Below are 72089 nucleotides of genomic sequence, written 5' to 3' on the forward strand. Positions count from 1 at the left end.
TAGGGAGGAAATATCTAGGGGATAAAAAAATATGCTCGAAAATCAAATTGCTCGAAATCACCTGAAACTTGTACCAAATCGTGGATCTCATTGTTTTGATTCCAACGATGCTTGAATCGCCTAAATCTAACAACTTATGTGAAAGTTATCACATTTTGAAGTTTTTGGCAAATAACTGAAAAGTCAACTTACATGGTTAACTCGGCTACTGACTGAGCATTGTTATCAACCCAAGAAAATCTCATAGGTTGTATCTCGGAGATGCTCGAGAAAATTACAAACTCAACAAAATGTTGGAAATGGATGAATGGAAGGAATGATGCTTGTCCAAGCCAGATAACCACTTCTACTATGCTTAACTCCAAACATGGGTGAACACCCCCAGACTATAAGGCTTTAGACCACCAATTACTCACAGTTTGAGGATTGGGTGAACATGGAGAATACTGAGCACACCACCAGATGCACAAGACCACGTGATGGCCGGCTGCAACTAGTAAAAAGGTCTGCAAATCTATTTCCTAATGCACAGAGAGGATGACAGCTCTTCGGCACTAAGTAAACAGAAACCTGCATAACACATTCAATGATACATACTATACTTCAACACAGAGGTGGGATGACAACCCCTCTAATGCTAAATATCAAGAGCACATGAAAAAATGCATAACAGGCACAGCCTAGAATAGAGTAGAAATGGAAAGTGAGCAATTAACAACAAAAGAAGCTTGTATTAGATGAAAATGAAGACTAGATGTTGCAAGTATCAAAGTAGTTACAGTCTCTAGAAGTTGAACCTTACATCAAAACAACAACCATCAACCTTGATTACATCTGTGTTCTGGGCATATATAGAGTTTGATTACAAATATATGCTACTGTTGTATGCGTGGAGGGGTCATAATTGACATACAACCATCTTAACTCTCTGATGGAGTCTCTGGTGTAGTCTGTTGCTTCAGTGCACAAAATTGATCTTCTCGGATGCTTTGTTGTACTTCTCGAGTAGGTGGAGTGTAATATGGATGAAATTCCATAACTGATAAATGCACTGATCTACTCGTGGCTGGTCCTTCTCGTTCTCGATCATACTGCTCTTGAATGCAGTTGTTGAAGAGTAATTGTGGAGAGTAATGAACACTGGCCACCTTTGTCCTTCGGCTGCATGGTACAGGTCAAGGACAAAAAGACTACATGGCGGGTGGACAAACTGAATGGAGGAATGAGGCTGGCCATCAAATCGTACAGATGGACGGCGAGGATCGTTTTGCAGGAGGAATCAGGAGATACGGGATCAGGATGGACACAAGCCGTTGGATATCGGGCGAGAAGATCCAACGGCTATCGGGAGTCGAAGGTACACAAGAGATAACGGGCGGGAAAAAGGTTTGGGCAGTAAATGGTATCCCCCGCACCACCATTGGGGCCCAGGTGGTAATCGTACCATGGCGTGCGATACCTATCATCGGGCAACGCGTGGCAGATGGGATAGGGCAGAAGTTGCTTTACCCGTGAGCTAACATGCGGTCAGTTTGCGAGAGCGGGAGGAGCGAAGGACATCCGATCATGTCAGAGATGATAGGACGGTGGAATATTGGCACGGTCGGATGCAGCCGGGGACCGTTGGATCAGGGTGCGACAAACCAATCACTGAGATTGCAGCAGTGGGTTTATGAAGGCGGGTTATATGTGGTTTTAGCTTTAGCACTTGGGGCTTAAGGATGAAGGTTTATTCGGGGAAAGGAGGAAAATAGAGATCGCGGGAGTATGAGAATATAGGCGGAGTGAAGGAAAAATGGAGGCAGCAGGGTGAAAGGGAGTAAGCGAGGTGAAGGAGAAAAAGGACGATAACTGGTGCAGACCTCTTCTGAGCAAGAAACCAAGGCCCGAGCTCACTTCCACTCTTTAAAAATCAGCAACATGTAGCAGAGCTAACACTGGCTCCTTCTGGGGATGAGATCCTCCCTGTGAGGTCTCAAGAACTACAGACCAATGCCTTCATACAAAACAAGCTTAAAAACATTGCCAAGTATTCCATTAGGCATGGAGTCTAATTAAGTCTACGCTAAAACCTGTAAAAGAACATGCTTACAATCATAAATCTTCAAAAACTAGCCATATGGTGGACCATCAAAACTGGTTTTTCTCCTCTCGGTCGGCCTATCATTCGATTCATCATAGATTTGCAAAATTGGATTGATTTGATCCTCTACCTCAAAGAGTTTAGGGCATATGACCTTATTAGGTAGAGATGGTTTGTAGTTCACCCCCTCTTTGTATGCTCTCATCCTTGGATGTTCTTCATGGGGGCCTTTGTACACTTGTTGAACAACAATGATCATTGTGTACTTGCCTATGTCATTTGTGGCCTACACAATTAATATGAATGGTGAACCAATGTACTCTTGTGCGAGGGACACAAAGACTTCATCTGCTTCCGTAGCTTTCTTAGAATAGTCCACATCCAAGGAGGTGTCCCAAAACTGTGCATCCTCTTCCTTTGTGATCTGCCAAACTGCCCTTTCAAGCTGTGTGGAGGCCAACTAGGCAGGCATCAGAATATCAAGACTGAGATTATTAGTATCAGCCTTGGGCATCGAGCTATGGCCTGCCTTAGTGCCTAATGGGAAATTATGAGGGCTTGTCTTTGGAACATACGAAGAAGCACAAGATGGTGGGGAGCTTTCTTCTCCCTTTTTGATCACTGGACTGGGGATAACAGCAGGCTGGTCGATTTGTAGATCTGCATAGTCATTAGAGGCTGGGCTAGCTTCGGGCTTAGATTCTTTGAGGATGGTAGGAGTTTTTGCTGGTTGCTCCTGCTGATAAGCTTGTTGTTTTGCAGGTACAACAAACTCGCGAGCAGTGCCTCTGGATAATGATTCTTCATAGGCAGATTTGGTTAAGAAAGGGGCACTATCCTTATCTTCCAAACCATGGACCTCCTCCTCTTCTTCAAAATGCTCTTCCTCCATGACTATACTCTGAAAAAGGGTTCTCACCCTTTTGTCTTCATTAGCATCTTTGCTTCTCTGCAAAATCTGCAACTGCTCCTTTGCTCCTCTATATAGATTTGGCTTCGGAAGAGTAAAGGAACAAGGAGCTCCTTCTTCCTCAGAATACTGCTCAGCCTCTAATTTGGAAACTTCAGAGGCTAATAACTCTATCATCCTGGCTAATTTATCGATCTTAAGATCTGAGGATGATGAGAGATCTCCTCCCTGTCTTCTCCTATCAACATCACCTCCGAGCCTCTTTGCAACGATGATGTTTGATTCTACTTCAAAGGCTACATCTTGCATATCAGCCAAAGAAGCACATCTTCTTTCTCTTAACAACAGGCAGAGCTGAGAATCAAAGGCATTAGCATAAGTGAGCATAGCAGAAGTAGGGGTAGGTTTGACTTCAGCTAGTATTCTGTTGTACATAATGTTGGATATGATGTTGAAATCAGACAGAAGCTCACCATTCTCCCTCTGCAAGTTCCCAAATTCAGTATAATAATAGAGCAGATCTTTCTTATCCCCCCAGTGCTTTAGGAACACATCATCTAAGGCCTCAATGTCTGCTATAGACCTAGGGGCTAATTCTTTGAACCATTTTCTAGCTTCTCCATCTAGGCTTTGGACAAAAACCCTCATCCACACATCATCTTCATTTATATCCAGGTTATCAGCATAGCTATAAAAAGACTCAAGGTGTTCTTCAGCTGATACTCCCTCTGTACTAGTAAACTTAGGCATATATTTCTGATAATCTCTTGCAGGCATGGCATTTAAAGGAACAGGAAAGACCAAGGGTCCATACCTAGCAGCAATGATTCTTTCTATCTTTATGGGTGCTTGATGGCTTGCCATGACTGGGAAAGGTGGAAGGTTATTGGTCGTTTGGATGATAGAAGGCCGAGAAACGAACAACAGAGCAAGAGGGCAATGATGGACTATATGGGGGACTTATTGAACAAGGAGCTCTATGAATCTCTAAAGGTATTTCTTCACTAGCGGAGATACATGGGATTTTTAGGCTTACCTAATCCTAATGCTCCTTTCTGTGAAGTTTTCTTCTGCTTAACAATATTGTCAGGGTCACGCACTGGTTCAGCTAGTGATGTCTAAGGATTTCTTGAAGCATGTCTCACAAACTGAGCCAGGACTATGATGTTTAGTCACCAAAGGTTGGTCTTCCTCCAGTGGAGTCGCCAGATAGATGATTACAACCAGAAATGTGCCCAGACTTTGTCTATCATCAAAATCTGGAACTGTGTCGTCTCCCAGGGAAGCTGAGCTTCAATCTCCTCACCTCGGCAACGATGCCAATTGATGTAATCACCCCACGAAACTCTCCTAGGTTGTATCTCGGAGATGCTCAGGAACATTACAAACTCAACAAAATGTTGGAAATGGATGAATGGAAGGAATGATGCTTGTCCAAGCCAGATAACCACTTCTACTATACTTAACTCCAAACATGGGTGAACACCCCTAGACTACAAGACTTTAGACCACCAATTACTCACAGTTTGAGGATTAAGTGAACATGGAGAATACTGACCACACCGTTAGATGCACAAGGCCATGTGATGGCTAGCTACAACCAGTGAAAAGGTCTACAAATCTATTTCCTAATGCACAAACAGGATGATAGCTCTCTATCACTAAGTAAACAGAAACCTGCATAACACATTCAATGATACATACTAGACTTCAATGCAGAGGTGGGATGACAACCCCTCTAATGCTAAATATCAAGAGCACATGAAAAAATGCATAACAGGCACAACCTATAACAGAGTAGAAATGGAAAGTGAGCAATTAATAGAAAAATAAGCTTGTATTAGCTAAAAATGAAGACCAGACACTGCAAGTATCAAAGTAGTTACAGTCTCTAGAAATTGAACCTTACATCAAAACAACAACCATCAACCCTGATTACATCTATGTTTTGGGCATATATAGAGTTTGATTACAGAGATATGCTGTTGTTGTATGCATGGAGGGATCATAATTGACCACCAACCATCTTAACTCCCTGATGGAGTCTTTGGTGCAGTTTGCTACTTCAGTGCACAAAATTGATCTTCTCGGATGCTATGTTGTACTTCTCGAGCAGGTGGAGTGTAATATGGATGAAATTCCATAACTGATAAATGTGTTGATCTGCTCAAGCCTGGTCCTTCTCGTTCTCGGTCATACTGCTCTTGAATGAAGTTCTTGAGGAGTAATTGTGTTGAGTAATGAACAATGGCCACCTTCATCCTTCGGTTGCATGGTACAGGTCAAGGACACAAAGACTACATGGTGGGTGGACAAACTGAATGGAGGAACGAGGTTGGCCGTTGGATCGTATAGATGGATGGCGAGGATTGTTTTGCACGAGGAATCAGGAGATACGGGATCGGGATGGACACAGGTCATTGGATCTGGGGCGAGCAGATCCAACGGCTATCGGGAGTCGAAGGTACATGAGAGATAACGGGCAGGAAAATAGTTTGGGCGGTAAATGGTATCCCCCACACCACCATCGCGGGTCAGACGGTAATCGTACCATGGCATGTGATACCTATCATCGGGCGATGCATGGCAGATGGGACAGGGTAGAAACCGCTTTCCCCGCGAGCTAACGTGCAGTCAGTTTGTGAGAGCGAGAGGAGTGAAGGATGTCCGATCATGTCAGAGATGATCGGACGGTGGAAGATCGGCGCACATGTTTTTTGGTCGGACGCAGCCAAGGACCGTTGGATCAGGGTGTGGCAAACCAACGGCTGAGATTACAGCGGAAGGTTTATGAAGGCAGGTTATATGTGGTTTTAGCTTTAGCGGTTGGGGCTTAAGGATGACGGTTTGTTCAGGGAAAGAAGGAAAATAGAGATCGTGGGAGCATGAGAATATATGCGGAGTGAAGGAAAAACGGAGGCTGCGGGGTGAAAGGGAGTAAGCGAGGTGAAGGAGAAAAAGGACGATAACCGGTGCAGACCTCTTCTGAGCGAGAAACCAAGGCCCGAGCTCACTTCCACTCTTTGAAAATCAGCAACATGTAGCAAAGCTAACATTCATGTCGTACAATGACGTGGCATTGACATCAGTAGGCTGACTAGGCAGGTATGGTGGTTAGACGAGCCAATCTCGTGTTGGCACATGGAAGGTCATATAGGGCGATTTGGTGAGGTTTCATTTATTGGTAAGTTTTGTGGTTGACCAATTAAGAGGTGCCACATGGCCCAATGGGAGGGCACCTCGTGGCCCTTGGGATTCATGCCAAAAGTTGGTTGGGTCGACCGACAGATCCCGTTGGATTGAAACCCACGACCTCCCCATTACAAACCAACCACCGAATAATTATGCCATCAATGTTTCCTTCTTTATTGTAGTTGGTGGTTATATTTAAATTTGAATGGTTTGGCAATTGGGGAGTGAGGGTGAGTCATGTTGATGCATCTTTCCTTCCCACCAGACAAGAGTGGTGCCACTTAATCGAAGGGATGCTAGCTCGATCTTAGCTTCATCCACTTTTATTTGTTGTATGCAGCAATACGCTTCAACCTGCCTTATCCAATTATCTAGATTTTCTACATTAGATTCTCCACTAAATACAAGTAAATCAAATTTGACATCTAGCTTGAAAAATGGCTTTTTAGATGCGTTCCTTTGATTCCTATTATAATGATGAGAAGAGAAAGAAGAAGAAATTTCACCAGAAGATAGAGAGGGAGGAGGTTATTCTCCTCCACCTTCATGATTTACGGAAGCATGATCGTCTGGTTCCTTCTTCTCGAGCTTGATTGTCTTCTCATATTCTACAGACAACTTGTCAACTTTCTCTACCATGGAGAATAATATATTGCGATAATTTTTCTCTTCCTCTAATCAAACTTCTTCAGGATCAAAGTATTTAAGTTTTCCTTCACCTCTTTGGATCTTGTTCTTGGTTAGAATTCACTCATGCAACTCGCATCAAGAAGACCTTCTCTGAAACAAAACTTGATCCAAATATCTTAACTTCAAGGATGCATTCAGAATTGCATATAAAAGAGCATATTAACCAAGTAACTCAACACATGAAAAAGAAGTGGAAATCATAAAGCAACCATGAGATCAAAGGCACACAAACAATTTGATTATGAAGTTCACCCAATGTGGGCTACGTCTTCGAGCCCTGGTCAAAGTGGGGAGGCCTTGTTTTATTAAGTGGCATCAAATAAATCAGTTATAAGAAAATTTACAAAAATGACCCTTATACCTCCAATTCGGATGAGGGCCTAAAAATGGAGACCACGACCAAAGAAACAGACTACATGGTTGGATTCTTGGCGCAAAAACATATAAAATCAACTATAAACTTATCAAATTATGATACTGAAAGCTTTGGCCCTCTAAGGGAATATTTCCAGCATTTAAATTGATCCCTCTCTCATGGCTCCACTGCCTCTAGGTTGCTCAGGGTTCCACTTCGCTCCTCCGATGGTCTCATTTTGAATGGAAAATGAAAATTTAAATATTGTTTGGTGGGCGGAGCCACCAACATGGGCCATTGGCCTGTTGGTAGAAATGGTGCATTGTAAGGAGGTGGTTCCTTTTTCAAGTCTCGACATAGCATATGGTTCAACCATTGTTTAATTTTGATTGGAATTTCAATGGGGTTGGGCAGGTCCATCAGGTGTGGCTGCTCACCCCATTTAAATGTACAACATATATAATGCGACTTAATGGGGTTAATGTTATTTATGTATTAAGGTTCAGAATTTGAATTAATGTGTTGGCTCCATAGAGGTAGGGCAAGTCCACCAAGGTTGGCCTTCCCACCCAATATACAATATAATATCACCGTTGAGGGGTGGAGGGGGTCGTGGCTCACCACCCCATATTTTTTTTGTTTTGGTTTTTTATAGAACATGTGGTTAAAAATATTCCATCGGATAATAAGGATATTAGACAAATTAATGAGACGACAAATTCGCTTATTCGACCATAGGATTCTGTGTGTTGGGATTCTGCCAAATTGTTGCCTCGTTAGTGATTTCCATTTGACCAAGTATGACCAGAACTTTGCACAACTATAACTTGAGCATAAGTATTCGTATTTGAGTGTGGTTTGTATCGTTGGACTTAGGGAGATGAGCACTATGATCTACTCATAGTTTCACTTCCATATGACAAATTTGATTTTTGAGTTATTTTCAAGGCCACTTCTATTTCTGGATCCACCTCGATCAAAATTACATCCACAAATGAGACATAAGAAGTTCAATAACAAGGGGAAACCAAATAATACTGCTACATCTCAACAAGATCTAGGCTTTGATTTAAGCGATGAAACCAAAATCACAACCATGGGAATAAAAGGTAAATATTTTAATGCAAGTACTAGTTCTTCTAGCAAGCATATTGAGTCTCAAAATCATAAATAAAGAAGTGATACTTTTCATATCAGGGTCATTACAAAACATACCAAAGTTGATACTTTATTTGATAGTGGATCCCAAGTCAACCTTATTTCTGAAGCTATTGTTAAGAAATGACACCTTATACTAAACCATACCCTTTGGGTTGGGTATGTGAAGATTCCAAATTGCAAGTAACAAGAAAGTGTAAACGCAAATTCTCCATCACTGCAAAATTTATAGATGAGGTAGAGCTTGATTTTGTACCACTTGACATATGTGGAATTGTTTTAGGGAGTCCATACTTGTATGACCAAAAATCCATATCCTACTATCATGAGAAAAGATATCATCTTTCTAAAGATGGAGTTGAGTATATTGTTAGAAAACATCATGGGAATATGAACTTATCTCTTGTAAGTGCTCGTCAGATGAAAACACTTGTAAATGCTAGTAAGAATTGTGTGTTGCTGATGATTAAAGCTAAAGTTACTGTTGAATCGGAAGCTTTCAAAGGATTTGATTCTAAACTCAAGCATGATTTGGTTGAAGTTGTTAATACTTATGAAAATATGTTTCAGGAACCTAAAGGGTTGCCTCCTAAAAGACGAATCCAACATGAGATTTATTTGCAACATGATGCACCTCTTCCAAACATTGGCATGTATAGAATGTCAGTTTTGGAGAATGTTGAGATCAATAAGAAAATTCAAGAGTTGTTTGACAAAGGGTTCATTAGGCCTAGCACATCTCATATTGGGTCTCCAATTGTCTTGGTTCCAAAGAAAGATGATACATGGCACATGTGTTTGGATTTTAGAGCTTTGCACAAAATCAAGGTAAAGAGTCGCTATCCTTTTCCTCGCATTGATGATTTTCCAGATTAGTTAAAAGATGTTTATTTTCACTAAGTGAGATTTGAGAAGAATTTATCATCAGATAAGGATTGCAAAAGATAATATTTGGAAAATTGCTTTCAAGACAAAACAAGGTTTGTTTGAATGGTCAGTTATGTCGTTTGGGCTTTGTAATGCACTTGCAACATTCATGAGAGTTATGAATGATGTGTTGAGGCTTTTCCTTAATGATTTTGTCTTAGTCTACTTAGTTGATATTCTAATTTTCAGTAAGACTCGTGAAGCTCATGTCAAGCATGTGAAGCAAGTTTTGAAATGTCTTGAAAAGAGAGAAATTGTATTTGAAGATGTCTAAGTGTGAATTTGGGAAAAAAAAATTGGTTTATTTGTGCCATATTGTAGGAGTGGGTGAATTGAAGATTGATCCCTCAAAAGTTGAAGTCATTGTGAATTGGCCTAAAACCAACAATGTAACAGAAGTTAGGAGATTTTTGGGAAAAACCCAATAATGGAGAAAATTTATAGCTAACTTCTTAATCATTGCAACACCATAACATGGTTTGACAAGTGTGAAATAGGTTTTTTAGTGGGGAGGAAAGCAACATAAATATTTCTACACATTGAAAGAGAAAATAGTACAACACCAGTTCTAACACTTCCAGACCTTAAGCAACCATTTGAGATTCAAACTGATGCAAGTGATTATGCCATGGGGGTATTTTTGATGCAATATTGCAAGCCTATTTGTTATCATTATGAAACATTTACCAATGTATTAATTAACTATCCAAATCATGATAAAGAGTTGTATGCTTTGGTACAAAGCATGAAGAAATGGAAGCATTATTTGATGGATAAAGAAATGATTATTCATAGTGACCATAAACCTTTGCAATATTTACAATAAAAAACCAAGTTATATTAAGCCATACATTTCATGTGGACGCAATTCATACAAAAATTTCATTTGGTAGTTAGGTACAAGTTGTTGATATATTGTCAAGGCCTATTTTTAATGCATCTTTCATTCTTAATCATAACTCAAATATGCATGAAATTTATATTGAACAATATGTCCAAGATGACGATTTTAAATATGTTTATGCAACTTTGATTCAATGAAATCATGTTGAAGAGTTGGATTACCGTGTTCATAACAAATTCATTGTATCATCTTAGCAAGTTATGTGTTGCACAGGGTGAAAGAATCAATGTCATAAGGGGAGCCCACACTTCTCTTATTGCTGGTCACTTTGGTGTAGGAAAAATAGTTGCACAAATTCAAAGGTATTATTATTGGCCTCACATAAATAAAAGTGTTTCAAGATATGTAAAGGGATGTTCCATGTGTGCTACTAGAAAGCCCAGCAATAGGAAATTAGGTTTGTGCATTCCACTTCATATTGCTTCTCGTCCTTGGGAAAGTATTTCTATGGATTTTGTAGGGGGGCTACCAATGTCTAAGAAATGTCGTGATTATCTATGTGTTGTTGTGGATCATTTCAACCAAATGTCTGTCTTGATTCCATGCAAGAAACATGTTACAACTGACCAGACCAAAGATATGTTTCTCCAAAATGTATGGGTTCAATCAGATATGGTCCTTTCAAAATCTTGGAGAAGATTGGTAATAATGTTTTCTGATTAGATTTTCCACCTTATATGAAAATTTATTTTGTTGTGAATGTGGAAAAAATGAGATTGTATGAGACTCCAATGATTGATGCTCATGAATAGAATGTTCAAATTCCATCTATTGAAGATTTTTCTACTGAATATTTAGTTGAGTCGTAGGAAATTCAATTCTTGACAGGAGAATCAGGACTCCACACATATGCAATGTGGAGTATTTTTGAGTGGGGCTAAAAGGTACCAATCCAAATAAAACAAGGTGGATTTAGATCGGAAAAGTGATGGAGTTGTACCCTCACTTACTTGTTGAGTAAAAACATACTTTTGGTGGTCCAAAAGCTTTCAGTAGGGAGGTGTTGTATTGTTCGACAACCCCCCCATTTATTGATTTAATAGTTAATATTCTATTGATAAATGGGGACCCTTTATAAAAATTCCTCCCAAAACTTAGCACTTGGGCACTTTCTTTTTGAATCCTTATGAATAAATTTCTAAATAATATAAGGTATCAAGCCAAATTCCTTTACGACTAGCAAGTCTCGCTTTATCACATATCGCCAGATCATGTGTGTCAAAAGGTAAATTAACGATCAAGATTTGTGAATTGCGATAAGAAAGGATCATCGTAATAAACTTATGGTATCATTAAAACTTTCCATTTAAAAATAAGGCTTATAGTATTTCTTGTAGAACAAAGTACCTATCACAATCACATATCGGCATTCACAAAGAGTACAACAAACAAACATTTGGAATATGCAAATTATGATATTGTGACATAACAAGCCGAACACTCATCGCATCGTAGCGCTTACAAAAAGGGCAATCTTGTGAACTGAGAAAATTTGCGAAATGCGATATGACCCGAACCCGAAGAGAGTATGCGATAAATGTTATAAACTTTGGTTAAGTCCAGCGCATAGTAAAACATACCTTTATGCAATAAATATTCATTCAAGAAAAATCCACTTTAAACGATAAAAGGTACTTCGCTCACATCGCATCTCACAAAATTCTAAAAAACTCTGAAATAACACATAATTGAAAATATGATATTGCGATAATCTTTATTGCAGTCACATAATCAGAATTTCGCACTTTAAACTCATCAAATTAAAGTTTTTTCATTACAAGTTTGTGATGTGATGACTTAAATGGTTATTAAAGGCCATGATAAAATATCTTAGTGCATATTTAATGAGTTTTAATGGCATTTATGTTGAAAACGACTTGATGTGATTTGATATCTTTCATCTGCATTTTTGAATAAAAGCTTATTCCTTGTCACCTTTTGGAATTAACTGTATCATTGAATTTTCACTGTCATTGTCACTCTATGTTTATCTGATAGTATCCATTGCTCCATTTTAGGGAACCTCCTAAGAAAACAATGTTTGAAAATATGGCGAAGAAGGGAAAAGCTACTACATCTGAGTAATCAGATATGATACCACTTTTCTTTAATACCACCTGTGTTATATACCTAGGGGGGATAATATGGGGTACAAAGGGAGGTACCCAAGGTAATAATGTAATAATGGGATGGGCCATAGTAATAAATAAGGTGGTTAACCCATATCATGTAAGGGACCACAAGTAGTTAGTAATAATGTAATGGGCCCATGGTATTAGTTCAATGGTATGAGGGAACCATGGTAATGACCCATGGTATTGTATGTATGAGGCCTATATAGAGGCTAGAGACTCCACATGGAGGATGTCAAGGATTATTGTATGAATAGGCATATGGCTTGTGGAGTGTTCTCCTTCCTTAAGGAGTGAATGTATGGTGTTGCCCTACCTTAAGGGTTTTGATATCAATAAAGTGAATCATTTCTATATTCAGATCTTGTTATTCTTGTGTTTATTTCTATTTCTCATATATTTTCTGCATCAGATCTATAACAACCTGCAAAAAAGACGAAGGAACCACATCATGGGAAGCTATGTATAACCTACTGGAAGGAGAGAAACCGAGGCCAATGGTAATAAAGGCAACAGTTGATGCCCAAGAATCATCTAATGCTTCTTAATTTGAAGCAACATGTTCATTTTTACACAGAATAGCAGCAAGACCTAAGTTTTTCCATACATAGATATGGTAAAATAGGTGATTGATGATGTAGATGTCTCAAACAGAACTTTCAGGAATCAAACACATGAGGTCATGGGGTCTTTCACACCAGACAATCTGCACCAAATGTACCAGCTACCAGAGCCTCAAATGCTCTATAAAAAAGATTTTCTTGAGCATTTCGCCAAAGAGAATGAGGAACCGTTGGACATTACACAGACCTGGAGGTCAGGCAGAGGCAAATTCAAATGGGACAAATTCGGTATGTACTCGATTGCATCCCTCTCTGCCCCACATAATTTCACAACTACGATGATGTGTAGATTATTTGGTAAAGCTAATAGTACCAAATTTTCTATAGAATGGCTTCCATTAATTGATGTGGTAGTTAACGCAACAATTATGAATTGGAGTCAAATTTTATCAGACAATTTAGCAATGGCTATTAGGGAATATAGACAAAAGAAAAGCGTTTCCTCAAGAAATTTTCCTCCTTTTTATATGAGTGCTTATTTTATGGATGCCATTTGTTTTTATTCTCAATTTCCAAACATGGGTTGGAAGTGGACTATACAGAACCCTCTCCCCATCCATGTATACCATAAAATCTTGTGGGAATCCCAATTCCATCCCCATTTTTACAAAATCTACCAAGGTATTATGCTGCCTATTCATAAAACCATTTTTGATAGAACAACCCCTAAGTTTTTTGAAGAAGCCAAGGTATACAAATTTCAAGTTGCGAGATGGTTTGTGAAGAAACGTTCATTTATATCAGAGTTTTTGGAGCATTGTTGCTCCATATGTCCTCTCGTATTATGTTCCAAACAAGCTATTGTCTAGAGAGATAGCCTACCAAACAACAGGGAAGGGTGGTTTAACCAAAGGCCCCAGGGAATATAAGAAATTCGTTTGGCCAGCCTTCCCATTACAATGTGGCACTTTCGCACTACATGACTATGGGCACGCAATAAAAGAAGTAGAGATTATTATGTTTCTGAAATTGGCCACAGTTCCAGGGAGACAATATGACCCGAATCAAGTTGTTAAATACTTTACCACTATGGTTAAATTCAAACAGTTTACTCATTAGGAGGATGCCTTTGATGACCTCTTTCAAGGAGCTGAAACATTTTCATAGGTCCTACATTCAACATCATTATAGTTAAGCCTAAATGATATTAATGATTTTCATGTGTATAGGAATAAAAGATTGTTGAAGGTCCGATTAGACATATTACAAATTGAACCAATAAGATAACCAACTCCTAGCAAAAGCCTGTAGGGAATTTCAAAGGAAATTTTCGATGAAGAAATGCAAGAGAAGTCGACTCATGAGTCGAAACAGTCAAAACAACAATCTCATAATGGAAAAGGGAGACCTAATAAAGATTCTGAGACATCTTTATTAATTTCTTTGAGACATCTTTGTAGATCACATACTTTAGTTTATTCTCGGGTATATTTATAGTTAGATAATGTTAGATTAAGATATATGCATGGGTTTATTATTTAGATTAGATTATACTTAGTTGAAACATTCTTCGTTATATACTATACCATCCCAACAACATTATCAAATCAATCCTCTTTGGGAAACTGGTCCCATTATCTCCAATCGGAGCCACTATATAAAATGGAAAAGGAGGTGCTTTTAGCATCCGGATCAGGTGGTTATCCCCCATGTTGTCGCAACGATTTTTGAGGCTTCAACATTCTAGCGCTAGAAGGAGAGCCACGGTTGTGAAAGGAAAGAAAATCTAAATTAGAAAGACATTCTAATAGTAAAACTCCCTCACCGACACCTCTGAATTATCGGTTACATTCCAAATCCAAAAATCCTAAACGTGAAGTTGTGAAGAAAGATTTATAATCCACTAGTGTTTCTCCAAGGAAATCTGATCAACCTTCTTCTGCAGAAACTACCGAATTTTTGTCTTTATTTCATAAGTTGCAAGGAATTTCTCTATCTCAAGTAGAATATGAATTATCCCAAGCCATTGTTTCTTCTCAGTTTCCTTCATCTCGAAGATTACTAGATCAAAAAGTGAAAATTTTTGAATTCCTCCATTTGAATTTCCTCTGCCTCCTCCTCGAAGGAAAACTAAGAAATCAAAATCAAAAGCTCACAGTGAGATTCTTTCATCATCACCAAAAACACCCTCATTCATTCCATCATCTTCATCTCAAAACCAATCATCCACCTCATCATCCCAGATCGTGATTTACACAGGTATAGGAGCACAGTCTTCCTCTACCCAATCACCTTCAACCACTGGTACATATTCTTCCCCACAGATACCCATAATGGCTCAAAGACCATGGAAAAATCCAGGAGTTGTTCAAATGACAGGACCATTGCATCCATTACCTACTCATCCATTGAAATGGTCACCAAAATTCAATCTCGATGATGGTCTTGCTATCGAAGAACACAAATAAATTTATGTTGTCCATAAGTCTAAATGGAGTTGTTGAAGAAGATTCAGTTGTATGATTATTTACTTATACTTTACAAGGATCAGTAGGATCCTGGTACTTTTCATTACCATTTGGTTCTATTAATAGTTGTAATGCATTTCAATAACAGTTCCTAACCAAGTTTGGAGATGACCGCTCAACGGATACACTTCTTAACTATCTCTCCAACTTGAAGGAAGAATCTAAAGAGATGATTAAGGACTTCAATTTCCATTTTAACAAATTATTAAACAAAATTTCAGTGGCATCCCGGCCAAGCACTGAAGTTCAAAATGAATGGTACATTTCTGGTCTTCCCTCAAATGCAGCTATTTTTGTAGACAGAGCCACCAAACCAACTTTGGCAGAAAACATGAAAGAAGCCATAGCTGTGGAAAAACACATTTTAGCTTTAGAAAAGAAGAATGCTTTAGAAGAAAGAAAATCCAAGAAGGTCACTTTCAAAGACAAATCTAAGAATAAAGCACCTAAAGATCATTTTGATCTTGAAGGTCTACAAAAGGTACTCAAAACCATGTCCAATGAAATGGTAGACATTGAAAAGCAGGTAGCTGAGACTTCTTCAAGGAAAGCTTTTATACCTTGCAAAAGAAACCCCTCCTTTGATCCTAAACCTATAAATACAATATCAAATGATGAATCATATGTGGAGGAAGAATAAGTGTCAATAGCTGAAGAACAAACTGATGACGAAGAGACAGTTGAAGTACAAGGAATGTGGGATTTCATTCTTCCTATGTCAGATAACGAAGAATCAGAAGAAGCATTATGTCTCTCTACTAGAAGTAAGAGCACTGTTGATTTTCCACCAAAAAATCAAAAACAAAAATCATCAACTCCTGCTCCCAAAGATAAAGCAATAGGTAATAAATCTTCTCCCAAATCCACTTAGACAATTCCTCATCAATCCAATTATTCACCTTTAGTTAAAACCTTGCTAATATCTGATGAGATGGAATACAACATTGTCGAAAACATGAAGAATACTAGAGCTAATATCACATTCCATGAGCTTAGAAAGTTGAAACATCAACAAAAGTTATTGCTCAAAGAATTAAAAGCAGTCCCCACTTCTCCTCTTCCCGTTGCAATAATTTTTTAGGCTGCTCAAGAAATGGGTAGGCCTCCCAGTACTTCATCAAATAAAATGAGTTGAACTGATGTTTCTTTAATAGGCGGTAGATCTAAATCCCATACACCTCCTTTAATTTTTACTTTTTAATTCTTCAATAAGAATTTTCCTAATTGTTTAGTAAACTCTGGAGCCTCATCCAGGAATTTACCAAAAACTGTTTGTGCAAAATTGAATGTCGAACCCTACAAATATGTTGTTCGCATTGTTTAGTTAGATCAATCTCAAGTTGAAGTCATAGGAGAAATGAATCAGGTTACCATTAGACTCTCATCAAACCCAAAACTATGTCAAGTGATTGATGTTCTTGTGGCCGACATCCTTGAATCCTACAGTTTGATCATTAGTAGAGATTGGTCTGAAAAGATTCATGGCTATTTCGCGACATACTGGTCCCATATGTGGCTTCCTTATAATGGTAAGCCAAATGAAATAAGGGTCAATCGTGAGAAACATTTAAAGTATATCGTCACAGAATTGGAAGGATAAAATGAACCCATCGCATACAGTAGTAATACTATTGGAAATTATTCAGTCGAATCATTTTTAGGAAATTTTAATGCCAATGCTTCACCCTTTTTGGAAAATTTTGTTACATCACAAATCGAAAATTTTTCTCAAACGGATTCTTCTAAATGTATCAATCATGTAGATAAACCAGTGGTCAATATTTTATTTTGGAAATTATTTTTTGATGGATCTAAATCTAATGATGGAGCTAGAGTAGGTTGCATATTGGTTAGCCCCAAAGGAGAAAAAACTATCTTGGCATGTAGAATTGAATTTGAATGCACAAATAACACAGTTGAATTCGAAGCATTAGTTCAAGGGTTGTATAAATCCATTGGCCTTGATATTAAATACCTTCAATTATTTGGAGATTCAGAAATTGTAATCAAACAAGTGAGGAATACTATTCATTGTCTTTCTGGACATTTGAAACATTATCAATCACTAGTCTAGGACCTCACCTCATATTTCACAGCATTCAACATTTTCCCAATTCCAAGACTTCAAAATGAAAGTGTCGATGTTTTGGCTAATGTTGCATCCAAGCTCATACCACCAGGAGATTATAGTCCTGATTGATTTTCTATAAAATTAATTTTTAGGCCTTCTATTCCTGATAACATCACCAATTGGTGAGTTTTTAATAATGATCCAAATATCATAAATTTTCTAACATATGAAGGCTCTTATAGTAGCCAGATAATAGATGAAGTTCAGGATGATAGCCAGCTTAAGCAAGAAATAAGTTTAAATCCCATACCTAAATATGTGGTAAAGCTGGAAGATCTGTATGATCTTAAGGACGGATTCAAGAAACCTACTAACTCAAAGCTTCAAAGTTCAACCTTGAGGTTTGAGTTAGTTAATCTTGGAACTGACCTTAAGCCTCAAAATATTAAACTGGGTCTTGGTCTTACAGCTGATGAGAGATTAGCCTTTATTCATTTATTGGAGAGATATAAAAATGTTTTTTCTTGGAATTATGAAGATCTTAAGACATATGATACTTCCATCATTCAACATGCTATTCCTATGATATCCGATGAAAATCCTATACAACAGAAGTTGAGAAAGATTCACCCAAACTTAGAAAACCAAATCAAGTATGAATTAAATAAACTTCTCAAACCCAAAATAATTTTTCCTATTAGACATTTAACGTGGGTTTCTAGCCTAGTGCCGGTCAAGAAAAAGAATGGTGATATTCGAATTTGTATAGACTTTTGCAATCTCAACAAATCTTGTTAGAAGGACAACTTTCCATTGCCTCCTATGGAACAAATATTGCAATCAGTTACGGATTCAGAGTTAATGTCTTTTCTAGATGGATATTCAAGTTATAATCAGATTCTTGTACATCCAGATGATCAACTAAAGACCACGTTTAGAACCAAATGGGGAACATACGCTTATCAAAGGATGCCATTTGGATTAATCAATTCTGGTGCAACATTTCAGAGAGCCATGGATATGGCTTTCAAAGGTTTGGTGAATACAAAAGTGGTAATTTATTTAGATGACATAATTGTGTATTCAAAAAAGCGTAGTAATGATTTAAAGAACTTAAAACAAATCTTTGAATGTTGTGAGAGATATGGAATTTCCCTAAATCCAAAGAAATATTTCTTTGCTTTAAGTGAAGATAAGCTTATTGAATTTATTGTATCTAAAGATGGCATTCACATAGATCATGATAGGATAAGAGAAATTTCTAAAATCTCTTTACCTCACAACAAAAAATCCATGCAATATTTCCTAGTTCACATAAATTTTGTCAAAAGATTTGTCCCTCACTTTTCACAAATTGTTTTACCACTCCAATCTCTAATCAAGTGATCTGAATATGAAACTACTTGAAATTTGTTTGCAAGGTATTCAATTCAGAAATAAACATATTTAAAAGCTTCCCATGTCTTGCAGAAATGAAACACATGAACTTTTCAGCTGATTACAACCCATTTAAGCATAGCAGAATTATTTACTTTTACTGTTTAACACATAAAAACGAATTTTTTCTGCAAAATAAACCAACCACATATGCACAAGAAGTTGATAAAGCAGTTCACCCCCTCCAAGGCTACGTCTGCTGGGTCCAAAGCCTCCAAATGGGCTTGTCCTTGTTTTTATTAAATGCTCAAATTGAAAATACAGCTGAATAGAAGCATCTACAGGAGAAATAGATGGTAGAAATTGATTCAGAACACATGAATCCTTCAGGATTGACTATTGGATCACCTCCAATGGATACCTGCAACCCTGTACAGTCTTCCCAATACTGGCCCCTAGTGGCTCCTAGAACTTTCACGGCTCCAAAATGTATGCAAATGACCTCTGATGGCTGTAAGACCTGCACCAATGGCTTCAGAAGGTCGAAATTATCCAAAATCCAAAAAAAAATTCGTCCAAAACCGACTTTCTGGGCCAAAGTTATGGCCATTTACTCCAGACTGCCAGTTTCCCTTAAAAAACTCAAGTTATCTTTAGTTGGCGCCAGTTAGGCCCGCCAAATATGGCGGGTCCGCCAAATATGGTGCGCTTCGCCAAACTGCCTCCAACAGAACCGCGGGTTTAACTGTGAGTTTAATGCTGCATGTGACCGGATTTGGTGGGTGGTTAGGTTGCCTCGGTTTTCGTGCCAAGCCTTTAATAAACCGGTGGTTAGACTAACGGTTGGTCTAACTGTTTATCCCCAACTTCTCGGCATGTGACCACGTGGTTTGGAAACCCACGCAATTAACGCTGGCGGTGATGGGCTTAAGCCCCGGGTTATGGGCGCAGATTCTATGGATGGGGGCTGGCCCCCTTTTTTTCCCGCTCAATCCAAATTTAAACCATATTAAACAATCTTTCCGCCCATTGACCAACAAGTGATTGCGTAGCACAATGGTAAAGCGCTTCATTAGTATTTGACAGGTCATGGGTTCGATCCCCCACTTGACCAAAACGTTTTGAACATCCGCCCAACCACCTTGCTGACGTCATCTGGGGGCCACGTGGCGCCCTCCGGGCCTGCCACGTGGCAGCCTCTGATTGGTGGCTGAAAAGGGAATATTCCAAGGAATATTCTTCGGAATATTCTTTTTTTAATTTTTTTTTTTTAAATTCCAATTTTCTAATGTACTGGACAAAATATTCTTTTGATCATATCTTCTTCATACGGCGACCGTTTTCCGAACCGTTTGCGGCGCCGGAATCGTGAGGACGAGCACTTTCCGGTCGTTCAGCTTCGAACCAGTTCTGAGCACTTTGAATTTTGAGCATTTTTACAACACCTAGGACTTGAGCACCTGATCACGCCTCCCCATTGGGAAGCTTTTGGACCCCAAAAGCCTTCAACTACCTGTTAAAGAGGTGAGGGTACAGCTCCCTCACTCTGTCCACCTCCATCCATTTTGCCTTGTTCGGTTTGCTGCCTTTCAAACCAACCCGAACATAATCTACACTGCCCCTCCTTGAAGTACGTGTCCTTCTGTCAAGGATTGTATCTTCTTTCAGCTCATCTAAGAATTCTGGCGAGAAATCTTCTATAGATGGCAGCTGAACAGCGCTTTCATGATCAGCAATCAAAGGAGGTTCATACAAACGTAAGTTCTCCACATTGACAACAGAATACATTTGCATGTAGGAAGGCAAATCTAATTGAAAAGCATTATTTCCAACCTTCTTGAGGATTTTGAATGGACCATAACGAATAGGCTTCAACTTTTTACCTTCTCCTTGCATCCTTTCCTTACTAATGTACAGCCATACCTCATCCCTTTCTTGAAACTTGTGATCGACTCTATGCTTGTCGTGTCTTTCCTTGTACTTGCTTTGACTCTTCTCAAGCTGTTCTTGAATTTGCTGATGTATTTGCTGAATTCTTTCAATGAATGAACGAGCTTTGTCAATGTCACTATGTCCCTCAATGGCGACATCTTTCTCAAGAATGAAATCAAGAGGTGATTTTGGCAAGTAACCAAAACAAGCTTCAAACGGTGAGGTGTTTGTGGAAGAGTGCTTGGCACGGTTGTAAGCATGCTGTATGTAGTGCAAATGTTCATCCCAAAGCTTGGGATGCTTGCTGCAATAACCTCTCAAGAGGTGCACAATGGTTCTGTTCACAACTTCAGTTTGTCCATCTGTTTGTGGATGGAAAGCAGTGCTTTTCTTCAACTTGGTGTCCATCATCTCCCACAGGTTGGACCAAAAATTCCCCACAAATCTGGAATCCCTGTCACTAATAATGGAAGTAGGCAAACCAAAGTGAATCCATACATGATGAAAAAATAATTCAGCAGTTATAGTTTTCTTACAAGGCATAAGAATACACATTTTGCTGAAACGATCAACTACTACATATAAATAATCATGCTGCTTTCTAGATGTTGGCAAACCTCCTACAAAATCCATAGAGATGCTCTCCCATGGTCTAGAAGGTACCGGAAAAGGAGTATACAAACCAAGCTTCCTATTGCTAGGCTTGCTTGTAGCACATAATGAACAACCTCTTATGAACCTTGAAACAGAATCTACCATGCGAGGCCAATAGCAATACCTCTGTAGATGTGCAACTGTTTTGCTCACACCAAAGTGGCCAACAATAAGAGAAGAATGAGCTTCTCTCATGACATTTATCCTCTCCCCCTGTGGTATACACAACTTGCCCAAATGAAACAGCAAATTGTTATGCATGTGATAATCATTTTCCTCTACATGATTCCCTTTACTCAAGTTAGCATACACATCTTTAAAGTCATCATCATATGCATATTGTTCTATGTAGCTATCATGTACAATGGAATCATTCTTAAGTAAAGTAACAGCACCAATAATAGGCCTTGAAAGCATATCAGCAACCTTATTCAAAGTACCTTTCTTGTACCTTATTACCAAATGGAACTGTTGCAAGAAGCCCATCCATCTGAAGTGTCGTGATTGTTGTAACTTGCTTTGTGATTGCAAGTACTGTAAGGGCTGATGGTCGGTATGTATAACAGTTTCTTTGCCCATCAAATAGTGTTTCCACTTTTTGACGCTTTGTACCAACGCATACAACTCCTTATCATATGTAGGATAATTTACAACAGCACCATTAAAAGTTTCAGAATGAAAAGCAATAGGCTTACCATGTTGTAGAAGAACTGCACCCATAGCATAATCACTAGCATCAGTTTGTATCTCAAATGGCTGTCTTCCATATGTCACTTTCTTCAATTCTTACTTGATGATATCCACTACGCAAGTCTAACTTAGTGAAATATCGAGCATCTTTCAGCTGGTCTAGCAAATCATCTATCCTTGGGAGTGGGTAACGATTCTTTACCGTTATCTTGTTCAAGGCCCTGAAATCAACACACATACGCCAAGTGCCATCTTTCTTTGGAATCAATACAATCGGTGACCCACATGGCGAAGTACTTGGCCTTATGAAACCTTTGTCCAACAAGTCCTTGATTTGCTTCTTTATTTCAGCATTCTCCATAATAGACATGCGGTACATGCCTATGTTTGGAAGAGGACAATCTGGATGCAAATGGATTTCATGCTGAATCTCCCTCTTAGGAGGCAAACCTGTTGGCTCCTGAAACATCTCATGATATGCATCAACTACATCATACAGATCTGATTTAAGTTTTGGATCACAATTGTCAAATGACTCATGATTCACATCAGCCTTGGGCTTAATCATAAGAAGAACAAAATTCTTACTTGAATTGACCAGCCTTTTTACCTGTCCTGCATTCACCATCGCTATATTTGTCTTCTTGCGATGAGCTCTAACAATGAACTCCTTGCCATCTTTGAACAGATGATACTTGTTTTCATGGCGATGAAAGATAGCTTTCCTGTCAAACAAGTAAGGACTTCCCAAAACAATTCCTACTATATCAAAAGGTACCACATCAAGTTCAACTATATCAATAAAATGTGCAGTAATTGCAAAGCACAATGTGCACTTTCTTGAAACTTGTAAATTTGCATCCTTGCAAATCCATCCAAGTGGATATGGCTTCGGATGTGGAACGGTCTCAAGTTTAAGCTGTTTGACCAAGTCCTCTGATATAAGATTTGCTTGTGACCCACTATCAAAAAGTGTGTCAATCTTAGTATGTTTTGAAATCACCCTCACATGAAACAGTTCAATTCTTTCTTCCTCATTAGGAGCTTGTACATGGCAGTTTGAGGTACTAGTGCTGGCTTGGGTTTCAATTTCTTTTCCCTTCAAGTTTTTCAAACCCATGGCTGAAATTTTGGTTTCATCACCTGAATCTTCCCCTAAATCTTGTGGTGTAGATGTAGTAGCAGCAATTTTCTGTTTCCCTTTGGATTTGTTAAATTGAGGTCTTTTTTCAGGATGTAATTTCCAACAGTTTTTCTCCTCATGGCCTGGTTTAGAACAGTGTTTACATATCACTTTCTCACTCTCCTGTTTGACAGATGCATTCTTTTTCCCTTTTCCCTTGGAGGTTTTCTCTTTGCTTTTCCCCTTGGGGGGCTTGTTTCTACCCTCTTCAAATGTGTTTTTTCCCCTTGCCTCTAAATGGGTAGCTTGGACACAAACCTCGTCCAGGCTAGTAGGGTTAAACATCAAGATGGTGTGTCTAAGGTAGCTATGCAAGCCACCAATGTATTTCAGCAGGGTTTCTTGGGTCTGCAAATCTACCCCTAACAAGAGAGCTCTTCTCCTGAATTCTTGGGTGTAGTCTTGGACACTCTGACCCTTAAGTTGTCTGAAATTTTGCCAGTTCATAATGGCTTTCTGCATGTGAGCAAGAAGATAAAATTGTTTTTTAATGGCTAACAGAAATTCAGGCCATGTTAAGGTAACCTTACCAAATTTCTTGATCTCCTCTTTAGTCTTGGCTTCCCACCAGACTAAGGCTGCTCCATCCATTCTCAAAGAAGCCAATTGAATCTTTGTGGCATCATCATGCATATTTTGGATCCTCAAGTAAACTTCCAACTGCCTAATCCAGTTGTCAAGCTTTTCTGCATTCACTTCACCGTTAAACATAGGTAATTCGAATTTTACATCAATCTTTAAAAAAGGACTTTTTCCAGAGGATCTATGCTTATGAACAGAAGAAGACGAAGATGAAGAGGAAGAAGGTGAAGATGGGGGTGGTGGATCACCATTTCCTCCATGTCCTTTCTTGGAATGATCATCATCCTTCTTACCTCCTGAAGAGCCTTCTCCTTCAGGTGGATGTTTGGACCCTTCTCCAGCCAATTTCTCATTTCTTTCTTGGTACAATATCCTCACCATTTCAGTGAGATCTAAGAAAGCCTTTCTGAAGATTCTTTCCTCTTCTCTTGGATCTGTCTCTAAAGGAATTTCTCCTCCATGCTCAGACATCCTTGAAGCTTCTGCTGAGACTCTTGAGGGTGAAATTTAAGGTGTAGGTGATGGCTCTCTGGCCTTCCTTGACTGAGGATTCTCTCTTTCTCTAGTCAACTATCCTTCCCCTCTTTTAAGTTTCAACCTGGTAAGCATCAATACTTGCAAGACAATTAGAAGATCTTTGCACAAAAACCCTGGGCTCTGATACCAACTTGATCTGAATATGAAACTACTTGAAATTTGTTTGCAAGGTATTCAATTCAGAAATAAACATATTTAAAAGCTTCCCATGTCTTGCAGAAATGAAACACATGAACTTTTCAGCTGATTACAACCCATTTAAGCATAGCAGAATTATTTACTTTTACTGTTTAACACATAAAAACGAATTTTTTCTGCAAAATAAACCAACCACATAAGCACAAGAAGTTGATAAAGCAGTTCACGCCCTCCAGGGCTACGTCTGCTGGGTCCAAAGCCTCCAAATGGGCTTGTCCTTGTTTTTATTAAATGCTCAAATTTAAAATACAGCTGAATAGAAGCATCTACAGGAGAAATAGATGGTAGAAATGGATTCAGAACACATGAATCCTTCAGGATTGACTATTGGATCACCTCCAATGGATACCTGCAACCCTGTACAGTCTTCCCAATACTGGCCCCTAGTGGCTCCTAGAACTTTCACGGCTCCAAAATGTATGCAAATGACCTCTGATGGCTGTAAGACCTGCACCAATGGCTTCAGAAGGTCGAAATTATCCAAAATCCAAAAAAAAATTCGTCCAAAACCGACTTTCTGGGCCAAAGTTATGGCCATTTACTCCAGACTGCCAGTTTCCCTTAAAAAACTCAAGTTATCTTTAGTTGGCGCCAGTTAGGCCCGCCAAATATGGCGGGTCCGCCAAATATGGTGCGCTCCGCCAAACTGCCTCCAACAGAACCGCGGGTTTAACTGTGAGTTTAATGCTGCATGTGACCGGATTTGGTGGGTGGTTAGGTTGCCTCGGTTTTCGTGCCAAGCCTTTAATAAACCGGTGGTTAGACTAACGGTTGGTCTAACTGTTTATCCCCAACTTCTCGGCATGTGACCACGTGGTTTGGAAACCCACGCAATTAATGCTGGCGGTGATGGGCTTAAGCCCTAGGTTATGGGCGCAGATTCTATGGATGGGGGCTGGCCCTTAGGGGCTGGCCCCCTTTTTTTCCCGCTCAATCCAAATTTAAACCATATTAAAAAATCTTTCCGCCCATTGACCAACAAGTGATTGCGTAGCACAATGGTAAAGCGCTTCATTAGTATTTGACAGGTCATGGGTTCGATCCCCCACTTGACCAAAATGTTTTGAACATCCGCCCAACCACCTTGCTGACGTCATCTGGGGGCCACGTGGCGCCCTCCGGGCCTGCCACGTGGCAGCCTCTGATTGGTGGCTGAAAAGGGAATATTCCAAGGAATATTCCTCGGAATATTCTTTTTTTAATTTTTTTTTTTTAAATTCCAATTTTCTAATGTACTGGACAAAATATTCTTTTGATCATATCTTCTTCATACGGCGACCGTTTTCCGAACCGTTTGCGGCGCCGGAATCGTGAGGACGAGCACTTTCCGGTCGTTCAGTTTCGAACCAGTTCTGAGCACTTTTAATTTTGAGCATTTTTACAACACCTAGGACTTGAGCACCTGATCATCAAGAAAAATCATGTTTTTAAATGGGGACATATTGAGCATGAAGCTTTCAATCCTATTAAACAAGCCATTATAAATGCTCCCTCTTTAGCAACTCCGAATTTTTCTAATCATTTTGTTTTATATCTTTTTTCTTCCGAGACATCATATGCAGATGTTCTGACATAGGTCAATGATGAGAAAGCCGAAGCACCAATTTCTTTCTTTAGCTCCAACTTGTAGGGTGTTGAATTGAATAATCCAAATGTTGAAAATAAACCTTTCACTGTTTTTAAATCAATAAACCATTTCAGACATTTCTTTCTTAAAAATCACACTAAATTAATAGTTCCCTTCTCTCCAGTGAGAAATTTACTAATGCAAATAGAATTAACTGAGAAAAGAGAAAATTGGGTAACAACACTACAAGAATATGACATTGAGATTAGACCAGCTAAAATTGTTATAGGTCAAGGTTTTTACGGAATGTTAGCTAGAGAATCCAACTTACCAACACCAGAAGATTTAGATGATGATATACAAATATGTGAGGTAAGCCTCAACAAGACTGAATATAAATATGATGATATCATATTTTATTTGAAAAATGGATATGCCCCTATGTAGCTCAGTTATAAAAGAAAAAGGGCTTTGAGATTAAAAGCTAAGCACTATGAAATCATCAATGATATTTTTTTTAGGAAGAAATATGATTATGTTCTACTGAGGTGCCTTGAAACGTCTGAGGAAAAAAAGGTTTTGCAAGACCTCCATGATGGACCAGCTAGTGGACATTTTGGAGGAGACACAACCGTGCATAAAATCCTGCATGCTGGCTATTATTGGCCAACCTTATACAAAGATCCACACGAATATGTAAGGAAATGTAAAATTTGTCAAACAGCTGCTGGAAGACAGAGGAAACCCACATTACCATTACAGTCAGTCAACATTGAACAACCATTTGAGCAATGGGGACTAGACATAATAGGTGAGATCGTTCCTCACTCTTCAAAGTAGCATAGATATATCCTTACAACAACTTATTACTTCACTAAGTGGGTGGAAGAAATTCCACTTAACGTAGCCAATTCTAAAAACATCATTGAATTTATTGAGCAATTTATTATTACCATATTTGGCCTGACAACTACTCTCATGTTTGACAATGCATCATATTTCACACGCAATGCTATGACAGAATTTTCTCTTAAAAGAGGTTTCAAACTTAAATATTTTGCTAACTATTATCCTCAAGGAAATGGTTTAGTCAAATCTACAAATACAAATCTCATAAGGATCATCAAACGAACTATTGATCAAAGTCAGAAAAATTGGCATAAATCTTGAACATTTTCTCTATGGGAAGATCAAATAACACAGAAGGCCTCAATAGGCACTTCTCCTTTTAATTTGGTTTATGGGAAAGAGGTTGTTCTTCCTAAAGATGTAGCTATTCCCTCTCTAGCCCTACTTCAATTTATTGAATAAACTCATTTCTCTTCTATGCAATTTTAAGGCATCACAAATCCTAAAACTTGAAGAAGAAAGAGATAAAGCCAAGATCATACATACACATCATCAACAAATAGTCAAATATTCATTTGATGCAAATTATTTAAGTCCTAAATCCTTTCAACTCGGAGACCTTGTATTGATGTGGGATAAAGAAAACGAGGAAAAAGGTAAACATACAAAATCCCAAAGAATGTGGTTTAGCCCATTTTAGATTGTGGAACAAATCAGCCCATCAACATTTCTATTGCAAGATTTATCAGGCAAGAGAGATTCTTTGCCTATCAATGGGAAGATTCTGAAGGAATGTTTTTCATAGAAGACTACCTCTTCTATCCCTTGTACACTATTGCCTTTACTTTTCCTAGGAAAATAAAAGTTAAATAGTATTTACTTTTGGCATTTCAATAACAATCTCTTTTATATTTTGATTTTTCTCTTGTATAAGTAGAGATTGTCAAGAATATAATTATGACATTTGAGACATAAGCTAAGTTCTATTTCTCTACAAGTTGCTTGGTTTCCACCAAAATCATTTATCCTTTGTGAAACCCCAACTTTATAAAGAGACCTTGGTTCTATTATCAGTCAAGAAATGTATCTTTAACAAAGCAAAGGCTCTCTACAGATAAGCACTTTTAACTCTGTAATTGTCATCCAAAAACTCTTATGGAGTCAATGATTCTCCCCATCCAATAAATTGTTCTCTTTTTAGAGTGTAATTCTAAAATATACTAAAACTTAAAAGATAAGAGGTCTCATTATGAGCCGAATTACCATGTTCACAGGGAAATAATATACTGACATTACCAATACTGCATATCAAAATAGGGTAATGGCTTGAGATTATTTTAAATAAAAGACAAGGGGTCTCATCACGAGATAACTTTTTCAGTTGAATTACAACCATTAAATGGCATTGTCACTTTTTGGCCACCAAACCAAGACAATGACTTTTAAGTAGAAAAAAAAAAAGCAAATTTCTAGAAGAAAAATAAATTGTTTAAAAAAGAAAGAGAAGAGAATAAGTATACGAGTCTGAATTTATCTCTAAAAATTGCACTCTTATCTCGATGAGATATTGAACCATTGATGGTTAGAAGGTAACCCTATTGAGGCTATGGACACCTACTGGCAGCAGAGGCTCTACCTATGACAAATGAGTAAATCTAAAAGCTAATCTACAAGAGCCCCCTGCTTTATCTTTAAACCAAGCAAAGACTGATATAAGCAAAGGAAGTTTCATTTTGAATAGGATATCAAATGGATGGTAATTAGGTGCGTTTCATTTTCTTATTCATAGAAATGCTACTTATCTTAAATTTCATGTAATTCCTATTTTATGAGCTATCTTTATTTTGGAAGTTTTAGAAGTTTCAAAAAACTAGCAGAGATAATTGGTTCTTTCAGTGAATCGCCAATAGTTGTACTGTTCAAAAACCCCCCCATTTATTGATTTAATAGTTAATATTCTATTGATAAATGGGGACCCTTTCTAAAAAATCCTCCCAAAACATAGCACTTAAGCGCTTTCTTTTTGAATCCTTAGGAATAAATTTCTAAATAATATAATGTATTAAGCCAAATCCCTTTATAACTAACAATTCTCACTTTATCGCATATCGCCAAATCATGTGTGTCAAAAGGTCAATTAATAACTGAGATTTATGAATTGCAATAAGAAGGGATCACCGTAATAAACTTATGGTATCATTAAAACTTTCCATTTAAAACTAAGGCTTAAAGTATTTCTTGTAGAACAAAGTACCTATCGCAATCACGTATCCGCATTCACAAAGAGTACAACAAACAAACCTTTGGAATATGTGAATTGCGATATTGCGACATAACAAGCTAAACACTCATCGTATCATAGCGCTTACACAAAGGGCAATCTTGTGAACTAAGAAAATTTGTGATATGACCCGGACCTGACGGAAGTATGCGATTAATGTTATAAAATTTGGTTAAGTCTTGTGCATTGTAAAAGATCCCTTTATGCAATAAATATTCATTCAAGCAAAATCCGCTTTAAACAATAAAAGGTAATTCACTCACATCGCATCTCACAAAATTCTAAACAACTCCGAAATAATGCATAATTGAAAATGTGATATTGCAATTTGTGATATTGCGATAATCTTTATCGCAATCACATAATCGACATTTCGCACTTTATACTCGTCAACATAAAGTTTTTTCTCTTGATTGTCTTATGTATGAAAATTTGAGTTATAGTTTTGCATTATTGTACTTTTGTATGATGTTTTAGCTCTAATTTTGTTTTGAATACATGAACAATTACTACATGCGATATAGTTTTCTCAATTGTTTTGTCTAACTATTTATCCAAAATAGTTATGATTAAACAATTTCATTTCTTTTGGTAGTTGAATGATTTTTATTACCAATTGCTTTGAGACATCTTTGTAGATCACATACTTTAGTTTATTCGTGAGTATATTTATAGTCAGATAATGTTAGATTAATATATATGCATGTGTTTGCTATTTAGATTAGATTATAATTAGTTGAATCATTCTCTTTTATATCTTATATCATCCTAGCAACATTATCAAATCAATCCTCTTTGGGAAACAGGTCTCATCATCCCCAGATGGAGCCACTATACCAAGCAGAAAAGGAGTTGCTTTTAAAGTCCAGACCGAGTGGTTATCCCCCATGTTTTTGCAACGAATTTCAAGGCTTCAACAGGAGAAAAGATCTAGGGGATAAAAAAATATGCTCAAAAATCAAAATGCTAAAAATCGCCTGAAAATTGTACCAAATCGTAGATCTGATTGCTTTGATTCCAATGATGCTTGAATGACCTAAATCCGACAACTTATGTGAAAATCATCACATTTTTAAGTTTTTGGAAAATAACTAAAAAGTCAACTTACATAGTTAACTGGGGTGTTGACTAGGCATGTTCTACAGTGACATGGCACTGATATCAGTTGGCTAACTTGGTAGGTACGGTGGTTAAATGGGCCAATCTCATGTTCGCACATGGCAGGTCATATAGGGTAATTTGGCGAAATTTCATTGGTTGGTGAGTTTTGTGGTTGATGATTTGGGAGGTCCCACATGGTCCAATGGGAGGACACCTCGTGGCCCTTGGGATTCATGCCAAAAGTTGGTTGGGTCGACCAACAGACCCCGCTGGATTGAAACCCACAACCTCACTATTACAAACCAACCACAGAATAATTATGCCATCAATGTTTCTTGTTTAATATAGTTGGTGGTTATATTTAAATTTGAATGGTTTGGCGGTTGGGGGAAGAGGGTGGGGCACATGGCTCTAGCCTCGAGTCACGTTGCGACCACATGTATGAGAGCCAGGTGAAGAGGATAGTCTGTGAGGCACCTGGCCCATGCTTAGCCCAAGGTTATATCACTACACATGTGATCGTCGGAAGAGCATCAAAGGGTCGATGTGTGGTGCCCAGCCCGTGGTTTTCGCAATTTCCATATGACTAAAGGAAGGGAGCCAAAAGGCGCGTGGCCTTTGGCCCGCACCCCTGCCCACGCCCCTGGCCATATTATTGCCATATGATCGAAGCTGAGGGTGGAGTTTAGGTGCAGGTGCCCAATTAACGGTCCGACATTTGGCACCATTTGTGGCAGAATCAGCATTGTCCCTACGCGAAATTGTTGCTTGGAAGATATGCCAAAGGAGGAAAATGTTGTTAGTTTGGTGAATTTACAGGGCAGATAGTAGAGAAATGGAGAAGGAGGCCTAAATTGGCAAATTTTCAGCCTTTTTGAGCCCAAGAAGAACCTACAAAGGGGTTTTTTGGTGTTTTGGACACAATGGCGGCATTATTTTCATGATTTGAGAATTGTATGTTGATGTAATTCACATTTTGAGCATATAATATAAAGGGCCAACATTGGAAAGTGTTCCCGGAGACATAGCCTAGGAGGGGTGGACTTCATCATCAAATTGTTGTTTGTGTGCTACTGCATATTATCTATTTTTCTCTGGTTATATCTACAAAACGTAACTAAAATTATTAAGTTTATGTGTTTTTGCAAATTTGATCCATTTCCCACAAGACATAAACTAGCTTGTAAACGTTTTCAAGAAACCTTCAATTTTAAATTTCAAATCATGGGAGGCCTTGCCAATGGGTTGTACATTATATAAGGGAACATGGCGAAAAACACAATTCCCCCCTTCCTCATTCTTAACAAAACTATATGTTTTTTACATTGACCTTGTCATATTTGAGGTTGAAAAACTTTATGAACTTAAACTTAGTCATTGTTGCTAATGCATGGTATGGTGATTTAAGAGCCAACATACATATTGAATGGAAGAATGAAATTTCCAACTATGGAATGCAAGTTTTATGGCCAATTATTCACTAATTTATAAGCTATATTTGATCTATTTTATGGTGATATAGGAGCCAACCCATATTTTAGATGGAGGAATGGAAAATTGGAATTTTTTTTTTCTTTTTAATGGTGATATAAGATTCAGTGCACGTATTGGAGGAAAAATGGAAAAATGAATTTTCCAATTGATGTAGGAGCCAACTCACATATTGGATGGAAACATAGAAAAAAGAAAATTATCTAATTGATGTAGGAGGCAACTCAGATATTGGATGGAAAAATAGAGAAATGAATTGTCCAATTGATGTAGGAGCCAACTCACATATTAGATGGAAAAGAGACTATTCAATTGTGGATTGTGCAAAGCCTTTACATTTTTTGGAACAATTTTGATTCCCCACAAGTGACTCATACCCTTAACCACTCTCCTCGAGTCTTGAATTTCAGACCTAATAAAAACTAAACCCCACAAAAATCAACCTTATAAATATCTTAAATACCAATGCAACCATATAAATTATAAGGTTTGTAAATACTAATATGCATCAATTCATGATAATCATCAAAACACTTACCCCAAGACACATCTTGCATTGCTCAAATTAAAAAAAAAATCATAAAATTTCCTGCAACTTTTGTCAAAAAAATCATAAAATTTCCTGCAACCTTTGTCAAGAAGGTGGGAAGTCGTAATCAATTCGTGATTCAATACAGGGAATTCACCAAGGAAGGCAAACCAAATACAAAATTGCGAGAGATTGTAGAGGTCCCTCATACTAGACCTCAGCCACCGGATCTGAATGGGCAAAGTTTCTGCATTAACGAAGTTGTTGATGCATATGATCGAGATGGGTAGTGGAAGGGAGTTGTGAAATCCATCCGCCCTCGCAGTAAAAATATGTTGTTTACTTCCAGAATACCAATGAGCAGCGGGAGTATAATCTCAAACATCTTCGCGTTCATCAGGTTTGGACAGATGGCAATTGGGTTAGGGCTTCAAACACAGAGGTATGGAATTTCAACAAATGTTCAGTTTTTGAATAGTTTTCATTTCAACTGGGTTTTTTGGATTTTGATGGCTCTGTATTAGATTTAGAAACTTGTAAGGATATATAGATATATAATTCTATATATATAATTGATTGTTTGGGTAGTTTTATGGTATGTCTAATTTGTAGATATATAATTCTACAGCCTGCCTGTCCGTGTGTCTATCTAAAGCTATTCCCATTTTGTTCCCACTGTTGAGTGTAGTGATCCCAAGGGTGATTTTGTGGTTCTCCATGTTGTTCCAAGAAAGCCGTATCGTAGCAGGGGTGTTATCAGTAGTGAATGAAAACTATTGGATTGATGGATTTCCTACTCATCCTCACATGCACAAATTCAATAGTAGCGAGGTGAGCGTAGCTTTGTGTACAGGGGTGTGCCTTGAATTGAGGGTAGCGAAACATCGTATCAATCCCCCTTGGTGGCCTCTACCCCTAGTATTTCACCCTTTTGCCTGCTTGATACTGCTGTTCTTGATCTCACTGCATACTATCATCATTCGGCTTCATGCTTTCATTTGGCCTTATGCCCTCATTTGGAAGTTCTTGCATTTTTCCACCTGTCTAGTGAGCCTGACTTGAATTTTATTTCTGCTAACCCACGGTCCCCCTATTTTCAATCTTGGACCAAAATCTATGTTCTCTGTATGATACCCCTGTAATAAGGGGAAAGGGAACTTTAAAATAGATACAGCTACTAGCTTATCACTCTGTACTTGAGGCACTGTATCTTAAAAATAATTTTGATTGGAAACATGAAATTCTCCTCACAAATATTTGGGATGTGTTCCAAATAAGCAATGAAGAGCATGCAAAGGATCTAAAATGTGTAACTTCAATCCAATAACTCAGAGTTGTTTAGAACTTCTTTCTGGTTAAGCTAAATTTCTTTTATGGTCAAGCTAGATTTGAACTTCAGAAGAAGAAAATGACTTCTCTTTACATTTTATGCGATTAATTCGTAGCAATATAGAGTTAACTATAACTTCTCTTCACAATCTATGTGATTAATTCACAACAATATGATTATCACTGAAAGATTAATGGTTAATAATAAATATAGTTAACTGATCTATTTTATTGTTATATTATCAATTTTTAATATAGGTAATGGGTCTTAATTTTGATTTTTTTTATCATTATTGTTATACCTTTCATTATTATTATTATTATTTAACATTTTTTATAATAGTAATCAAAATAGGAAAAATTGTCTTCAATAGTAATTGTAATTGCATTGATAGGCGCTCTACTACAGCTTAGCATAGAGGAGTTGCAACTTAGTATAAGGGAGTTGTGTAAGAGCAGTGGATGAAATTTTGTCAACAGTTTTAAATAAAAATAAAAAATTAAATGAAATATTGGCTTCATATCTTTTAATTGTGTCAGGCCCTACAAACCAATAAGAATTTGCAAACATTTATATGTCAGTTTAATTAAATAAAAAAAAAAGTAATATAGAACCTATTATGGAGAGATATTGTAGTGTTTGTAATAAATATATTAAAATTTATTTTATTATAAATTAAGATTGAATTAAAATAATGATTCTGTAACCATATTTAAATTTAATTAACAAGTACATAAAAATTTTAAAAATTAAAATATAACAATACTTTTAACCATAGATATTCACACCCATTTTATCATATATATTATAATCTTGTAAATAAGTTTTACTACAATACCATGGTTCGACAATACCACTTAAACATGAGACAAGTCAAAAACTCAAAAACAAAAGACCAGAGGAGAATGAACACTGAAACACGAGACAATAACAAAAACCCATGACTGTGTCACCTTTCATCCTTGCCCTGTGGACAGGGGCATTCTACAAAAAGAGAGGCATGGATGGCCTTCCTATTCATCAATGGGCTCTTGAGTAATTCGACACGAGCCCATATCAAGTGGTTCCTCTAACTGTGTCACATTCTGAGCATCAGTGCCCAGATCTACCATCATCGGCTCCCGCGCGCTGCTTCTTTGCTCATTTGTTTCCCCCTGAGGCATGTTCTCAGTAGCCAGCTGAAAGGATGAAGAGGGGTCCTGGATAGCCCTTGAATTTTCTGCTTGTGTCCTTAAATCAACAGCTAAACCTTCCTCCTGAAACACCACAGTAAAATAGGCTGTGATCCTGGGCCTATTGAGAGCACTATCAAAGGTGAAAATGGCAGAGCCTGTGGCAGGAATCGGACCGGGTCGAGAGTCAGAGGCTCGAGACCTTCCTCTTCTGCTGCGAGAATAAATCCCTCTTCTTGGAGGATGGTTCAAGTCGCTGGAGGATGAATCCGTTGGGGCTCTTCTCGAATGCCCTCTGCGACTGCCTACTCTAGGTCTCAATCGAGGCATCCTGCAAATGATAGTGGCCCAAATCCAGAGATTTTGCTATGGGGCGATAGCTTGGATGCGGCGATGCCTCCCAATTGAGCCTCCTCTGCCTAGAATGAACGTGTTCTTTGGGTTTGCTGAATCCCTACACTTATATATTAACCAAAACCAAACACAGATATTAGTTTCCAAGAGAAAAGAGCGGGAGGGCCGACTTGCAATACCTGAGCAATATTCAGGGAGGGGAGTGACCAGCCTCGCAGAGAGGACCAAGATAATTAGCACCTGGGTCCAATTCCTTGCCTTCTCTCTGAGTTTCTTATCATGCGCAGAGGAGTGCCGACAGAGCAGCAGCGCCAACGAATTTACCATCTCCCTCGTCCTTCCTCCGGTTTAAGGTTACAGGCCTTGTCTTGGGAGTTGCCTCCCATTACTGCTCCCTTGTTGGCTTGAGCCCTCCACTGCACGCTGATGCGTGTGAAACTTAATTCCCTCATTGTGAGCCTGGCGTTCCAGTCGAACCAGTGATATAACGTACCTTGAGTGACGGTCATGCAGGTGTGCCATGCGCTTTGTAGTATTTCCCTTCCACATATCCTATGCAGGTCGGGCAAGTGGTGATCCGCCCTGCCCATCCATTGTCTTATCATGTTAACTCCCAACGCTAACACCTGCATCTGGGGTAAAAAGTGTATTAATTAAAACATTGATTGAATAAAATTACATAAAAATAGAAAAAAAAAAGATGAACACTGTGGATTATCCGAATTCTATCTCTCAAAAAACCACTCCACAGAAACCTGCAATCCAAAATTGTTGCCCTGTACGGAGGGGATATATGGAAAGAGATACGAAATCTCGAAAGAACCAGGGTAAAAATACAGAGAAAGGAATCATCATTTTCCTCTCTCTGTATAACAAGTCCTGATGATGAGTCTTGCTCTAGACTCGAAACGTCGACAGAAAAAAGATGAACACTGTGGATTATCCGAATTCTATCTCTCAAAAACCACTCCACAGAAACCTGCAATCCAAAATTGTTGCCCTGTACGGAGGGGATATATGGAAAGAGATACGAAATCTCGAAAGAACCAGGGTAAAAATACAGAGAAAGGAATCATCATTTTCCTCTTCTCTGTATAACAAGTCCTGATGATGAGTCTTGCTCTAGACTCGAAACGTCGACAGAAAAAAGATGAACACTGTGGATTATCCGAATTCTATCTCTCAAAAACCACTCCACAGAAACCTGCAATCCAAAATTGTTGCCCTGTACGGAGGGGATATATGGAAAGAGATACGAAATCTCGAAAGAACCAGGGTAAAAATACAGAGAAAGGAATCATCATTTTCCTCTTCTCTGTATAACAAGTCCTGATGATGAGTCTTGCTCTAGACTCGAAACGTCGACAGAAAAAAGATGAACACTGTGGATTATCCGAATTCTATCTCTCAAAAACCACTCCACAGAAACCTGCAATCCAAAATTGTTGCCCTGTACGGAGGGGATATATGGAAAGAGATACGAAATCTCGAAAGAACCAGGGTAAAAATACAGAGAAAGGAATCATCATTTTCCTCTTCTCTGTATAACAAGTCCTGATGATGAGTCTTGCTCTAGACTCGAAACGTCGACAGAAAAAAGATGAACACTGTGGATTATCCGAATTCTATCTCTCAAAAACCACTCCACAGAAACCTGCAATCCAAAATTGTTGCCCTGTACGGAGGGGATATATGGAAAGAGATACGAAATCTCGAAAGAACCAGGGTAAAAATACAGAGAAAGGAATCATCATTTTCCTCTTCTCTGTATAACAAGTCCTGATGATGAGTCTTGCTCTAGACTCGAAACGTCGACAGAAAAAAGATGAACACTGTGGATTATCCGAATTCTATCTCTCAAAAACCACTCCACAGAAACCTGCAATCCAAAATAATAAAATTTAATTAAAATTATTAATAATTAATAATTAAATTAGCCTAGATACATCATAACTCTAGTTGTGTCAATTTCTGAGAGGGATCAAATCTCTTGAGGTAAAAAATTTGAAGAAAGGTTTTTTAGTGTAAAACTTGAGGAAACGTTTGCACCTCTAGAGGTTTGATCCCTCTCGACAGATAAATCCAGATTTAATGGATTTAAGTTGACAACTATTCAAAATAAGACATATATAAACATAAAATATAAAATGTAAGCTAATGTCAAATAATTTCACTTGACAAATATCGACCTTGGTATCTTAATTTATAAAAGAAAATTTAACAAAATAAATTATGAATTGGATAAGTATAAACTACAAAACGATGGTCTAAATGGTAAAAAATTAACATATTAAATATAAAGTACAAAGCTATAGCAACTAGATGCTTTAATGTTAAGGTTATTTTTTCCTTCCACCCATTTATATTAAGGGAGGTCATCTAGCTTAGAGTTTTTTAGTGAGTAATATTTAATTTAATAAAAATTTAAAAATTCATAATTTATTAATATTTTTAAAATCAACTAAGATTAATAAAAATAACTAATTTTAAAATTTCACCATAAAAATTAAAATAACAAATTTATTATAGAAATTATATATGTGGTTCATTAAAATATTTAATATAAAATATAATTATATATATATATATATATATATATATATATATATATATATATATATATATATATATATATATATATATATATATATTAACGATTTAATAAATGCAAATATCTATATAATAGAGAGACATTAAACACTTTAACAATAATTATTGAGTTGAGATGCTCATTATACAAGCCAATGTGAAGGCAATGTGTAGGTATGTTCATCCCTCTTAAAATAAAAATAAACTAGCAATTGCACCACATGTTGCAAAAGAAACGTAGTAAGGCAGTAGCGTAGGAAACTGTAGCATTAAGGATATGATTGACGTGTAAACAAGCTCACTGTATTGAAAATAAAAAAGAATAGAATTTCTACACTATAGGATCATACACAGATGGGTGAACAATTATGAGCAATAACATTAACAATAACGGCTTCGTCGCCGACTTATTTGGGCTTACTCCATAGATCAATGAACATCAATCATACCTATGAATTTTTGGGTATAAATAGTATATGCACTTGCATATGCAAGGTTAACATGAATATCATTATGCAAATGCAACTAGCTCTGTCATAACTTTGCAAATCAAGAATGGAAGTATATTTTCCATCCTAATAAAGGACCTTTGAAGCCTCTTTTGTTGTTTAAAGACCACGCAGACTATGATGCTATGCAGACTTATGGACAAATGTAACAATTAGTTTCGGAAGAGTAAGACCTCTCAATTGTGGTCTAGTTATACCCAAAGCCATTTAATTGATACCCCTTAAATTGCACACAATGATGAAGGGAAGACTTGAACATGCCAAAGCCTATGTTGTGGCATTTAATAATTCACATTAGATTGAACTTAATCCATATTACATTTCTATTGAGAAAGGAGGCAAAACAAACATAAAAATTAGGAATTTACAAGAGCTCCCTACAATGCACAACTGTAATTTGAATTAAAAATAACAAGGTAGACAGTGCATAATTTAAAGCAACAAAATGTACATTTACTTTATTCGCACTTTATAAAAATAAATGTTCACAATGTGAAATGCGTGTGCCTCGTCTATGGGATGAGTTAGTTCGATTGCCACCATAATCACAACCTATTTCCCCCATAATTAGAGAATATTATCAGATTTCAATCCCAAAAATAACACACAACATCTATAAATTAAAATGTTCAAAACTGCGCAAGCTATATGATTGAAAGGGGAAGTCAGTACCATCAATCCGGATGATAAAAACCACTAGTTCTACAAAGCTATACTACTACTCTAGGTTCCACAACCCTACCGACGATCACCTTTCTAGGTGGTAGGAAATTCCTCTTCATATGACTCAATATCCTCGTACTGCCATATATTCAAACTACCTTGCCTGGATTTTTGTTGGTGCTCTTCTAAATTATCAAGGGTAGATTGTCTTTCCTTGGTGTCAAACTTTTTCTTCCTTTCCGATTGCGCCAGACATTCTTGTAAGAAGAAAAAAAATGCAATCAATAATTGTTCAAGAAACACTCAAGGAAGCAGACAAATAGAATGTCATAAAATCATCTTGCCAAAGTTTGGAAACTCAACTCTGGATGACTCAACGTAACTCAGAAAAATACTAAAAACATATTATATTTCTCAAATCGAATATAATTTCTGTAAAGCACATAAAACAATTTTCCAATTACAACACATGGGTAACAACATTGAATACTTTCTTTCAATAAAATATCTAAAAAGTTTTATGAGAGTTCAATCAAAGGAAATTTCCTTTGAAAATATGGATTTCAAGATTGCCTCTAGGACGTAGAAGCAATTGTATTGTAAAAGAGGAAAGGGGTCAGAAATCACGGTATGATAGGGCTTGTGTAGTGGAAAAGGATCCTAACTCTGACTTAGAATAAAAATCAACAACATGTGGGAGCAACACTTATGAATGCCAAAATGGAAATCAACCATGAATTTTGTGAAAATTTGACAAAGTGGCTAGGGATTTTGATAACAAAAGTTGTAAGGCACAATAAATCCAATAGCCATGAGAATGTGTTCAAACATTTCCATCCCTTCCCTGTGAGAGAGAAATTAGATAATTGGCAAAAAAATTAAAAAGCCATAACAGAGGAAGAAGGTGTAGATCATAGTGAGAGGCCCTCATGGATATTTCCTAAAGAACCCTGAGACACAACGACACTCTCAAATATGTTTAGAGCTACCATTGACCCACAATTTCTAGTCATAGAACTTCTTGCAGGCATTGTAGGAGATCTATTTTGGAATAATGAATCACTCAAAGGAATTGGAATTTGCAAGAGAGATCTAAGAATTTTTCTGCTTCAAAGAGTCTATCAAGTGGAAACTGATATCCATGGAAGAAGATGCAACCCAGAGGTCCATAACAATGTAGAACCTCTTCTGGAAGGAGGGGGTAAAGTGACTGAAGGTTTTTAGTAGCAATGAGCCAGTCAAGAAGGGAGTTCCCCAATTATCTCCAAATAAACACCATAAATGAGAAGGTTTTGTAAATTATGTTCCAACGCAATTTTGAAAATATTATATTCATCATAAGGTTGCATATTCATATTACAAATCAAAATGAAAATGGAAAAATTACACGTAGATATGCGAATCATATGTTTATGCATTTCAGTTCACAAGGCTACTACAACTATTAATAGTGTTTTGTAATCTGAAAAATTTCGAAAATGAACTGACATGCCAAACAGAGCTTCTAGATTATGAAAAGCTATCCAAAATGTACTCGAGTTATTGAAGTTAAGGTAGTGGGGTAATCTTTCAATATTTTCTTTATGTGCCAACTTTGAATTTGTATAAACTTAATGATAAAATAATTGTTTGTGTAGAAATTGCAGGAACATTGTCAGACACAAGAAGTGGAGATTATCGTTGGATAACCTAGCCTTGAAAATTCCCCTGCACAAGAACCTCAAAATATGTATTACTAATCTTCTTCATCATCTTGTTCATGGTGTAGGAAAAAATAAAATGATGTATTTATCTTATTCAGAATTATCCAACTTGGTTTATGATGTTTTTGATTAATTATTTTTTACTAATTTCTTATGCCAAAGCTTTGGCATTCTGACTACTATATGGAACCAACGATACAAGAATTAGTAGCAAAAGAGAGTGTGGAACTTGATTTTTTCTTTCGGGTTAAAGATCTTGTCATAGGTAGAAGAGGTTATGGATCATTGAAGTTTTTGGGGGAAACAAATTTGGAATTGTTACTACTATATGGAACCAAAGATATAAGAATTAGTAGTGAAAGAGAGTGTAGACCTTTATAATATTCCTCTACCATCAAAATATGTTGACATGTTTACCTTAGGATATTTTACAAGACATAATGTTTCTCTGGAAGAACTTTACCCTGAAGGGTCTGGATATGTGTCAATATCCAGAAATAGATATGGTGAAGCCACCATAACTTATATCCTTGCTACAAAAATTGAAGCTCTTATGCCAAATCTCTTATGAAAAGCTATCCAAAGTGTACCCGAGTCATTGAAGTTAAGGGAGTGGGTGAATCTTTCATGGTTTTGTTTGCATGCCTCCATTGAATTTGTATCAATTTAATGATAAAATAATTGTTTGTGTAGAAATTGTAGGAACACTATTGGACACAGGAAATGGAGATTATCGATGGAAAACCTATCCTTGAAAATTCCTCTGCATAGGAACCTCAAAGTATGTATTACTAATCCGCTTGATCATCTTTTTCATGGTATAGGGAAAAATAAAAATATGTATTTATATTATTCAGAATTCTCCCCCTTGGTTTCTGATGTTTTTGACTATTTGTTTTTTACTAAGATCTTATGTCAAAGCTTTGGAATTAACACTAAAAGAGAGTGTGAAACCTGATTATTGTTGTCAGATTAAAGATTTTGTGGTAGGTAGAAGAGGTTATGGATAAGTGATTTTTTTTTGGGAAACAACTTTAGTATTCTAACTACTATATGGAACCAATCATATAAGAGTTAGAAGTGAAAGAGAGTGAAAACCTTTATAACAATCCTCTACCATCAAAATCCATTGATAAGTTTACCTCAGAATATTTTACAAGACATAATGTTTCTCTGGAAGAATTTTACCCTAAAGGGTTTGGATATGTGTCAATATCCAAAAATAGAAATGGTGAAGCTACTATAACTTATTGCATGCTACAAAAATTAAAGCTCTTATGCCAAAGCTTTGGCATTCTGACTACTATATGGAACCATCGATGGAAGAATTAACTGTGAAAGAGAGTGTGGAACTTGATTATTGTTTTCAGGTTAAATATTTTGCCGTAGGTAGAAGCGGTTACATATTAGAGAAGTTTTCAAATTCTCCTTGGGAACTCCTGCTCAGTTGCTGATCATGGACACATCCAATGAGTACCTGCAATATGCTCATGGGTTATAATAAAGATAAACACATTGAATGGTTGCACAAATCAAGATTTAGTTGACAGTTTAAAAAGTGGGGTCTAACGATGGAAGAACTTTAATCATCTAACATTGGATCCGACGGTGCAAAGGAGTGCAGAGTGGCAACTAGGGAAGTTATTCCTAGAGGGAATGCCTTACAACGTAATTAAAAATATCATAAGAGTTAACTAAACTATAACATTATTTAGAATAATAATAATAATAGATAAAAATATTAATATATAAGTTAAACATATATACATTTAAAAAAAACATGTAACAAGATTGTTAACTATGGAGGTTCACTTGGAATAATGATTACAATAGTATAAAAGTAAGATTAGTTTGTTGGTTGTTGAGTTTTGTTAAGACATTTTCTTAACAAGAAATTTCTTGGTTTAGAAATTATTGGATCTCATAATGCACTATTTACATGGCATGTTTCTGGGTTTTGAAATTGAATATACAATTAGATACACGAGTAATTTGTGCACCGTGTCTTGTCCTCTAATTTCTTATTTGGTATTAGAGCAGGTTCGGCCCTGACTCTCTTATGAGAGGAGCTGTGATCATGGAATTTTGAAAAATAATACTCCTTTTTACATAGATTAGATTATTGTTTGTGTGTGTCACAGTGTGAGTATTTTGTGTGAACCGTGATTCATTTGATTGCTCATGCATTGAGGATTGTTAAGGGTATGGTGCACAGATGCAAAAGAGGAGGTGCAAATCAAAGTTCTGCTTGTGGTATTGCGTGGGTTGAGAGCCTACATCTGCTAAAGACATCATCACACCGAGTGTTGCAGATTGCAACTTCATTGTTAGGTGTAGTGAACACAAGTCATAGCTATACTTATTGATAAATTCAGATCGATGTAGTGCTTGTTTCTCTTCAAAGACATCATTCATAAAAAGTATCTATGTTTGGGAGTGACAGTGGAGAACTTTGTTTCCCATATGGTTCCAAAAGAAAGTAAGAAGACGAGAGTAGTGCCATGTGTAATGGAGAATGAGAATGTTGCGAATGTTAGCATAGTCATTTCATTTCCTACTAGTTCAATTTCTAGGTTTAAGGAGGGAGTTACTGTAAGAGAGGTCTCAAAGAAGTTCACATTTGTTACTTGATGGTTTACCTATGAATATTTCTTGTGACAGAGCAGTGATGATGCAGTCAATGCTCACAAAGAAGCTTGTCCATAGGATGGTTCTTTGCTTGGATACTTTATTTTGGCAGTTACAATGAGCTATGTAATTTAGCATAATAAAGTATGCCAACATTGTTGATGATGCAAGTTCATCATTTTTTATAATAATAAAATTTACACTAAAATAAAATTAATAAAAAAAAACATATTTTCCATGATAATAAGATTTACAATAAAAATAAAAACTAATTTTTGATACAATAATAATTATAATGGAAATACAACATGAATCAACCTGAAATTTTGAGAAATTTATTTTCTTTTAATGACTTAATATGAAAATTAAAATGAATTTATTCTATTAAAATGGACACACACACACACACACATATATTTGAAAAGTACAAATTTTCATGACTTTCATATGTAATTTTTTCTAAAGATTTATTTACCTATATTTTCCCTATTTAATCTTTAAATATTGACCATTTTAAAATTTACACTTCAAGATTGTTATCTCATTTTTCAAACCATGAATTTGATAGGTGACTTAAATTTCCCCAACACACACACACATATGAACTTATTGTAATGAAAACATTTTAACTTGGTCAAATAAAATAATAAAAATAAAAAATAACCTTATAAAAATAAAATATAAATGACCCATGGTATTCATGTGGAATATAACTTATCTAAAGGAGGAAATTAAATAAGCCTAGATCCATACTAAATCTAGATCTACCAAGCTCCAAGAGGGAACAAATCTCTTGAGATGCAAACCTATTTTAGAGTGAAAAGAACTTTGATCCCTCTCTCTGTAGGAGTTAAGATGAATCTAAGTTGGTTACTTTTCAAAATACATTATAAATTATGGTAAACCAAGCTACTTGAAAACTTTTCAAGGAATTAATAAAACTTTTGAAATTATGTAAATAGTGATTATACATAATTGTACCAAACTATTTGTTAGTTTGACATTAAGAATGAACATGGTTAATAATTTTAAAATAATATAAAACATATACATCAATAACATTATATTTAAACGTTGGATAAAAATAAATATAAAATGTGAATTTAAAAACAAAATGGTCATTAAAATAAACTTATTTGATGAATAAAATTTATAACCTAATCAAAATAACTTTAAAAGGAAAAAAAATATGGAAAAACCATCATAAATCCATTAAACAATATACTATCATAAATCAATTCACAAATATATATAGTTTCTCTCCATTTTCATTTATCTTCTCCGGAGGCTTATTATAAAAATCTATATAAATTCTCTTTATTTCTCCTTAGGTGTCTAATAAAGCACTACCAAGATCAATAAAATGAATAGTCTTAATCAATATTGTCCATCAACTTGCTTAAGCAAAGCGAATTTTGTTCAAAGCTTTTTTTCCCACATTAACTAACTTTTATTTTCATCTAGAAAAAATCTATTTATCTTTAATTTTTCAAAGATCCTTCCCAACGCTGAACATTTTTAAAAATTCAAATTTAAATGTTCTAACACTAGTTTTTACAAAGGGTTAACTTTTTATTATCCTTTTTTTTCCACGTTGAACAGTTTAAAAAGAAAACAGACAAAACGTATTTGACGAATCAAATTTATAACCTAATCGAAATAACCCTAATTAAGCAAAAAATGTGGAAAAAACCATCATAAATCCATTCACAAATATACATAGTTTCTCTTCATTTCTATTTTACAGAGGTGTATTATAAAAATCTATGTAACTTCTCTTTATTTCTTTATTTCTCCTTATATGTATAATAAAATAGTACCAGGCTCAATAAAGTGAACAATGTTAAGGAATATTTTCCATCAACTTGCTTATGCAAAGTGACTTTTTGGAGGGGACGATGGCTAGGGTTTGGAGGCGAGGGTTTCGGGCGGAACCGCGTTCAGGTCACGGGTAGGAAGACTGCAGTCAGGTTCCGTGCACAGGTGCAGGCGCTGGAAAGCTTATCCCGGTTGACTGGCAGCTGGAGGTTGGCGTCGTTTGGCTTAAGCGCTTAGTTAGGAGATAATATCATCGCTGAAGCTGCAGAACTTCCTTTTTTCCGTTTTCAAGAGATTAGGGTAAGGGCGCTTGACATCTTGACTGTTTGCTGTCGCTTTTCTCGGAACGGCTCCCCTAACCATGGTTAACCCTAACGAATTGGTGGATCTGGACCCGGAATTGGAAGATATTCTCTCAATGTGGGGAAAGGAACCCACAGTCCAAAACGTGGAGCAGTATTTTGGAGCATACGAGTTGTCGAGGCTGGAGTCTTTTTCACAGGAGGTAAAACCATCCCTTCAGCATCAAAGCAAGGATTCAGGCAGAGAAGCCACTAGACTTCGAAACCAGGCTTCTTACAAGCAGGTGGACAGGGAGACTGCGGCGGATGGGTCGACAGTAGGCGCTCTTTTTTCTGATATCAAGGGTAAATCAGTGTCAAGCCGGAATTTTCCTTCAAAGGGCTTTGAAGACATTGCAAATTTGGGGCTCTCTTCAGGTTTCGGCATAACAAGGGTTTCTGGAGGGTTTCCTCCGCTTTCTAGGGTTTCTCTGCCAAGAGAATCCCCTTTTCCAAAAGAAAGCTTAGCAGGAGGTTTTGTAGGTCAATCTGACAGCCTAGTGGGAGAGCGGGGAGGTCTCGATGGTGCGTCAGCTGGTCATCATTTTTCAGGGAACCCCGCTCCCGTTTTCTCTGCTCATGTTCAGACACAGCCGGAGGTAGAATTCCCTGCGGATACGACTCAGGAGGAACCAGAATGGATCGATGGTCTCGGGGAAACTAGGGCCTCTGCGGAAGAGTTAAGGAAAAAAGGGGAGAAAAGAAAACCCCAAAGGCCGATTGGATCTCAGGAGCTAGAAGGGAACTTAGTCCTAGGTATGGAGGTCTCTATAGAAGAAACCCTAGAAGTAGCAGAATGCACCCTAGTCGGAAGGGCGAGAGGTAAGAAACTTTCGTCGGAATTTCTTCAAGCTTGGGGAGAACAACGTTTCGTCTCTGACAGACCTCTTCGGTTCGAGGCTCAATGCTTAGCTAAAGGGTGGTTCATGTTCCGGTTCAAGGATAAGGAGGCGGCAGAGTGGGTGCTTGAACGAAACTAGATTATAGGGAACATACCGGTTCTGCTGAAAAAATGGAGTCCCCTTTTTTATGCTATCAAAGAGAAAACTGATGTGTTTCCGGTATGGGTGAGGGCCCCGGGTCTCCCCTCGTTTCTATGGACAGAAGATGTGTTTAAAACCATCGGAAACAGATTGGGATCCTTCTTGGAAGCACATATGTCATTTCTGGAGACAAAGAATAGAGCGATGGCCCGCATTCTGTTGAGCCTAAATCCGAGCAGAGGTCTTGCCCAAAAAATCAATTTGCAATACAAATATTATGTGTTCGAACATATCTTGGATTACAAGCACTTGCCCTTTAGGTGCCACCGCTGTCATGAGTATGGGTACCTTGCTAAGGATTGCCCACTATTCAGGAGGAGGAGACATTTTCGGAGGACATCAGTATTCAGAGAACCAGTTTTCAATAACTCTCAAGCTCCTCAGGAGAAAGAAGGTATGGCGAAGCAGACAACAGAAGAAATGGAGATTGAGGGGACTCTGAAAGAGCCAGCGCCTGAAGACCCCCATATCCAAGAGGCGACACAGATCCCTGAAACGCATCCGGCGGAAGCAGAGGAGGAGAATGCTAAGGTCGCATCCGCGGAACAAAATCCTCTCAACGATCCTGAAAAGGGTATGTGCTCAGGTCGCCCTCTTTCTTCTCTTCAAATTCCTGAGCATGATTCAATTTCTATGCATATTTCGCCTTCAATCAAACCCTCTCATAACATAGGCACAAACGAGATCATGGAACCTGCAAAGAACTCTCCTGATATAGACTCTATTTCGGCTGCCATGCCGTCTCTTGATTTGAATTGTGAAGATATGTGGCCCCCTCTTGCTCCCCCGGTTCCTCACACCCCGTGCCCCTATAACCTTAGATCTATGGGAGGAAAGTCTGGGTTTCCCGATGTAGTTGGAGGCTTAGGACAGTCGACCTCTCAGGTTTCTGCCAAAAACAAGAGAGGTAGAAAATCGGACCTTTCTAAGGCAAAATTAAAAGCCAAGTTGGACGTAGCGGATGGAAAACAACACTCTATCCCTAGGGTTCTTAGAGCAGTGCAGACCCCTGATTTTGTTATCAAATGATTATGTCCTCCTGGAACTGTAGAGGTTTGGCTAGTAAACCTAAAAAATTGGCCCTGAGAGATTGGATCCTCAATTCAAAAGCTGACATTCTTTTTCTTCAAGAAACTTTGGGGAAAGCAACCGAGGTAGAATCAATGCTAAAGGCTCTCCTGCCAGGATGGAAATTTTCCGCAATAGATTCATCAGGCCATTCGGGGGGTCTTGCAATTGGGTTTAAAGAAGGTCGAATTAAGGTCATCAATCAATGGGGGACGAAGCAAGTTATGTGCATGGAGGTTATTTCTCCTGATTTTTCCCATCCCCTTTCAATTGTAAACATTTATGGCCCTTGTCAAGGAAGGGAGATATTCTGGGTCGATTTGATGGAAAAATCTTTGATGAAGTCTTCTCTGTTGATTGTGGGGGGTGATCTAAACTTCTCTGTAGGAAGAGCAGAGGCATGGGGTCCATCAGCCAGGGAAGACCCTCTGTCGGATTTCTTCCTCAATCTACTCTTGGATAACAACCTCATAGATCCCTCCCCGATCAAACTCAAGCCAACCTGGAGGAACAGAAGAGCAGGGGAGGATCAGATCGCCAAAAGATTAGATCGTTTTCTTCTATCTGAGGACCTAATCTCAAAAGCTCCTATTCTCAGGCAGTGGGTTGAGGAGGTAGGCAACTCAGATCACTTCCCTATTTTTTTGGATCTCTCTTTCCCTCCCCCAAAGCCTCCTGCCCCCTTTAAATTCAATTCTTCATGGCTTCAAGATCCATCTTTCAATAAACTTTTTAAGGAAACGTGGATCCATCCGGACAGAAATGCAAGAGAGGACAAAAGCTTCCTGTTCATGGAGAATCTCAAAAGATTGAAGAAAGCGACAATATCCTGGGCAAAGGACAGGAAGTTGAAACAGAATGAAGAGCTGTTTAGAATCAGGGAGGAGTTGAAGAATTTGGAGAGCATTGAGGAAGATGGATATATCTCGCAGGCTTCAAAGGACAGAATCCTTCATCTGGAGAAGCTTCAAAACCAAATCCTCTTGGACAAGGAAGAAGAATGGAGGCTTAAGAGTAGGGCAATATGGTTAAAATCAGGAGATGAAAATACTAGTTTTTTTCACAACTATGCAAAAGGAAGAAAATCTGTAAATACCATTTGGAGCCTTAAAGATGAAGAAGGAAGGGAGGCTAGTTCTTTTTTAGATCTCTCTGGTTTAGGACAGAGACATTTCCAGAAAATTTTCTCAGATCTGGGAGAGGCCACCATAGCAGAAGTCATTAGAACAGCTCAATGCTTCCCAAGATTCGTTGAGGAGGAAGAAGCAGAAGAGCTATCAATCCCTGTTTCCAAGGAGGAGGTTGAAGCAGCTATGAAACATATGGACAAAGACAAAAGTCCAAGACCTGATGGCTGGACTATTGAACTCTTCCTCTCCTTCTTTGACCTAATAGGCTCTGAAATCACTGATGTAGTAGAAGAATCTAGACAGAAAGGAGAAGTCTACAGGCCTTTTAATTCAACATTTATTGCTCTCATACCAAAGAAGGATGACCCAGAGAACTTTGAAGACTTCAGGCCGATCTCCTTGTGTAATTGTATTTATAAAATCATTGCTAAGGTGATAGCTATCAGAATTGTTCCTATCCTGTCAAGAAACATCTCAATGGAACAATTTGGTTTTTTGGATGGAAGACAAATTCATGAAGCCATTGGAGTAGCCCAGGAGGTAATTCACAGTGTCAGACAAAAGAAAAAGAAGGGTGCGGTTCTTAAAATAGATCTCTCCAAAGCATATGACCGAATCAACTGGCTCTATCTCCGGATGTTGCTAACTCATTTGGGCTTCAACTATTCTTTCATCAGCTGGATAATGGGCTGTATCACAAATGTCAGTTTTGTTGTTCTGATCAATGGAGCAGCCTCCCCTTTTTCAAAAGCCAAAGAGGCCTTAGGAAAGGCTGTCCTTTATCTCCTCTCCTGTTTCTTCTAGTGGCAGAAGGGCTAAGCAGATTGATTCACAAAGCTAGAAGAGAGGAGAAGGTAAAAGGTATAGAGGTAGCAATTAATCTTTTCATCACTCATCTGCTTTTTGTTGATGACATTTTGATTTTCACTAATGGATCATATAATGAACTTAAGGAGTTAAAATGCATTTTCGATCTATTTCTGAAAGCTACTGGAATGCAGATAAACTCTAGGAAATCTCAAGTTTGTGTGGCAGATTTTGACAGAAGAGAAAGATCCATGATGGCTAATCTTTTTCCCTTCCACCATCAACCACTGGACTCCCCCTTCAAATATCTGGGGTTTTGGCTAAAGCCGGCAGCTTATAAGAAAGAGGATTGGAACTGGCTCATAGCAAAGCTAGAAGCCATAATTTCTCATTGGAGTTTCAAGTGGCTCTCCAGAGCTGGCAGATTGACCCTCATCAAATCTGTATTGTTAGCCATTCCAGTATACTGGGCAGCTTTAACCTGGGTCCCCAAAGGAGTGATGGAGAAAATCAGAAGGATTTGCTGCAGATTTCTATGGGCAGGATCAAAAGAATCTTCCGTTCTTCCCTGGGTGGCATGGGATAAGTTGGCTAGACCAAAAGAATGGGGAGGATGGGGAATAAAAAGGCTCCCTGAGTTCAGTCTTTCCCTGGCAGCTAAATCAGGCTGGAGATTAATCTCGATGGAGAATCTTTGGACAAGGGTGGTTAAAAGGAAGTATATAGATCCAGTTCCTTTGGAAGATTGGATTCGGAGCCAGGAAAAGAAAAAGAAGAATATCTCAGTCATTTGGAAGGCCATGGTGGAGGCTTTCTCTGTGATTGAACAAGGTTTGGCATGGAAAGTGGGAGATGGAAGACATATTAGAATTGGCAGGGACCCCTGGGTAGGTTGTAATGAAGCTTTTGCCTTGTCACCTGGCTTTCTCAGACATCTTGATAGTAAAGGAATTTTTACTCTAAATCAGGTGGAGAAAGTAGGCCACTCTACCATATGGGGTCAGGCTTGGAAAAATGATGAAGAATTAGGAATAAACATCAGATGGAAGAACGAATGGGTTTCTTTCATCCAAGAACTGCATCGTTCAAATGTCAGGCTTAAAAACGAACCTGATCTGCTGATTTGGGCGCAGGGGAAAACAGGTGAATGCTCCCCAAAAGATGGATATACCTTCTTAATGAAAAAGAAAGGTTGGGGAATACCAAATTGGTGGTCGAAAAACATATGGAAGTTAAAATGCCCAGCTAAGGCCAGGATTTTCCTATGGTGCATGCTAAAAAGAAAAGTCCCAACGTGGGACATTTTACAAGCCAGATACTTAGTTGGGCCAGGGAGGTGCCCCTTATGCAAATTAGAAGAGGAATCAATAAGCCATCTCTTTACATCTTGTGCAGTCTCTCTAAAAATATGGGAGGAGTTAACCCGCTTGCTCAACGTAAAGGTACAGTGGGGATTAGATCCTTTGGAAGAAGCTTGGAGGAAATGGTGGCAGAACTATCCGGAGGGAAACATGAGAAATCTGCCTCTTATATTCTTTTGGGGTGTATGGTTAGCGAGAAACAAAAGTTTGTTTCAAGACAAGGACACTCCCACATCCGCCACAACCATTAATTGTGCTGCCATTTACTCTGCCATCCCGATCCCTGAAGCTAAAAATACTCAAAATCATCAAACGCATATTACTATCCTGGAGGGCATTCCTTGGGCCTATTTTGACGGAGCATCCCAGAATAACAAGGCTGGAGCAGGACTGAGCATTCACTTGAATCATGATCACTCTTTAAAAGCATCTGTAGGGCTAGGACCTGGTACAAATAATTATGCTGAGCTGTCTACCTTGCGCCTTCTCCTTTGCTGGTTACTTCAAAGAAACATCTTCACGATTCAAATCTTCGGAGACTCTCTGAATGTCATAAAATGGGTTAATGGGAATGCATCATGTCAAAACCAGATTCTGAAGACACTTTTGGAAGAAATCATGTTTTTAAAGTCATCTTATAACAATTTTACCATCTGCCACATTTACAGGGACAAAAACGAGGAAGCAGACCAGCTTTCTAAGGCTGGTTTACAGCAAGATATGGGCAGTTGGTCAATAATAGAAATCAGTCAGGGGCAGTCATCCACTTCACAACATCCCCCTTTTGCTCCTCCACAAGTGAACGCGGCTCGTCTTTTCTTTTTGTCTGCAGTTTCATGGGCACAATGATTTTCTGTTACAACTTTCTCTATATATTTCTAAATTTTCTCTTGAGCACTTCAAACAGAAAACTCAAAAACTTTTTGTACATTTTCAGCTGTCTCAAAGGTTTATTTACAGTCTTGTAAGGGGTTGTTTTCCTTCTCTGAAGGAGACCCCAGAGTATGCATAGTATAATTTGTACTTAAGCCTCCTGAAGGGAGGAAGTCTAGACAGTTTTATTTTCAGCAGTATCAGGACATATCTTATCATCCACAATCAGTCAAAAAAGCACTGAGATTTTTGTTTGTCTTACTTACAAGAAGATCAAAACAGCAATCATGTGAGCCATCAGGTCTGCTCAAAGTTCTAATAGAATGTAACTTTTTATATGCTTAATAAAAAGTTTCGCTTTTTTCTTCGGAAAAAAAAAAAAAGCAAAGTGACTTTTATTCGAACCTTTCTTTCCTACATTAACAAATGCAAAACCCAATGAACAAACAATATATAATTGAAGTTTTCAAATTTTCCTGGGTGCTCCTGTGTAGGATTCTATTGTTGATGCTGGTCATGGACATGATCAAGGAGTGCCTACAATATTTTTATGGGTTATAATAAAGATCAACAACTTAAAGGGTTGTAAAAATAAAGATTTAGCTGACAATTTAAAGAAATGAAATCTAATGGTGGAAGAACTTTTAATCGTCTAACATTGTATCTAACGATGCAAAACAGTGCAGAGTGGCAACTAGGTGAGTTCTTTCGAGAGGGAATGCTTTATGATGTAAACATTCTCTAAAAGCAGTGACGTGGAAGTATATTCGTCACTCTTAAAAAAAAAAAATATATTCTCTAAATAGAAAAACAATTTTGGTTATAATAAAAAATATATATATATCTTATCCATATTTAATTAGTTGCCCATATGACCTAATATTATCTCATGTAAAGTAAGATATGTGAGTAAGATATTTAAACCTTATACTTTTCAAAGATATTTTAACACGTAATATCAACTTCATATATATCTATATATAGGAAAAAAATGTTAAAAGAAAATATTTTGATGTTATATAGAATAAAATATCCAGTGTGAGTTATGAGTAAATTATTTTAATATGAATTAATATTAACATATATTTAAAATATATTAATAATAAAAAAACCAGATTAATGTGCATTGATAAAATGGCTCAATACACATGTTATGTAATCTCTACAACATTCAAAAATACAATAATTTTAAACAATTAAAAATTACACATTCTTTTTGCACTCTAAAATAAGTTGGCACCTAAAGTAATTTGATCCCTCTCTGCTCATGTTATATAAGTGCTTAAGATGGATCTGTGCTAGTAGTAAATAATATATATCAAAATGTCCATCACAATTTATAAGCAAAATTCAAAAATTATAAATAAATAAATCAAGAAGTAAACACTATAATTTATAAATGAATTAATAATTAAAGGTTATGAGATTTTTTTAATGAAGTTCGTGAATTACATTCACGTAATCTTATTAATAGATGAAATTACAATCTTGCTAGAAATTGTATCTGAAAAGTCATTTCGTCTATTAGTTAAACTATGTTGAAATTTGAATTAAGCTTAAGATAATAACTAGCAATTGCACCACATGTTGCAAAGGAAATGTCGTAATGTAGTAGCATATGAAAGAGTAGCATAGAAGATAGAAGTAAAATTTTTATGCAAATTTGTTTCTTTACTTGCATTTGTGTGACAAAAACTTTTAAATTTAAACTTTGCAAAATTGAGCTACAACAATTAATAAGGACGGTAGTTTGAGGAATCTCATCAATATCTGTTTTTTCAAAAATATTCTCATTGATAATGTGTGCTTCTTCAGAATGTCTCTAGTATGTACCTGCCAACTGAAAAAACCAATATTGGTGTGTGTTATGTTATGGTAAAGGGTCACATTGTTGCCATGTTGCCACCAATAGGTAAATTGAAGGGAAAATGGAAGTGAATCATGAAACGTTCACATTAAAAGCATTATAATATTTAATTACATAAAAACATTTTATTATATCTTTACATTACTTAATTTCATTACATAATAAAAAAAGAATAAAACATGAAAAGACAAAAATTGCACACACCATCTTCATCCTCTACATCCACATCGTGGCTTTCATTGTGACAATTGCATTTCACCTTTGTTGTTTCTACTCAAATTATTCTATAAACCAGTAATTCCTTTTTGTAAGATGAATCCAACAACCTTGTAGGTTTAGTATAATGGATCTTGGCATAGAGGAGACAATCTTTCTACAAGACTTCATAAAACAAATTTTATACACGTGAATTTGAGGGAGAGGTAGAAATATTGATTACAATTCACTTGGATTAAGTTCTACAAATTCCTCCTAGGCTTTATTCTTGTTTGAAAAAATGAAAATGATCTAATGTTTAACATGTTGGTATGTTTAACTTTCCAGAAAACATTCAACAGATTAGCAAGATATTGATTTCAAGTTGCCTGAGATTAATGCTCAAAGGTAACTCCATGAATATTATGATCAAATCCTCTCAATGGTTTGGGAGGTCCACATTGGTTTCTTATAAATTTTTTACTCATAGCATGATGTATGGCACTCAAAATTACCCCCAAAGGATCTAACAAGATCACTTGAAAGAAGGCAGTGAATAGCAAAAGTCCATCCACCTACTTCTGTGTGTGACAAATAGAGGACAAGCTCTACCAACATGGGCATAATTGGATTATCCATCAAGGCTTCAACACCCTCAACAAACTACATCCACCAACAGGAAAAAGTGGAAGAAACATGTATCCTTTTCAGTTTTTTAGGTCCACCTCTCGTCATGCAAGCAAAAAAAAATGCAAGGTGTATAGAACATGTTAAAAAAATGAAATTGAGCACTTAATTTCAACTCTGACATGTGAATTAATTGGCACTAAAGTGAAGACCAACGCTGGACAATAAAGGGAGAGAGCTTCCAACGCTTAGGAAAACATGATTTGGGCATGCGACCAAGTATTAGAAATGATGGTTTTAGGAAATTGTCCTAGGGCAATGGTTATCATGCTAATAACTCACCCTCCAACCAGATTACTCGACTTTGGGAGCTCCACATTGGTTTCCTATAATTGTTTTTGCTCATAGCATGATGTATGGCATTCAAAATTACCCCCAAACGCTCTAACAAGGCAACATGAAATAAGACAATGAATAACAAAAGTTCGTCCGCCTACTTTTGTGTGCGACAAATAGAGGACAAGCTCTACTACTATGGGCATAAGTGGATTAGCCATCAAGGCTTCAACACCCTCATCAGACTACATCCACCAATATAAAAAACTGGAAGAAAGTCTGCGAGTAATAGTCGTCATTAAGCATAAATAATATATCAATAATCAAGTTAAAAAGATTTTTTTTGTTCTGCATTAGTTTATCATTTTGAGGGTGTTTGAAAAATTCTCTTTTAGAGCCTAGATAGCTTATAGTTTTAAAGATTTTTCAAAATTCATGCTTGTATTATTTTATGTAATTCATAGAAAGAAAATTAAAGCATGGAACATGATGCAAATGTTCATTATAATATACCCATTTCATCATATATCAAATTCCTTCATCTGCTTGTGTCTTTGATACTTCGGCCTCTGTTACAATTGACATCCGAGGTATTAACTTTTTAAAAGGTGCCAGTTGGATGATATTAGGTTGGCTCAACCCAAAGACAACATAAACCAACATAGGTATTTTGCATCCAATATATGGTAGATATATTCTGACTATTGAACAAGTACTATTGTGTATGGTTATTAAGGTGAAAAGAAGTCACAAATTCTTAAATTTGTGGCAATCATAAATTCCAAAGAAAGGGGCACCTCTCGACAAGGTGAAATGGCTCTCTGTTTTATGATTAACAACAAAAAGTAACAAAACTATTCTATGAGACGTAAATTATTTTAAGAACAACCAAACATAGAGATATGTATGTTAGACAAAATTTACCTTAGATGTAAGCTCATCTAAATTTGGATATGCATCAATTTCCAATTTCGTGGTGCCCACATCTAGGAAACTGCAGATAACCTCTAAAGCCATGTAAGGGCTTGAAACTCAAAGGGTGACTTTGAATTGCAACATGAGAAGTATATGAGAGTTTGGAATAAAAAATAAAATATGCAATGATAAAGCAACAAGTATCGCTAACGTCACTTCTCAAAAAATTAAAGAAAAAAAAACAAAGTTGTCCAGTCCCAATATCCACATAATGTTCACGATGCTTAAAAGCATGGGATAACTAAAGGGAATTGACAAAATCCAGTGTGTACTACGTTGCGCATACTTGATGAAAAGAATAAAAGATGAAGAGAAAAAAATTCACCCACTGTCTTCATCCCCGGCACCTACATCATGGATTTCATTGTGACAATAAGATGTACAAGATTCAAGGTGCCAAAAGGGTATGGTTGTGATGTTACCATGTGAAGAAAAAGTGGTTCAATTTCTTATCTTTCATATTAAAACAAAGTTATCTATTCCTAGTATCCATGTAATGTCCATGACACTTAAAAGCATGGGATAGCTGAAGGGAATTGACAACATCTAGTGGGCACTATGTTGCACATACTTGCTGAAAAGAATAAAATATTAAGAGACAAAAAAATGCACACACCATCTTCATCCTCTGCATCCCTATCATGGTTTTCGTTGTGACAATAAAGTGTACAGGTTTCAATGTTCCAAAATAAGGGTATGGTTGTGATGTTACCCTATATGGCAGTAGAGGCTCTACCTATGACAAATGAGTACATCCAAAGCTAATCTGCAAGAGCCCCCTGCTTTACCTTTAAACCAAGTAAAGACTTATATAGGCAAAGGAATTTTCATTTTGAAGAGGATATCAAATGGATGGTAATTAGGTGAATTTTGTTTTCTTATTCAGAGAAATGTTACTTATCTTAAATTTCATGTAATTCCTATTTTATGATCTATATTTATTTTGGAAGTTTTAGAAGTTTAAAAAAACTATCAGAGATAACTGGTTCTTCCATTGAATTGCCAATTGTTGTATTGTTCAACAACACCCCCCCCCCACCTCCCCCCACCATTTATTGATTTAATAGTTAATATTCTATTGATAAATGGGGACCCTTTATAAAAAAATCCTCCCAAAACTTAGCACTTAAGCGCTTTCTTTTTGAATCCTTAGGAATAAATTTCTAAATAATATAAGGTATCAAGCCAAATCCCTTTATGACTAGCAATTCTCGCTTTATCGTATATCGCCAGATCATGTGCATCAAAAGGTAAATTAACAACTCGAATTTGTGAATTGTGATAAGAGGGGATCACCGTAATAAACTTATGGTGTCATTAAAACTTTCCATTTAAAATTAAGGCTTAAAGTATTTCTTGTAGAACAAAGTAGCTATCGCAATCGCATATCGACATTCACAAAGAGTACAACAAACAAACCTTTGGAATATGTGAATTACGATATTGCGACATAACAAGACGAACACTCATCACATCGTAGCACTTACACAAAAGGAAGTCTTGTGAACTACAAAAATTTGCGAAATGCAATATGACCCGAACCTGACGGAAGTATGCGATAAATGTTATAAAATTTGGTTAAGTCTGGTTCATAGTAAAACATCCCTTTATGCAATAAATATTCATTCAAGCAAAATCCGCTTTAAACGATAAAAGGTACTTAGCTCACATCACATCTCGCAAAATTATATACAACTTTGAAATAACACATAATCGAAAATGCGATACTACGATAATCTTTATCGCAATCGCATAATCGACATTTCGCACTTTTAACTCATCAACTTAAAGTTTTTCCATTACACGTTTGCGATGCTATGACTTAAATGGTTATTAAAAGCCATGATCAAAGATCTTAGTGCATATTTAATGAGTTTTAATGGAATTTCTCTTTAAAATCACTCGACGTGATTTGATATCTTTCATCTGCATTTTCGAATTAAAGCTTCTTCCTTGTCACCTTTCGGAATTAATTATATCATTAAATTTTCACTATCATTTTCGCTTTATTTTATTTGATAATCTCCATTGCTCCATTTCAGGGAACCTCCAATGAAAACAATGTTGGAAAAGATGGTGAAGAAGGGAAAATCTACCGCATCTGAGAAATCAGATATGATACCACTTTTCTCCGATACCACCTGCAACAAAGACGGAGAAACCACATCATGGGAAGCTATGTATAACATACTCAAAGAAGAGAAACCAAGGCCACTAGTAACAAAGGCAATAGATGATGCCCAAGAATCATCTGATGCTTCTTACTTTGAAGTAGCATGTTCATTTTTACATAAAATAGCAACAAGACCTAAGATTTTTCCATACACATATATGCTAAAATGGGTGATTGATGATGTAGATGTCTTAGATAGAACTTTCAAGAATCGAGCACATGAGGTCATGGGGTCTTTCACACCAAACAATCTGCGCCAAATGTACCAGCTATTAGAGCGTCAAAAGCTCTATAACAACTATTTCCTTGAGCATTTCACCAAAGAGAATGATGAGACGTTGGACATTACACAGACCTGGAGGTCAAGCGGAGGCAAATTCAAATGGGACAAATCCAGTATGTACCCGATTGCATCCCTCTCTGCCCCATATAATTTCACAGCTATGATGATGTGTAGATTATATAGTAAAGATGATAGTACCAAATTTTCTATAGAATGGCTTCCATTAATTGATGCAGTGATTAACGCAACAATAATGAACTGGAGTCAGATTTTATCAGACAATTTAGCAATGGTTATTAGGGAATATAAACAAAATAGAAGTGTTTCCTCAAGAATTTTTCCTCCTTTTTATATGAGTTCTTATTTTATAGACGCCATTTGTTTTTGTTTTCAATTTCCAAACATGGGTTAGAAGTGGATTGTACAGAACCCTCTCCCCATCCATGTATACCATAAAATCTTGTGGGAGTCCCAATTCCATCCCCATTTTTACAAAAGCTTCCAAGGTATTATGCTCCCTATTCATAAAACAAATTTTTCATAGAACGGCCCTTAGGTTTTCTGAAGAATCCAAGCTAAACATCTTGCCAGTTGCGAGATGGTTTAGTGAAGAAACGTTCACTTATATCATAGTTTTTGGGAGCATTGTTTCTCCACGTGTCCTCTCGTATTATGTTCCAAAAAAGCTATTGGCCAGAGAGATAGCCTACCAGACAACAAGGGAGGATGGTTTAACCAAAGGCCTGAAGGAAAAAAAGAAAGCCATTTGACCAGCCTTCCCATTACAATGTGGCACTTTCACACTACATGGCTATGGGCACGTAGTAAAAGAAGCATATATTATTATGTCTCTGAAATTGGCCACAGTTCGAGGGAGACAGTATGACCCGAATCAAGTTGTTAAGGACTTTACCACTATGGTTAAAGTCAAACAGTTTACTCATGAAGAGGATTCCTTTGATGACCTCTTTCAAGAAGCTGAAACATTTGCACAAGTCCTACATTCAACATCATTATAGTTAATTCCAGATGATATTAATGCTTTTCATGTTTATAGGAACAAATGATTATTGAAGGTCCCATTAGGCCTATTAAAAATTGAACCAATAAGAGAACTGACTCCTAGCGTAAGCCTGGATGGAAGTTCAAAGGAAAATTCTGATGAAGAAACGTAAGAGAAGTCGACTCATGAGTTAGAACAGTCAAAACAACAATCTCAGAAAGGAAAAGGGATCCCTAATAAAGATTCTGAGAAAGATATAGGAGGAAATACTGAGGAAACGACCGAACAGGCCTCAAACAAGAAGCAGACAGAGGTGGTTTCCACTTCAGCTCAATCAAGGAAGGTTCCAGTCATTGACCTTGACAAGGAATGGGAGAAAATCAATAAGAAGCTCCAAAAAGGTAGAAATCTTGAGGAAACATCTGAATTGAAAACCCCCAAACAGACTCAGCATAAAGAAAATCCAGAGACAACAGAGCAAGGGGTTACAGACACTCAATATATTGAGGTTATTCCTAGTTTTCCTACTTCCGAAATTTTCTTGAAAATTGAAGAGATACCTCCATTAGATATATTCTAAAATCCTACTCATAAGGCTATAGTCAAAAGATAATGAAAGAAGAGGAATTTAGACACCACTTCTGTTGCAAATCTACACAATGAATCCATGGATGTTGTGTGGAAGGATACTCTTGTTGACCCATCCAAAAATATTACAAAGTTGTCATAGTTTGCAGGAGCTTATGCCACAACAACCATTGATAAAGAAATGGAAGTCTGACCACTACTAAAAGAAGAAGAACAAAAAATTCTTCTGCTTGAACGACAATTAGAACAAGAAAAAACTAATCAACAAGCAGAACAATAGGTATCTTAGCTTCAGAGGGAATTTGGCCAAATGAGGTTACAAAACCATTCCATCTTATCAAAAAATGACTCGCAGATTCGTCAAATGCAAGCTATGGTGGATAGATTTAAATATAATCCTCAAACTGACGAGTTCATCAAAGAATTAATCAAGCTAAATTCCCTATTAATACAGTAAGAAGAAATGTTCTACCATAAAATATCACAGATTAATCCTTACTGTGAGACAAGTGATAAATTGACAAACCAAATGATTGATATGAGGTTTGAATATGAAGAAATCCATAAAACTATTTATGAATTTCTTACCTTGTAGGAGTCTGATGAGGGAAGAAAAGTTGACCTACCAAAAATAGAAGAATCCCACAAAGGAATTATGTTTTCATACAGGGATACACGATTAAGACAGGCAGAAAGGGCGACAGTGACAGCAGCAGGTGCAACAAGCAATATAATACAAGCCATTAACAAAAACCTCCACAGTGCCAACCTTGTTAAAGAGTGCATACCAGGGTTTCTCCCAAATATCAAACAATTGGAACAATAGTGGAAACAGAGAACGCAGACCAAGGAAGAATCAATTAAATAGATGAAAAAACTGGATTGGGCGACACAGCTAGTGGATGACTTTGCGGTGTTTAACTACCTCTACACAAAAGATGGTGCCAGCCTTGTCAGATGCCATATTTGCTGGACAGTTAAAATCCACAATTAGTTAGCCGCCTTAGCTCAAACCAATGATCAACATTTGCAATCTCAAAGATTGACAAGTTAGTCAACTAAGTTAGTTCAAGTTTAAAAGAGCTTGTCATTAGTTTAATTCTATTTTTAGATTTATTTTTGTCCACTCTGAAGAAGGTTGTTTGACACCTACTTAGCTATTTTTGTAATAATCTATTTTTGAGGCATGTATTTTAATATTTAAGCCCCTCTCATGCATTTTGAGAAGGGTCCAAAATTTTATCAAAGACACTTTTCAAGACATTACACTTTTGTATTTTTGGGAAGGTTTTGATGAAATTAATGGAACATGATCTATTTTTCTGTGAATATCAAGCATGCTCTACTGAAATTACACTTCTGTACTCTTATAGTGTATTTGATTGAATGAAATTGGATCAATACTGCTGAGCCCATGAGCATAGCCTTTCTTATATGGTACTTCTATCGTATGATTGTGTTTTATTTATGCATTAGAAACACTCTTTCTCTTTATTGTCTTATGTATGAAAATATGAGTTATAGTTTTGCATTATTGCACTTTTATATGATGTTTTAGCTCTGATTCTGTTTTGAATACATGAACAATTACTACATGGGATATAGTTTTCTCAATTGTTTTGTCAAACTATTTATCCAAAAAAAAATATCATTAAACGATTTCATTTCTTTTGGAAGTTCAATGATCTTTATTACCAATTTATTTGAGACATCTTTGTAGATCGCATACTTTAGTTTATTCTCGGGTATATTTATAGTCAGATAATGTTAGATTAAGATATATGCATGGGTTTATTATTTACATTATATTATACTTAGTTGAAACATTCTCCGTTATATCCTATACCATCCCAAAAACATTATCAAATCAATCCTCTTTGGTAAACTGGTCCCATTATCTCCAATCGGATCCACTATATCAAAAGGAAAAGGAGGTGCTTTTAACATCCGGATCAGGTGGTTATCCCCCATGTTGTTGCAACGATTTTTGAGGCTTCAACATTCTAGCACTGGAAGGAGGGCCACAGTTGTGAACGGAAAGAAAATCTAAATCAGAAAGCCATTCTAATAGTAAAACTCCCTCACCATCACCTCCGAATTATCAGTTACATTCCAAATACCCAAATCCTAAACGTGAAGTTGTGAAGAAAGATTTATAATCCACTAGTGTTTCTCCAAAGAAATCCGATTAACCTTCTTCTGCAGAAACTCCCGAATTTTTGTCTTTAATTCATAAGTTACAAGGAATTTATCTATCTCAAGCAGAATATGAATTATCCCAAGCCATTGTTTCTTCTCATTTTCCTTCATCTCAAAGATTACTAGATCACAGAGTGAAATATTTGGAATTCCTCCATTTGAATTTCCTCTGCCTCCTCCTCGAAAGAAAAATAAGAAATCAGAATCAAAAGCTCATAGTGAGATTCTTTCATCATCACCAAAAACACCCTCATTCATTCCATCATCTTCATCTCAAAACCAATCATACACCTCATCATCCTAGATCGTGATTTACACAGGTACATGAGCACAGTCTTCCTCTACCCAATCACCTTCAACCACTGGTACATCTTCTTCCGCACAGATACCCATAATGGCTCAAAGACCATGGACAAATCCAGGAGTTGTTCAAATGACAGGACCATTGCATCCATTACTTGCTCATCCATTAAAATGGTTGCCAAAATTCAATCTCGATGATGGTCTTGCTATCAAAGAACACATAAATAACTTTATGTTGTCCATAAATCTAAATGGATTTGTTGAAGAAGATGCAGTTGTATTATTATTTCCTTATACTTTACAAGGATCAGTAGGATCCTGGTACTTTTCATTACCATTTGGTTCTATTAATAATTGTAATGCATTTCAGGAACAATTCCTAACCAAGTTTGGAGATGACCGCTCAACGGCTGCACTTCTTAACTATCTCTCCAACTTGAAGGAAGAATATAAAGAGTTGATTAAGGACTTCAATTCCCATTTTAACAAATTATTAAACAAAATTTCAGTGGCATCCTGGCCAAGCACTAAAGTTCAAAATGAATGGTACATTTTTGGTCTTCCCTCAAATGCATCTATTTTTGTAGACAGAGCCACCAAACCAACTTTGGCAAAAAACATGAAAGAAGCCATAGCTGTGGAAAAACACATTTTAGCTTTAGAAAAGAAGAATGCTTTAGAAGAAAGAAAATCCAAGAAGGTCACTTTCAAAGACAAATCTAAGAAGAAAGCACCTAAAGATCATTTCGATCTTAAAGGTCTGCAAAAGGGACTCAAAACCATGTCCAATGAAATGGTAGACATTAAAAAGCAGGTAGCTGAGACTTCTTCAAGGAAAGATTTTATACCTTACAAAAGAAACCCCTCCTCTGATCCTAAAACTCCAAATACAATATCAAATGATGAATCATATGTGGAGGAAGAATAAGTGTCAATAGCTGAAGAACAAACTGATGACGAAGAGACAGTTGAAGTACAAGGAATGTGGGATTTCATTCTTCCTATGTCAGATAACGAAGAATCAGAAGAAGCATTATCTCTCTCTACTAGAAACAAGAGCATTGTTTTCCACAAACAAGTCAAAAATAGAAATCATCAACTCCTGCTCCCAAAGATAAAGCAATAGGTAATAAATCTTCTCCCAAATCCACTCAGACAATTCCTCCTCAATCCAATTATTCACCTTTAGCTAACACCTTGCTAATATCTGATGAGATGGAATACAACATTGTCAAAAACATGAAGAATAGTACAAAAACTATCACGTTCCATGAGCTTAGAATGTTGAAACATCAACAAAATTTATTTCTCAAAGAATTAAAAGTAGTCCCCACTTCTCCTCTTCCCGTTGCAATAACTTCTCAGGCTGCTCAGGAAATGGGTAGGCCTCCCAATACTTCATTAAATAAAATTAGTTGAACTGATGTTAGGTGGTAGATCTAAATCCCATAAACCTCCTTTTATTTTGACTTTTTAATTCTTAAATAAGAATTTTCACAATTGTTTAGTAAACTCTAGAGCCTCATCCAACAATTTACCAAAAACTGTTTGTGCAAAATTGAATGTTGAACCCTAGAAATCTGTTGTTCGCATTGTTCAGTTAGGTCGATCTCAAGTCGAAGTCATAGGAGAAATCAATCAGGTTACCATTAGACTCTCATCAAACCTGAAAGTATGTCAAGTGATTGATGTTCTTGTGGCCGACATCCCTAAATTCTACAGTTTGATCATTAGTAGAGATTGGTCTGAAAAGATTCATGGCTATTTCACAACAGACTGGTCCCATATGTGGCTTCCTTATAATGGTAAGCCAAATGAAATAAGGGTCGATCGTGAGAAACATTTAAAGTATATCATCACAGAATTGGAAGGATAAAATGAACCCATCACATACAGTAGTAATAACATTGGAAATTATTCAGTTGAATCATTTTTAGGAAATTTTAATGCCAATGCTTCACCCTTTTTGGAAAATTCTATTACATCACAAATCGAAAAATTTTCTCAAACGGATTCTTCTAAATGTATCAATCATGTAGATAAACCTGTAGTCAATATTTTATTTTGGAAATTATTTTTTGATCGATCTAAATCTAATGATGGAGCTGGAGTGGTTGCATATTGGTTAGCCCCGAAGGAGAAAAAACTATGTTGGCATGCAGACTTGAATTTGAATGCACAAATAACACTGTTGAATACGAAGCATTAGTTCAAGGGTTGTATAAAGCCATTGGCCTTGATATTAAATACCTTCAAGTATTTGGAGATTCAGAAATTGTAATCAAACAGGTGAGGAATAATATTCATTGTCTTTTTGGACATTTGAAACATTATCAATCACTAGTCTAGGACCTCACCTCACATTTCACAGCATTCAACATTTTCCCAATTCCAAGACTTCAAAATGCAAGTGCCAATGTTTTGGCTAACGTTGCATCCAAGCTCATACCACCAGGAGATTATAGTCCTGATTGATTTTCTATAAAATTAATTTTTAGGCCTTCTATTCCTGATAACATCACCAATTGGCGAGTTTTTAATAATGATCCAAATATCATAAATTTTCTAACATCTGAAGGCTCTTATGATAACGAGATAATATATGAAGTTCAGGACAATAGCCAGCTTGTTAGGGTCCCACCCTAACCCCCTTATTGTTGTATTAATAAAACCCACGGTAGTGGCCCGTGGTATTGCATGTATGAGTCATATATAAAGGATAGAGACTCCCTGCGAGGAGTATCGTGTCTTATTTTGTAATCGAGCTCTGCTCTATTGGAGGTTGCCCCCTCGAAGAGGCATGTGAACATTGCTCTTTGAATAATAAAATCATTGCTATTCTGTGTTTTGGGTATCTTTTCTTCGCATATTCTATGTTCTGGGTATCTTTTCTTCGCATATTTTGTGTTTGGGTATTACTTTGCAGGTTAAGAGCATAACAAGTGGTATCAGAGCACTTTCCAGGGCTCGGTGGGATCTCCAATTTTTAGCAAAAAAAAAAATTGGCTAGAGACGTGTTCCGGCGTCTTTAAACCACGGGATCTGTCGTTAAGCGCATAAACCTGCGGATTTGGGGAGGCATGCACGCAGGAAATACAAGAGGTGGTCACGTCTGTTGGACTCCCTTGTAACCCTTGTGGGTACCCCTTCGAGTAGTAGCGCATTAGACAGAACCACGCACGGACTGTCTTCCACGTACCCTCTGGGTATATAGGAAGCCCCCTAGGCTCCCTTGAAACCTCGCCATAGATAAACCTTCGGCCGTCTTGTGGCTACAGTACACCGAGAACAGCACTCGGAGAGATTACTCGCCCGTACGATAGGGTAGTCGGGTTGTACGGCTAAGGGTACGATCGATCCTCCTTAGTTAGAGCCCTGAAACATTGGGCCGAGTACTACTGTCAGACCCTTATGTATATTGCGATCTGTAGCACCTGACACTCCTCAAGACCATAGTTCCCTTTCTATCGGGGGATCACACATCATCTATTCCAGATTGGCGGGTGCAAAGAAGTGCAGCAGCAACAGACATCAGTCTGACAGCTCTATCAGATCAGCAGCAGCAGTTTTTCCACCATTCAGATCTCTCAGATCCACCAGATCGGAAGGGTTCCTGTACCTGGATATACGTTTCGCAGGACTTTTGGCAGCATTGACATTTTGAGGATTTGGTGACTGCAGTATTGATCAGGAAGGAGTAAAACTCCATTAGGAGTTTTCCAAAAAAAAAAAAGAGTCTGAGATCTTCCGGGGCGCTTATTGGTGATCTAGCCCATCAGAATCAGGATGACGAGCTGAGCAAGGTGGTACCATTCAATTTCTTAGAAAAAAAATTTTAGGCGGTCCCAATTTTTCATCAGGTTGGTGTATGGTAGAAACTCGCACTCAAGCGATGGCCAATGAAAGGATGGACAAAATTGAAGACCATGTGAACTCCATCCAAACTGCGGTGAACGAAATCCAACATGAGATTAAAGGAATAAGTCTCCAGATACAGAATGCACTCTCGAAGGGCAAGGAGCCAGCCCACGAGGAGGCATATAATGGCCATGAATACCATGAGGGTGAGTCTAGCCACTCTCCTCACGTCTGGCACACCCATCCACCACCCAGTCAGTGACCTCCCAAGTTGGATATGCATAAATTTGACGGTTCTCACACGTCCGCATGGCTAGCACAAATGGAGCAGTATTTCAAATTGAATCATATACTAGATGAGGGGACTAAGCTTATGGTGGGCACCATGTACTTGGACAATGAACGATGGCAATGGGGGAATGGCATCAGCGTTGCAATGGACATTTTCATAATTGGGCCCAATTTGCCAAAGCTCTTCGAAATCGCTTTGAACAGGAAGACTCTTTTTTGGGGCGTCTCACTAAGCTCCAACAGACGGGTACAGTGGATGAATATATTACCGCTTTTGAAGCCTTAGCCTTTCGCACTAAGGGTCTCACAGATGAGTTCTACATGGAATGCTTTATCAGCGGTCTTAAAGAAGCCATCAAAGCTCAGGTTCTACTCCACCACCCTCCCACGTGGACAGAGGCTTGCCAGGTAGCTCGTAAGGTGGAACGTGCATTAACAGCCCAATCCAGCCGCCCCAACTTCCCCGCTAAAGGTCGTCCCCCACAGGCTCCCAACACGACTCAGACACTTAAGATTCAAAAGGTGTCACCTGCGGAAATGGCCGAAAGAAGGAAGCAAGGACTATGTTACTATTGTGATGAAAAATATTCTCCGGGTCATAAATGCAAGGAGCCCAAGTTTTTTCAAATAGATGCCACTGACTACAACTCCACCGAGGAAGATCCACCACTTGAGGAACCGGAGGCGATCGAAGAAGATAACCAAAAGGAGATTGTATCTGACGAACCAATTATTTCACTAAATGCATTGGCAGGAATTTCTTCCCCTCAAACTCTCAAAATCAGGGGTTTTCTTAAACATCACCCAGTAGTAGTCTTGATTGATAGTGGAAGTACCCATAATTTCATCCATCAAAAGATCGCTGAAGCAGCGCATTGTTTTGTCCGGGCAGTTTCTAACTTCCAAGTCCAAATTGCAGATGGGGGCACAATGAAATGTGAAGGCCGCTGTGAAAATGTCAAACTTCAAATGGGGGATTATCAGTTGAAAACCCCACATGTTTGCAATACACATGGGGGGTTGCACATTGTCCTAGGCGCAGAATGGCTCCGCACTCTTGGGCCAATCACAATGGATTTCCAAGAGTTATATATGAGTTTTAAGCAGAACAACTCCACACATACCCTCCGTGGACTACAGGCGGGAGCCCCCTCTATCATCAGCTCGCATAGGATGGAAAAATTATTAAAAAAGGGCCATCATGGAGTGGTAGCTCAATTTAATGCCATCCAGGTAGTCGAAACCATGTCTCTGCCAATTCATCCTGAGATGCAACAGATTTTAAATAAACATTGGACGGTCTTTGACAAGCCCCATGAGCTTCCACCCTCGCGAGGGGAACATGATCATAGCATCACATTGGTTCCAGGGGCCCAACCCCCAAATGTGCAGCCATACAGATATCCGTTCACCCAAAAGAATGAAATAGAAAAAATCATCAAGGAATTGTTGGAAGCAGGTGTCATTCGTCCCAGCATTAGTCCTTATTCATCCCCAGTGATCATGGTCCTCAAGAAAGATGGGGAGTGGCGGATGTGTCCCGACTTCAGGGCCCTCAATAAGTTGACAGTCAAAGATAAATTTCCCATCCTGGTGGTTGACGATTTGCTGGACGAACTCAATGGGGCTCAATTCTTCACTAAGTTGGATCTTCGCTCAAGCTACCACCAAATTCGCATGAAGGAAGTCGACATTCCCAAGACGGCTTTCAGAACTCATGAAGGCCATTATGAGTTCCTGGTCATGCCATTTGGTCTCTGTAATGCCCCCTCAACTTTTCAGAGCCTTATGAATCACCTCCTCAAACCATATCTCAGAAAATTTGTCCTTGTCTTCTTCGATGACATCCTCATCTATAGTGGCACTTGGGCGGCACATCTTCAGCATGTAGATCTACTCTTGCAACTGCTCCGCAAGCATAAATTATTTGTCAAGATGTCTAAGTGTTCGTTTGGCATGGAAGAAGTTGAGTATTTGGGCCACATTGTGGGGCGTGAAGGTGTCAAGGTGGACCCCAAAAAGATCCAGGCAATGCAAGAATGGCCTCAACCTAAGACCTTGAAGAGCTTGAGAGGATTTTTGGGTCTCACAGGCTATTATCGTAAATTTGTCCGCAACTATGGCCGCATAGCGAAGCCCCTCACTCAACTCCTAAGGAAAATTCCTTCTTCTGGAACGAGGAAGCACAACAGTCATTTACCGCTCTCAAAAACGCCATGTGTTCCACTCCCGTCTTAGCACTACCTGACTTCACCAAATCCTTTGTCATTGAATGTGATGCTTTGGGTACAGGTATTGGAGCGATCTTAATGCAGGAAGGGCGACCATTGGCCTTCACCAGCCAACAACTCAGTGGGAGGAATCTGGGCCAATCTACCTACGAGAAGGAAATGATGGCCATCTTACATGCAGTTGAGACCTGGCGACCTTACTTATTGGGGCGACGTTTCCAAATCCGCACAGATCATCACAGTCTTAAATATTTTTTGTAGCAACGCCTATCCTGCCCACAACAAAATAAATGGTTAGCCAAAATGCTGGGATATGATTATGAGATCATTTACAAGAAAGGGAAAGACAACAGTGTAGCAGATGCATTGTCGCGCCAATTTGAGGAGGAAAGTACTATGCTCGCAATTTCCCTCCCCATTCCAGACTGGATTGAAGAGGCTCGCAAGGAATGGTTTTCACACCCCGGGCTCTCCCAACTCATTTCTCAATTGCAGGTAGATCCTAATTCCAGCAAGGGCTACTCGTGGCAGAATGATATTCTTCGCTACAAGGACAGAGTCGTAATATCACCAACATCCACCCTCAAAAGTCGCATTTTGGCAGAATTGCACTCATCTCCCATTGCAGGACATTCGGGCTTTCAGAAGACGTATGCTCACACCAGAAGATCATTTTTTTGGACCGGCATGAAAAAGGACATCCTTACTTTCGTAGCAGAATGTGATGTCTGTCAACGCCACAAAGGGGAAACCGTCAACACACCAGGCACATTACAACCATTGCCCATTCCGGCATCAATTTGGACGGAGGTTTCCATGGATTTCATTACAGGGCTTCCAAAGTCTGGGAACAAGTCAGTCATCATGGTGGTTGTGGACCGACTATCAAAGTATGCTCATTTCTGCGCCCTACCCCAACCGTTTACACCAACTTTGGTTGCTCAATCTTTCATGGATCAGATCTTCAAATTGCATGGCATGGCCACTTCTATTGTGTCCGACCGCGACCCGATCTTCACCAGTAATTTTTGGCAGGAACTCTTCAGAATACAAGGCACTCAACTCAAACTCAGTACTTCATATCATCCGCAAACAGATGGTCAAACCGAATCCGTCAACAAATGTCTAGAAACCTACCTTAGGTGTTTCACTTCAGAAAAGCAACACCTTTGGGTACAGTGGTTACCTCTGGCTGAATGGTGGTATAACACCAACTATCATGCCACCACCAAAATGACTCCCTATGAAGCAGTCTATGGTCAACTTCCGCCTTCCCCTACTTCTTATCTCACGGGGTGCTCCAAAGTACAAGCCGTGGATCAACTCCTACAACACCGCGCAACCATGCTCGCCCATCTTCGCGAGAATCTTCATCAAGCTCAGAACCGCATGAAGCAACAGGCCGGCCAACATCACTCAGAGCGCCAATTTCAAGAAGGGGATCAAGTCTTTTTGAGGCTGCAACCATATAAGCAAACATCACTCAAAGACAAGGGTTGTCAAAAGCTCTCTCCAAAATTCTACGGACCATACCATGTACTTCAGCGCATTGGAGAAGTGGCTTACAAGTTGGCTTTGCCACCTACAGCAAAAATCCACCCAGTTTTCCATGTATCATGCCTCAAGAAAGTGATTGGGAACAATTGCCGAGTTCAAACCAGTCTACCTGAATTGGACGACGAAGGGTCAATCTAGCTTCAACCTGAACAGGTTCTAGACACAAGGGACAAGCACCTGCGCGGCCGCATGATTAAGGAAGTCCTCGTCAAATGGAAAGACACCTCTCCGGAAGATGCAACTTGGGAACCAGCCACTATTCTTCAGCAGTTTTCGCAGCTTCAGCCTTGAGGACAAGGCTAGTCTTAAGGGGGAGGGCATGTTAGGGTCCCACCCTAACCCCCTTATTTATGTCATGGGATCACGTCATAGTCAAGAGTCAATAAAGCCCATATTAATATTTGTAAGTGGTTAACCCGCAATTAATGACGGGACCACAGTTAGTTGCAAATGGGCAGTAGTATTAGATAGATGGTATTAATAAAACCCACGGTAGTGGCCGTGGTATTGCATGTATGAGTCATATATAAAGGATAGAGACTCCCTGCGAGGAGTATCGTGTCTTATTTTGTAATCGAGCTCTGCTCTATTGGAGGTTGCCCCCTCGAAGAGGCATGTGAACATTGCTCTTTGAATAATAAAATCATTGCTATTTTGTGTTCTGGGTATCTTTTCTTCACATATTCTGTGTTCTGGGTATCTTTTCTTCGCATATTCTGTGTTTGGGTATTACTTTGCAGGTTAAGAGCATAACACAGCTTAAGCAAGAAATATGTTTAAATCCCATACCTAAATATGTGGTAAAGCTGGAAGATCTGTATGATCTTAAGGACGGATTCAAGAAACCTACTAACTCAAAGCTTCAAAGTTCAACCTTGAGGTTTGAGTTAGTTAATCTTGGAACTAACCTTAAGCCTCAAAATATTAAACTGGGTCTTGGTCTTACACCTGATGAGAGATTAGCCTTTATTCATTTATTGGAGAGATATAAAAATGTTTTTTCTTGGAATTATGAAGATCTTAAGACATATGATACTTCCATCATTCAACATACTATTGATATGATATCCAATGAAAAGCCTACAACAGAAGTTGAGAAAGATTCACCCAAACTTAGAAAACCAAATTCAAGTCCGAATTAAATAAACTTCTCAAACCCAAAATAATTTTTCCTATCAAACATTTAAGGTGGGTTTCTAACCTAGTTCCAGTCAGGAAAAAGAATGGTGATATTCGAATTTGTATAGACTTTTGCAATCTCAACAAAGCTTGTTACAAGGACAACTTTCCATTGCCTCCTATGAACAAATATTGTAATCAGTTGCGGGCTCAGAGTTAATGTCTTTTCTAGATGGATATTCAAGTTATAATCAGATTCTCGTACATCCAGATGATTGACTAAAGACCACATTTAGAACCAAATGGGGAACATATGGTTATCAAAAGATGCCATTTGGATTAATCAATTCTGGTGCAACATTTCAGAGAGCCATGGATATAGCTTTCAAAGGTTTGGTGAATACAAAAGTGGTAATTTATTTAGATGACATAACTGTGTATTCAAGAAAGCATAGTAATCATTTAAAGGACTTAAAACAAATCTTTGAACGTTGTGAGAGATATGGAATTTCCCTAAATACAAAGAATGTTTCTTTGCTTTAAGTGAAGATAAGCTTATTGGATTTATTGTATCTAAAGATGGCATTCACATAGATCCTGATAGGATAAGA

The 72089-nt window shown here is 37.7% G+C and overlaps 1 protein-coding gene across 1 annotated transcript; it reads left to right on the forward strand.

The window, feature by feature from the left end:
• The first annotated feature begins 47665 nt into the window (after nt 1-47665).
• Nucleotides 47666-51849, forward strand: LOC149168102 (uncharacterized). The gene is made up of 2 exons (XM_089428105.1): nt 47666-49264; nt 49834-51849. The coding sequence occupies exons 1-2, from the start codon at nt 47666-47668 to the stop codon at nt 51847-51849; spliced, it is 3615 nt and encodes a 1204-aa protein (XP_089284231.1).
• The last annotated feature ends 20240 nt before the right edge of the window (nt 51850-72089 follow it).

This window comes from Pinus tabuliformis, chromosome 4_2 (genome assembly GCF_031772625.1).
Source record: "Pinus tabuliformis cultivar Carrire ecotype Pingquan chromosome 4_2, CPIR1, whole genome shotgun sequence".
Classification (NCBI taxonomy): domain Eukaryota; kingdom Viridiplantae; phylum Streptophyta; class Pinopsida; order Pinales; family Pinaceae; genus Pinus; species Pinus tabuliformis.

Bases quoted from the DNA above. Each gene is read 5' to 3' on its own strand.
- LOC149168102 (XM_089428105.1), top strand. From the start codon at position 47,666: ATGTCCTCCTGGAACTGTAGAGGTTTGGCTAGTAAACCTAAAAAATTG. The intron at 49,265-49,833 runs GTGATAGCTATC...ACTGGAATGCAG, and splicing joins TTTATAAAATCATTGCTAAG to ATAAACTCTAGGAAATCTCA.